At 45.6% G+C, this 70,442-nt stretch overlaps 3 protein-coding genes across 6 annotated transcripts; 2 read left to right on the top strand and 1 right to left on the bottom strand.

Annotated features, from left to right (window-relative positions):
- The first annotated feature begins 6,849 nt into the window (after positions 1-6,849).
- On the top strand, positions 6,850-20,731 carry AQP8 (aquaporin 8). Of its 4 annotated transcripts, none has more exons than XM_013050846.2 (7): positions 6,850-6,957; positions 11,710-11,819; positions 14,167-14,420; positions 15,389-15,515; positions 17,184-17,398; positions 18,901-19,035; positions 20,218-20,731. In XM_013050846.2, the coding sequence occupies exons 3-7, from the start codon at positions 14,179-14,181 to the stop codon at positions 20,264-20,266; spliced, it is 768 nt and encodes a 255-aa protein (XP_012906300.1). In that variant the 5' UTR covers positions 6,850-6,957; positions 11,710-11,819; positions 14,167-14,178; the 3' UTR covers positions 20,267-20,731. The 4 variants fall into 4 exon arrangements, with proteins under 4 accessions (XP_012906300.1, XP_044928467.1, XP_044928466.1 ...); XM_045072532.1 differs by lacking the exon at positions 6,850-6,957 and adding an exon at positions 11,104-11,259; XM_045072531.1 differs by lacking the exons at positions 6,850-6,957; positions 11,710-11,819 and adding an exon at positions 13,297-13,506.
- A 2,443-nt stretch (positions 20,732-23,174) lies between these two features.
- On the bottom strand, positions 23,175-41,750 carry ZKSCAN2 (zinc finger with KRAB and SCAN domains 2). Its single transcript, XM_004782275.3, has 7 exons — positions 40,860-41,750; positions 39,686-39,872; positions 37,014-37,102; positions 36,559-36,685; positions 32,738-33,424; positions 30,060-30,551; positions 23,175-27,706 (listed from the first exon to the last, which is right to left on the bottom strand). The coding sequence occupies exons 1-7, from the start codon at positions 41,265-41,267 to the stop codon at positions 26,787-26,789; spliced, it is 2,910 nt and encodes a 969-aa protein (XP_004782332.1). The 5' UTR covers positions 41,268-41,750; the 3' UTR covers positions 23,175-26,786.
- Positions 41,575-52,638, top strand: LOC101679793 (collagen alpha-1(I) chain). The gene is made up of 2 exons (XM_004782277.3): positions 41,575-42,282; positions 52,338-52,638. Exons 1-2 carry the CDS (start codon positions 41,575-41,577, stop codon positions 52,422-52,424), a joined length of 795 nt encoding a protein of 264 aa, XP_004782334.2. The 3' UTR covers positions 52,425-52,638.
- The last annotated feature ends 17,804 nt before the right edge of the window (positions 52,639-70,442 follow it).

Genomic DNA, 70,442 nt, shown 5'->3' with positions numbered 1-70,442 from the left:
TGTGAGACTTTGGCTGAGGTCTTTTTAAAATTTTTATTTATTTATTTTGCCTGTGGATGTCCAGTTACTTCACCATAATTTGTTGGAAAGGCTTTTTTTTCCTTTGGACTGCTTATGCAACCCTGTCAAACTGTCAGTCGTTTTCTGTACGTGATACCTGTTTTGTGTCCTGCTCAGAAAGGTCATCCCCATCTCAACAGTAAAAATTAATTAATCCATATTCTCTTATATATTTTATATCAAAATTTTTGCTCTTTCTGAAAGTTATTTTTTTGTAGAAAAGAAATAATGATCTAGATTTCTTTTACTTCCCAAAAGTTTACCTGACTCTCCTGGTTTAGTCTCCACTCTCCTTGTACTCCCACCAATTTGAAACTTCACTTTTATCATAAATTCCCAAAAATATTTGTCGCTATTCCTAGGCTCTTCCTTCAGCTCCAGTGGCTTGTCTGTTTCTTTTCTACTTCTAAACTATTTAATCTATTTTGATTATTGTTATTTGGTACCTGGTAGAGCCAGTTCCGTCTACTTTTCCTTTTTCTCTCCTGGACAGTCTCACGTGAATTTTCCTTAGGAAATTCACTGGCAAGTTCAAGTTACCTATCCCCCAAATATTCATTTCCTCTTTAGTGTTGGGAAGATGGGGGTGGAAAAGCTGCCGGCTAGCCTCAGACTACATTTCCCAGCACCCCTTTCTCTAAGATGTGGGCATGTGACGAGTTCTCGCCAACGGGATGTGAGGGAAATAGTACAGGTCTTGCTGACCTTGACATGGCTGAGAAGTGGGTCTCCTTTCTACCTTTCCTGTTCTCCTTTTCTGACCACCTTGGAAGCTAAAAATGTATAATCCTGGGGACACAGGATGGAAGCCACTGGTCTGTGACTCATTGCAGACATAGCCCCCTGCTGAACACTCAGGGGTGATAACAACAGCAACAACACATAATTTAACGTGTTTAGCCACTGAAATGAAAGGTTTATATGTCACAGCAGCTAGTGTTACATATTTCATATCGCCTTACTGAGTTCTCCCAAACTCCTGTTGTCTTACTTAGGATGGCATTAAATTAATAACTCAAAGAGAATTAATATCATTACAATATGGAACAGGATGTCTTTCTATATCATGAGGCCCTCTTTTATGGCCATGGGTAGAATTTTAAAACATCTTTTATACCATCCAAAATTTCTACAGCACTACATAGAGATCTATATACAGAAGCTGACAACATTTTTTTAAGGGCCAGATAGTTAATATTTTTTACTTTGTGGGTCAAGAGAGTATTACAGAGGTCCTTAGTAACCATTTAAAATATAAAAACTTCTTAGCTTTTAGTCAATAAAATAATGGGCAACTAGCCAGGACTGGCCTATAGGCTATAGGATGCCAGCCTCAAGTGTATATCATCATTTAAAATAACTACTTACTTAAGTAGTCTTCTGTTAATGTACATTTATATGGCTTCCATATTGATTTGCTGTGATAGATACTGTGGCAGTCAACAATATGTGTAAATCCTTTCATAATTATCTATTTACCCCCAAAGGGTAAATTCCTAGAAATAGAATTGATAGCTTGGAGTATATGATATTTTACTTGGTGATTTCTATTGTCAAAATATTCTCATATATATTTACATTCTCATCAGTTATGTACTAGAGAGGCTGTTTTACCATGTACTTATCAACACTGGGTGTTATCAAACTTCTAATTTGTCAGTCCAATAAGTGGAAAAAAATGATATCTCACTGATATACTTACTATGACTGTCTTTTCATATGTTATTGTGAATTTGTTACTTACAAATTCTTTGTTTGTGGTTTTTGCCCATTTTTCTCTGTGATTTTTTTTCACACTGATTTGTAAGAACTCTTTACATAGTAGGGAGAGGAACACTTGATAATTATGTGCAATATTTTCCCCCAGTTTTTCATTTTTCTTATTCCTGGTAATTGTTTTTCCTTTCTGTTTTAGAAGCCCCATATTTGATCTGGTTAGGTTGATAGACCCTTTTACTATATATTAAAATGTGTCTAGTATGTATGCCATGCCTCTCCCCTTTTATGATTGTGAAAGCATTTGCCTGTGCTTTATTTTAGTGCTTTTTTTATGATCTTTCTTTTACATTTTAACCGTGGGTTTATTTAGAATCTGTTTTCAGATACAAAATGAAGCAGAGATTCAAACTTTATTTATTTATTTTTTGAATAAGGCTAGCCAGTTTTCCTAATACTATCTAAACATCTTTAATCCATGATTTTGAACCCCAGTATAAATTTCCATGTGTAAGTTGAACCTAAAAGGACTCATTAAAAAAAAAAAAAACCTCACAAGGTAACAAAGAACTGAGTATTTTGAGTCTAACAATTTATTCATTCCAGGCCTTAAGTGAAAAATTCTGTGAAAAACAAGGTATGCTTTATCTTTAACTGGAAGTTTTAACAGATAACAATCTGCGTATCAAAAATAAAATTCTTATTATTTGAGTTGATAGGATTGTTTTTGTTTCCCCTGAGCAGAAGGACACAGTTATTGGGAACTGAGAAATGTTAACTCTATCAGTGCTTTGCATTTGTACTTTCTCTGTATGTACGTGTGACCATGATTACAGACAAAATAATTTGCATAACGAATCACAAAACCTAAAGAGTTAAAAAAAAAGATACTCAGATGACATTTAACCAAGTTTAAAGAATAAAAAAGGCACCAACTCAGATGCAGTCTTGGCTGAATTCCAGCTGCACAGGTGTGCAGCCCTGTGCACAGCCCTTCCCCTCTGTGGGCCTCAGCTCTCTCTTCTGTAAAATGGGCTAATAATTAGAGCATCTGCCTCACACTGTTATTGGTGGGACTCGAGGAAGAAGGCAGGAATCTGCTGTGCCTGGGATTAACCATTGCTATCCAAGGCCTCTCACACCTGTGGTCTTAACTTAAACTCCCTCCCCATCTCACTCGGATACCTCTGATTTCTGGTTTTTTATTGAGCAAGGCAGTGCCTGACTGCAGAGTACACTTAGCTGAGTCCTTGACCTTGGCTTTCTTCCTGTGCACCCCTACCCCAGTACTCCCGGGGTCCTGTGCCCATTACAGTCCAGCACCACTTGACTTCCATTCTCTCCCCAGCTCAGAAATTCCTGGCCGTGGACGCAACCCTGTAGCTCCAGCCAGAGGTCACCATGTCCTTTGAGCCCTCTTCATTGGGCTGCTGGCTGGGGTCCCACTTGGTCCCACCACCTTTCCCTTTCCCTTGAGGATACTTAACTCACACTGAGGTATTTGCATTCCTAGAGAGGATGATTGGGAATGGAAATGTTTGCTATTACTGTCAGAATTTCTGGCATTGTGACAGAGAGCACAAGGTGTCTGACGGTCCAGGGGCCGGTCATCATGGTGGCAGTCATAAACACCAGGTCATTCTTCTGAAGGTGACTTTTGCTCTCACGTTTTGCCTTATGTAACAGTTATTTATGTGTCTGACACATCTCCCTGATTTGACTGTAGAGTTCATGAGAGATTACCTCTTAATCACCTTTACTCTGGGTGGAAAGGTGGCCACCCTGTGACTAAGGAGTTGCCCTGCACCCCGCCCCCCACCAGCGATTGTCTGTGGTCTTGAAACACAAAGGAAAGCTTTGCTTGCTCAGATGTCAGGCTTCTGAAATGAAAGCTATGGAGGAAAAGAGAGTGTGTTGCAGCAGATTCTGTTTTTCTTTCCTTTCTCCCAGCTCAAACAGGGCTGAGGAAGGAAAAAGACCTGAAAAGGCCAGGGAAAGTCCAGCTATAGCTGGTTTCGGGGGTGAGGGGGGTTGCAGGGGGCATAATAAAGATATCACCCCCCCCCTTGTTCTCCGGGTTCACTCCCTTTTCCTCTGTGTGCTTCCCATTCTCTTTGGGCTCATCCCTCCCAGTGGCAAAGAGGACTGTTGGTGGCTTCTGGTGTCTTACCACCACCCCAGCCCAGCCCAGCAACTCTGAAGAAAGAGCATGTCGCATTCCCAAAAATATCCACAAAAAATCCCCAGAATTTCATGTTCATGGTCACATGGACCATAAACTCATCCCTGAGCCAGTCAAGATGGCCTGGGGGTTGGAGTGTCTGCTTGGCTGGACCCAGGTCAATGTCCAGCCCTTGAAGGGGTGGGGAGGACAGGCTGGGAAGCCGAATGATTGGGGGAGGCTGCCAGCTCTACCCAGATTGTATAAACCAAGAGCCAGTAGAAGATCTGTGTTTTCCCCCAGGGAAATCAAGAGGCTGTCACCCAAAGAAAGAGGAATTAGCTCTTAAGCAGACACTAGTGCTGGATATCCATTACAGGGACAGACCAGGTGAGACAGAGCAAGACAGAGATGAGAAGGAAGGCAACAACTGACACAGAGGAAAAAGGGAACTTCTATAATTTTAAGGAAAAAGTTTCTTTTCTTTTTTTTTTTTTTTTTTTGGTTAGCAATCAAGAAAGCACTATTACATCCCTATCGACAGTAGCGTTGTTCACAATAACCCCAAGGTGGAAACAGTTCATCCGTGGATGAATTAGGATAAACAAAATGTGACCTATCCATACAATGGGATATGAAACAGTCTTTAAAAGGAAGGAGCTTCTGACACCTGCTGCAACATGGATGCACCTCGAGGACATCATGCTAAGTAGGCTAAGTCAGACATAAAAAGGCAGACACTGTAGGATTCCACTTCTGTGAGGTACCTGGGGTAGTCCCATTCATAGAGACAGAAGGGAGAATGCCGGTTGTCAGGGAGCAGAGAGGATGGAGAGTTACTGTTTAATGGGTAAAGAGCTGGTCTGAGAAGATGAAAAAATCCCAAAGATGGCCAGTCATGATGGCCACACAGTAATGCAAATGCACTGAATACCACTGAAATGTACACTTGCAGATGGTTAAAATGGTAAATTTTCAATGCTAAAGACAAGCCTCAGACTAGGAGAAAATATTGCCACACATAAAATTGAAAAAGAACTTATATCCAGAGTATTCCCGAAACTCAATAATAAGAAAATGAAGAACCAAAATTTTAAAATATGGGCTCTCAAGATTCGAACAGGCATTTCAGCAAAGAAGACATGCTGGTGGTATTAGGCTCATGAGAAAAGAAAATGTTCAACAAAATGAGTCATAATTGGTTCAAAATAGAATGTCTAAATTCTGAGACTGGCCATTCCCACTGTTGGTGAGAATAAGGAGGCACCAGAAGGCTCAGACACTGTAGGTGGGAAAATACATCCATTCTGGAAAACAGCGTGGCCGTTTCTTAAAAGTTAAATTCACACCCACCATTCTGCACTTAGTAGTCCCTCAAGAGAAATGAAAGCACACGTCACCAAAAGACTTGTGACAGAAATGTTCGTAGCAGCTTTATTGGCAGCATCTCAAAGCTGGGACCAAGTCCATCCTCAGGTAAGTGGGTAAGAGGTTGCAGTATAATCATACAGAGGACTTTGTACATGCTGGATATGTGAAAAATCTAACATAGATACAGCCAGGGAAGAAAGCCAGATAAAATAGAGCACATACTGGTTGATTTCACTTATGGAAAATTCTGGAAAACTCGGACTCATTTTTTTTTTTTTCTCTTGGACTCCTTTATAGAGGCAGAAAATGGATTCGTGATTGCCTACAGACAAGAACAGGGTCACGAGGGAACTGTTGGGGATGATACATATGTTTTTATGATGATGGTCTCATGGTGGATACATACATCAAAACAACTGTTTACTTTAAATGTGTGTAATTTAGGGGCGCCTGGGTGGCTCAGTGGGTTAAAGCCTCTGCCTTCGGCTCAGGTCATGATCCCAGGGTCCTGGGATCGAGCCCCACATGGGGCTCTCTGCTCACCAGGGAGCCTGCTTCTTCCTCTCTCTCTCTGCCTGCCTCTCTGCCTACTTGTGATCTTTCTCTGTCAAATAAATAAAATCTTTTTTAAAAATGTGTAATTTAGGGGCGCCTGGGTGGCTCAGTGGATTAAGCCGCTGCCTTCTGCTCAGGTCATGATCTCAGGTCCTGGGATTGAGTCCCACATCGGGCTCTCTGCTCAGCAGGGAGCCTGCTTCCCTCTCTCTCTCTCTGCCTGCCTCTCTGTCTACTGTGATCTCTCTCTGTCAAATAAATAAATAAAATCTTTAAAAAAAATGTGTAATTTAATTTATGTAATACATTTAAATGTGTATAATTTATTGTCTATAAATTACTATACTTTAGTAAAGCTTTGTAAGAAATAGTTTTTAAAAATCCAAAACATACTTCTGGTTTTTGTTTTGAGATAGCTTACTTCTTTTTAAAAAAGATCTCATTTCTTTATTTGATATAGAATGGTCAAGAGAGAGCACAAACCAGAGAGGGAGAGGGAGAAGCAAGCTCCCCACTGAGCAGGGAGTCTGAGGTGGGGCTTGATCCCAGGACCCTAAAATGAGGACCCTGAGCTGAAGGCAGATGCTTAAACAACAGAACCACCCGGGCACCCTGAGATAATTTACCTCTTGTAGAGATGAAAAGTGTAGGCTCTCCAGTTAGCAAACTGATTCTGAGCGCAGTTCTGACCTTCAGTGAGTTGAAGTTCAAAGACCAAAGTTCAGGTCTTTGAACTTTGGTTTCCTCATCCACCAAATGAGGACAGTCCCGGCCTCACAAGATTGCCGTGAAGAGTGAGGAGTTAGTGGGGTCATGTTTGCGAAGTGCTCCCTATAACGTCTGGGATAGGGCTCGCTGACCCCTAACCTTTGTTGTCATTGAGAACAATTTCAATGACTGGAATAATAAAGGGCGTCGTGAAGCCTTCTGATCTTTTTTCTTTTTTTTTTTTTGAAAAGCAATTTCTAAATGGGCATATTTTTATATTTTATAGGCGTAAAATGTGACAGCTCATGACCAAGAGATTGAATTCCGTGCTATCTTCTAGGGACCACAGATTGACCTGCAGATTTCCTCCTGGTTTTGTCCAGAAGGTAACTTCCTAAACACTAACGGGTTTTGTTTTTAACTTTTTGTTGAGGTGGCATATACGCACAGAAAAGCACACATACTATAACAGCTCAGTGAATTTCCTAAGGGGAGCTCATCCTATTGGTAGCATCCAGATCAAGAGACAGAAGGTGGCAGCACTCTGGAAATCTCCATGTGTCTTGTCCTTTGCTTATTTTTGAACTTCACATTGTATGACGTGTGCTCTTTTGGGTCTGGTTTCTTCCACTTTGTGACACTCATCTAATTGTTAGCTGGCCCACATGATTTACATTTTTCATAAGACTTCCTTACTCCCTTTACAAACAATTATCATCTCTTTGTTCAGACTTGAAGGATGAGTAAGATTTTGCCAGATTTAGGGAGCAGTTGTGGGTAAAGGAAACAGACCATCCAAAGGCTTGAGGGTTTATAGAATTATGGAATGTTCTGGACCCTGAAAGGTGACATGCGTTCTGGAGCAGGTATTTCCTACTTAGTTCAGCTGTTTTCACGACTGTGATCCTTTAGGGAATCCCCAGAATTTTCTACAATAAACAAAGATGAAATCAATATTCCTGTACATATACCCCTACGTACTAGAGCTTTTCTTTTATAGGATCGACTTTCAAATATGAGGCTTGCTGGGTCTGTGAACTTAAATATTTGATAAATATTACAAGATTGTGTTACAAACTATGGTAGCCATTCACATCTCCACCAGCAATGCAAGAGCTGGCCTATTGTCCCGGCTGTCAGCTTTGGGTGTTAATCAGTTTTTTAAAATTCCTATTCTTTTGCTTTCAGTTGAATTGGTTTTTTTCTGGATATTAGAGAGATTGAATATCTTTTCATGTTTGCTGGTCATTTGACTTTCCTTTCTAATAGAGATATTTAATTTGGAGAATAGACAAAAGGATAACAGTAGAAGCAAAAAAAGACAAGATCGTGCGTGTGGGTTAAGCTCAAGGTCCCAGTTCACAGGAGGTCCTTAGTAAATGGTGGCCCTTACTCGACCATTTTAATTATTGTTGGGCATAAACAGATGGTGACAAATGAATGCTTACCAACGAGACTTCATAGGGTGCTTAGTTTGATGCCCTCCTGCTGTAAAAGGCTCTAAATAACCAACATGTCCGATGTCTGGTTACCAGTAACTCAAAAGACATCAATGTCTGGGGGCACCTGGGTGGCTCAGTCATTTAAGACTCAACTCTTGGTTTTCACTCAGGTCATGATCTCAGGGTCATGGGAGCCAGCCCCGAGTCAGGCTCCCTGCTTCCTGGGGAGGCTGCTTCTCCCTCTCTGTCCCCCTGTTTGCTCCCTCTCTCTCAAATAAATAAATAAAATCTTTTAAAAAGACAATAATATTTGAACTTGACACTGTCAGGGAGAAAACAGGGTGCTGGTGGCTACTATAAGAAAAGAACAGGCTCAGGTTCAAACAAAACCCACCGCTCAGCAGAGAGAAAGGGCACAGACTAGACTCCTTTCTAACAAGTATGTTGCCCTAAGCTCCAAATAACTGTACGCTGAAAACAGCAGCTCGTTGATTTTGATAGAAAAAAAGCCACTGCTTCAAAGAGGCTGAGAGGTTCTGCTCTAAGTTGCATTGACTGCCCGTCACAGGATCAGCCTGAATTGTCAAGCATCTGCATTAAAAATAGCAGCTTGAGGGCACCTGCGTGGCTCAGTGGGTTAAGCCTCTGCCTTCGGCTCTGGTCATGATCTCAGGGTCCTGGGATCGAGCCCCGCATCGGGCTCTCTGCTCAGCAGGGAGCTTGCTTCCCCCTCTCTGCCTGCGTTTCTGCCTACATGTAATCTCTGTCTGTCAAATAAATAAATAAAATCTTTAAAAAAAAAAATAGTGGCTGGTTTCAAGAAATCATTAAGTTGAAAGCCTCGTTTGGTCAGGATTTTGGGAGGGAGTGTATCAGTTGAAAACGTTCTCTGCTACCAGTGATAGGAAACTCAACTCCCAGTTCTCAGAACAGGACATTTTATTTCAGAGGCTCCCAGACTACTAGGGAAGACCTAGTAGTCCTATTTATTAAATGAACAGGTCCCCAAAACGCAGTATAAGTATTCATGTCCAAACAACTTAGTAGCCTTTTGAAAAAAATAATACGCATATATTGAAAGGAAAAACATTTTACTTATATTTTTATTTCATTCTCAAATGACTGTAAATAACTCGGTTGAATTGAGTTCATAAATAACTTCCATTCTTACATACTGCAGGTGGGATGTGTGTCCCTTTAGGCACTGCCCAGTGCCCTTGAAATCAGATTGGACATACCACCTATCTTTCCTCTTCCACATTGATTTTTATGTGGTACTTACTTTTTACTACGGCAAAAAACCATAAAACCAGCTTTGCAAAGACATGATGTTATTGGAAGGAATGTAGGGCCATTTAATATTACAACTTTGAACAACCTTGAGCTAGTCATTCATGTGCTGTCTGACAGATATTGAGCATCATTATATTTCCTTTGAAATTTTATAATACCCTGTAGTCCCTCTGTGAGTTCGGTGCAGCTCTCTGGGGTGCCCTGGTACACAGTCTGGGAAGTACAGGTTTATTTAACTAGAAAGCCAGAAGTAGTTGATCTTGGGGTTAGTCTGGGGGCTTGGTGATACCATCAAAGATCTGCCCTTCTGGTAAGTTGTACCTCATGGTCTCAAGACAGCTGCCATGGTGCCAGCATCACATTCTTGCACCACAGAGCAGCTATCAAAATGAGAAAGGAAAGAAGGACAGTGCAACAGGATAAAATAGACCTGCTTTTATACTCCATCTGGACCTGGTGGTGGATGGCAGACAGGTGCCTCAGTTGCAGAGACTTCTTGAACTAAGCAGGAATCAAATTGAGAGGCCTTGGTCAAGTCAACCAGACCTGGGATTGGAAGACTGAAAAGTTGGTTGCCTGATCTGAGATTTGAATGTGGAGTAGAAGCTGGCCCACAGGGCAAAACAGGACTCCAAATAGGGGGAACAGCATACACAGGGAGGGGTGCGGGCACCTGGCTTGTTCTGACACACTATTTAGGGCTCATGTGGCAGGAGATGAGCCAGGGCTAAGACTTGATGTAGGAAATATGTTAGGGTTCGAAGCCAGTGGCCAAGAAAGAATTCTTGAGATGTCTTTGGTGCAAAAAGGTGGTTTTATTAAAGCACAAGGACAGGGGCACGCCTGGGTGGCTCAGTGGGTTAAAGCCTCTGCCTTTGGCTCAGGTCATGATCCCAGAGTCCTGGGATTGAGTCCCGGACCGGACTCTCTGCTCAGCAGGCACGAGGACAGGACCTGTGGGCAGAAAGAGCAGCACTGGGGTCCTGAGGAATGACCCATTATATACTTTCAAGTTGGTAGGGGGTTAGGGATAGTGCAAGTCTCCCAGGTATTCTGGAAACAAGGTTTCCAGGATCCTGAGGGGGCTAGCTCTGGTTGGGAAAATGTCATTTATTACTGTTTAACAAAAACTCCATCATGAGACCCTTCAGATTTGTATCAGAGGGTCATATGCTTGGGAGATGATTGCCAGCATGTATCTTGGGCGGTAGAGATAAAGGAAGTTTCCAAAGGAATTTTTGTATGTTAAAATAGACTCACAGGTCCATGGGGGTTGGACTAAGATTGCCTTTTGCCCTCAGCAATCAACATTGAGGCAGCTGAGCCCCTAGAGGAATGTCACTCTGCCTGTTTTGAGGACTTGTCAGTGGGCTGTAGGTAGTCAGCAAATTTAATAATTTCTCTTCTGCCTTTGTTTCCCACATCAGGACTCACAGCCTCTGCGGCTGGCTCTGGGGGTTTGGTTTTGTCCTGGAAGCCACAGGAAGGGCCGAAAGCTTTCAGTGCAGGGAAGGACATGATGAGGCGGACAGTCTGGGGAGCCCCACAACAGTCACTGTCACGGGGCAAAAATCTCCAGGGCTCACCGAACACCTTTCTTTTTCCTCCTGCGCACATGGTTAGACTACATTTCGCAGACTCTTTTGTGGTCAGGTGAAGTCACAGGCCTGAGTTCTAGTCAATCCAATATCCATGAAAGTACTATTTGCCACTTTAGGCCTAGCTCATAAAAGCGTCCAGCAGAAGCCTCTCTACCTCTTCCCTTTCCCCCATCTGCTGGCTGGTGACCTAGATGGTGGTTCCCCATGGTGGCAGTGGCTTAGATCTCTAAGTCACCATGTCATAAAGGGCCTGCTATGAACTATTCTGTCAACAGGGAATCAATATGCATTATGTGAAGCCATCAAAACGCTGGGCTCTTTGTTGCATGGACGAGCCTGCTCTGACGAAAAGGTACTCCGACAAAACGTAATAATAGGGATTATTGATGGGGCACCTGCTCTGAATTGGGCGCTGTGCTCGGGGCACGGTCTCATTTAATATACACAACTACCTTGTGGGGTTGGGGAGCACCATTAGCCCACTTTTCAAGAAGAAAAGTTTTTTTTCTTCTTGAAAAGGCTGAAGGTGAAGCCAGCAGGCAAAGGCAGAGAGGGCTGAGCCCCCCACCTGGACCCACGTGCCCAACTGTGGCCTTCTGGCTCCCAGTACAAGAGGAACAGATTAAAATGGGTGAACCTAGGGGTCCAGATGAGGGGTTAGAGCAGGCCCAGCTGGGAGTTCCCACCTCCTGCGGTGACTGTAAATGTTAAGCGATGGACTGCATGGTGGGGGGGCCGGTGTGGGGCCTAGACCCTGGCAGCTGTGTCATGACCATTTGATTTTTTTTTTTTTTTTTTCAAGAGACTAAGCAAGAACTGATGGAGGCCTGGGTGAAACCAGGAGAGAAATGTTCTCGAAGCAGCTCTTGGCAGGACTGGGACAAAGCATGAAGAAGATGGGGGAAGCTGAAGGTTGGACTGTTGTCTCGTGTTGCCGTTTGCAGGGACACAGGAGGAAGGGTCGAAGAGACATCGCGTACGGTGGGCTGTGGGTGCAGAGGAGGGAACTACCCGAGATGTGCAGATATTCAAAAGAGGGGCTACATTCTGGAGCCTCCAGCTGAAAAGAGCTTTCAGCAAACTGTCATGCCCTTGATGAGTCTTCTCTGTCCTGAAAGAGATACTTTTTATCTACACAACCTTGGGCAATTTTTCGACTTCTCCTTGCCTTGATTTTATCATCTGAAGATAGGGATGAGAAATCACAAGGTTGTTGTGAATAGATGCGGGGGGCTTAGCACAGTGTGCAGTCAATAGACAGTAGACATTTCCATTATGTTCTTTTATCGCTGACCTGTTTCTCCGCGCATCCCTATCTGTACAGAAGGGCACTGAGTTAATACTTAGGAGCACTGAAAGAATCTTTGCCTGTTTTAGTCATAGCCACCTTTCCAGTTAGCTCTTAGAACTAGTTCTGATATTTAATATTTATTTAATATTTAAATATTTATTGAGTGATGCATAAAGAAACCCATCTCTCTCCTTTCCTGCCACTGCCCCTGCCCCATTCCTCCTCTGTCTCACCCTCCCTTGCTTCTTGCTTCCTTCTCTCTTTCTCTTCATCCGTCATCCATCTATCCATCTATTCATCTTAGAAAGGCAGTAGACTGCAGTGGCTCAACCCTCAAGGCTTTTTCCACCCCGAATTGTGGTAAAATACACACAACGTAAAATTTACCATTTCAATCACTTTTAAGCATATAGTTCTGTGGCATTTACTATATTCATATTGTGCAATCATCCATCTCTAGAAATTTTTCATCTTCCCAAACTGCAACTCTGTACCCATTAAACAACTCCCCAATTCCTAACCCCTGGCAACCACCACCTACTTTCTAATCTCTATGAATCTTACTGCTCCAGGGACCTCATATGAGTGGAATCAGGCAGTATTTGTCCTTTGTGACTTAACCCACCCGTTTTGCAATCACAAAACCGATGTGACCCTGGGAAACATAACTTTCCTAAATTTCCACTTCCCCGTGTATAACAAGCTATAAAAATAGTACCACCTCACAGGGTTGCTGTGAGGTTTAAATGAGATACTACATAGGTAGAAAGCATGTAGAAATTGCTCAATAGATAGAAATATATAAACATAAATCTATATATTTTTTAAGATTTTATTTATTTATTTGCAGACGGAGATCACAAGTAGGCAGAGAGGCAGGCAGAGAGAGAGAAGCGGGCTCCCTGCTGAGCAGAGAGCCCAATGCAGGGCTCAATCCCAGGACAGTGGGATCATGACCTGAGCCGAAGGCAGAAGCTTTAATCTACTGAGCCACCCAGGCTCCCCCATAAATCTATATTCTTAATTAGTAGATGCTGTTATTGTGTTGCTCATGGGTCTGGCACTGTCATAAGCTCTTTTTTATGTTAACTAATTCAAACCACACACAATCCCATGCTGCTCATACTGCTACGCCGTCCACAGCAGAAATGTTTCACAACCACCTGGCAGCAGAATTGGGACTGCAGTCCAGGCACCTGTTTCCAAAGCCTGCAGGCTATGCTGTGGCACACGGTGTCGCCTCAGCTGCCTCTGACCATCAGGGGACGTCATCCGTCCACACGCTCAGTCCTGGATCAGGCTTTGAGGGTGAGTGAGTGTAGGGGTTGAGATATGAGGAGGTGTCTGAGGGAATCCGTGGAAAAAAATCACTGAAGACGATCTTGCCAGTGTACCCCATGCACAGCCCCAACCCACTGGGGTCGTCCTCCTGCCCACATGCTGGAGGACCCTGATGGTGACCACAGGGGGCTGGGGGGCACTGGGCCCTCCGTCACCTGCCAGGGATGGCCTGGAGTGCTCTCCAGGTGATGTGCCTTTTCCCCTCATTGGCAGAAACCTCAGCAATCCTTGACCATCCCTGGCCCTGCCCAGTTAAGATTAAAAAAAAAAAAAAAATCCTCTTCTGGGCCCCAGGGCCACCTCCCACAGTCCTTTATTGCTTTCTTGGCACCCTCGGGGAGCCTCTGCAGCCCTTTAAAAGAGACAGAGTCTGAAGCAAGATCAGCAGCCCGGTCCCAGAGATAAGAGTGTCCAGAAGAGCAGGTGCAGGCTTCCCAGGCAGCTCAGGCACGAGCAGGTTCCAGGTCACTTTGGCCCTGATGTCTGCAGAGGTGAGCCACTGCCGGCTGCTGCCCCTGCCACCTGGCCGTGCAAGAGGGTGCTGAGACTCGATTCAAGGCCGGGGTGCTGGGGGCTTCTTTTGGGGCGCTCTGCCCACCTGTGCCCACCCACTTTTTCCTACCACAGGCAGCTGTGTCTATGTGTGACCGTGCATTTGGCAGTGGCAAGGCGAAGGAGCTAAGCATGGGGGGCAGGTGTCGTGGGTCCTGGTACGAGCGGTTCCTGCAGCCCTGTCTGGCAGAACTGCTGGGCTCTGCCCTCTTCATCTTCATCGGCTGCCTGTCGGTCATCGAGAACGGGACAGACACAGGGCTGCTGCAGCCGGCCCTGGCGCACGGGCTGGCCCTGGGCCTCCTCATCGCCACCCTGGGGAATATCAGGTAAGACCAGCTCTAAGCCATCAGTCTGGGCTAATCTGGGCAGCCCCGGGGGTGGGGAGCAAGGCTATCGGCAGGGACCCTGGGCAGGAACCCCGGGTTCTAAGAGCACTGTAGATAGGAGTATGCAGTGGGGAGTCAGGCTGCCCGAGTTCGGATCCTATCTCTGCAGCCCGTGAACTCTGTGGCTTTGGGTAAGTCCCCCTCCAAACCCCAAGTAAGGGAAGAAGAGAGGGGTTTTTTTACATTATTTTTTCTCAAGCCCACACGAAGTCAATGCAGCCAAGGGCCAGTCACAGAACTCAGTGAATTCTCACAACAACCCCTTGAGGGTAGTTTCTATTACTATTCCCATTTTACTGGTGTAACTAGGAAAGGCCATGCGACTTGTCCAAGGCTCTGTGGTCAGTACACGGCAGAGGTGGGAGGCAAGGCCCAGCGGAGCGGTGTGGGAATTACATGACAGAGAGAGCTTAGCCCACGCCAAGTGCTTGGTCACTGTGTGGTCGACATGGGGAAAGGGTTTTACTCCGGCCTGGGGACAATCAGAGTTTAGCCACTTGGGAGGTTTTTTTAAGGGGAGGCCAGGATACCTCTCTGTGTCCACTAATCTGGAGTTGGGGGTCTCATTCTGACTGGTGGTTGCATCTCCCAAGGGCTGGAGCTCTGAGTGAGTCTGGAAGGAGTAGAGGGCTGGTCACCCACCATGCTCTTCCTCTGGGCACCCTGGGGCCTGGCTGTAGGTCAGGAAGGGGGCTGCCCTCCCCTCCCCGACCCTCCCCCACATCCCTTGCCCCACCACCTGGCACCTCAGGGAAAATGGGTGGGATCTGGTGCCTGTTTTCCACTCAGGCAAGGTCCTGGACTCACTGCTGCACTGCAAGGCCAGCCTGGGGTGCCAGCTGGGCATTCTCTTGGGGGAGCCGGCCCAGACCTTGTCTCAGGCTCCCTTCTGCTTTTGTGGGTGATAGTGGTGGACACTTCAATCCTGCGGTGTCCCTGGCAGCCACGCTGATCGGAGGCCTCAACCTGGTGATGCTCCTTCCCTACTGGATCTCCCAACTATGTGGGGGGCTGATTGGGGCCGCCTTGGCCAAGGTGGGTGCTTCTCCTGGGGGCTGGGTTGGTGGAGTGTGGTGAGGGTGTGGGGAGTGGGAGGTGCCCAGCTCTTTTCCCATGGGATTTTCCTCCAGCGGGTTTGGGTGGGTCCTTTTCTCCCGGGTAGGGGCCCTTTGGTTCTCTCCCTGTTCTATTCATCTCTGGACATAGCCCTTCCCTGGACAGACCAGAAAGAATTGGGGGCATGAAGTTTCTCTTCCTGAGACCATTTCTGGCTTTGGACTGGCCTTGGATAATGTTTCTAGTGTATTTTCTTTCTTTCTTTCTTTCTTTCTTTCTTTCATTCATTCATTCATTCATTCATTCATTCATTCATTCTCCTGTTCATTCATTCTACAAATTGAGGGTTACTCTCCTTCAGAAACTCCTGGACTAACTTCTCTGACTGTTCTCCAGGCTGCATACCTTTAAACAGAGTTCCTCTACCTGTGATGGGAGATGGCATTCAGTTTATGTCTGGAACCTTCTCTCGCACCGGGACAGCCGGCTTCTCCTCCCCCCCACAGAAGATTCACAGCTGCAAACACAACTCCCCGGACGGACTCATTTCCTCTGTCCTTCCCTGCTTTCCTGCCTCCTTCCCTTTTCTTTCTTCCTTCCCTGTTCCTGCTAAGTCTCCATCCAACTAGGGGCCCTTCAAAATGTAGCCCTTGTAGGCATGTGTTTTAGGGGGTGTGGGGTGTGGGGAGAAGGGCTTCCTGTCAGCCTGGCTGGGGTTTGGTCTGTAGCTCTAAGCACTGGCCCATTGCAAACTTTGGTCTCTAGTTCCAGTTTGCTATCTCCCTGCCCTGGTCTCGCCGTGTCTCCCTCTGAGACACCCCCCACCCCCACCCCTGTGTGCAGAATGGGGCCTGGACCTTCCCGCTCTGATCCTCCAGGGAGACCCATCTCCCAGGCCTCCCTCCGTCTGGGCCGCTTGCAAACTTGCCCCACACAATAGTGAGCAGTGCAGGGCAGAAGCTCTGGTCACTGAGCACACCCTTCCTGTGAAGCGGTTTGCACATCTTGTCTCGTTAAATCTCCCGGTGATGTCCCAGGAAGCTGCAGTCAGTTCTTAGAGGGCACCTGCTGCTGCTGCTGGGAGCTCTGATGATCAGTGCCCCCATTTTATGGGGGAGGAAACGCGGGCACCGGTTAGGCCCAAGTTCAGCCACACTGGTGAGCAGTGGAGTCCAGATCTAGGTCCAGGGTCCAAAAGCTTGCTTTGCCATCTTCCCGCTCCAAGGGCCAGGATGACCCCTGAGGCTCATTTCCTGTGAAGCTCATGGGGCTTTGGCATCAGGGTTCCCTCATCTCTTCCAAGGGGCCTGACGGGGGCACCGGCAGTGGGTTCATCTGGCCGGAGAGGTTTACAAAGTTTGCTGAGTAAGGCATTTTTGTATTCTTTTTCTCAAAGAAGTTCATCTAGTTACTTAAGCTTCGGGCCCATAATGCCTGCAGCTACTGCTGGGTGATCCCATTTTACAGATGAGCGAAAGGAAGCTCAGAGAAGTCCAGTGGCCCTCACTGGGCCACACAGTAAAAACTGCAGCGGATTGGACAGACCCCGTCACTGCTCTAAGGGTGGGGGGCATGCGCTTCGAGCCCCGTCCCCTCAGCTCCCAGCCTGCTCCCTGACCACACTGAGTCAGCTCCTGCTCTCCGCAGGCGGTGAGTCCTGAAGAGAGGTTCTGGAATGCATCTGGGGCGGCCTTTGTGACAGTCCAGGAGTCGGGGCAGGTGGTGGGGGCAGTGGTGGCAGAGTTCATCCTGACGACACTGCTGGCCCTGGCCGTATGCATGGGCGCCCTCAACCAGAAGACACAGGGCCCTCTGGCTCCGTTCTCCATCGGCTTTGCCGTCACTGTGGACATCCTGGCAGGGTGAGTTATGGGCCAACCTCTGGCCCTGGAGGAGGTCAGGTGTGCAGCGCTTACCTGAGGGTCACAGACTCGGTTACTAACAGGGGCCACGGAGGTGATGCAAACAAGAGGAAGTGGGCAGGCATTTGCAGACAACAGGGAGTGGTGAGGCCTGGCGTATTGAAGGAGACACCGTTGTTCACCTCTAGAAGTTGCTGTGAGGGAATGTGGGTCTCCGGTGACCCTTCCAACATCATTCCAGGGAAGTCGGAAGCCTGCCTTCTTATGTGAGCTTTTCCATTTTTCTGTAGCATCAGTACAACGTTTCTGTGGGCTGGCTTGTTCAGCCAATGGGCAGCCAGGCTTTTGCCTCGGACTCACACAGAGCTTCCACACCCTTTAACTCATTCAGGCATAGCCCCTCAGGGGGACCCACGAAGGGGCTGAGGAAACAAGCTTGGGTCAGGGATTACTTCTCCCAATTTATATATGAGGAGCTCAGAGAGGACACGTGGACAGTGGCAAATTAAGGGGCAGATGTGGGACAAGAGCCCAAATCTCCCGGTAAAGGGGACAAGGGAGCCCCTTCCTAATGTCCACCTGCTTCCTTCCTCTTGGACGCAGAACAGTCTAGCCTTTCCTGGCTCTGCCGCACACCCTCCTGCCATCCTTTGGTTCGGAGGCGGAATCTGGGGAACGGGGTGGGTTTGGGGGTGGCGGAATCTGGGGAACGGGGTGGGTTGGGGGGTGGCGGAATCTGGGGAACGGGGTGGGTTGGGGTGGGGGAGGAGGACGCAAGGGTTGTGTAAAGCTCCAGCGGTGCTTTGCTGCCTCCTAGTGGCCACTGGTTCATTCTGAGCCAACTGACTCGCCCTTCCGACTCCCCGGCTGGGCGCGGACTGAACGGGGCAAGGACACAGACACCAGAACCGGAGAGGAGTTCCTGGAGAACAGCCCCACTTCTTGTAGGAGGCTCTGCGCCCCAAGCTTGTGGCATAACAAGGGTCTCAACTGGGTTAGCCAGATGAAACACTTGTACACGAATTACACATGAGGCACAGGTCATAAAGGCATGACTTCATTCACTCCTGGTGACAGCCTATGAGGTGGGTCCTTTTACCTCAACGGAAACACAGAGGGGTTCAGTAAAGGCCACACAGCTAGAAATAGCTGGGCTGGGTTTTGAATCCTGGTCAGCTTGACCCCAAGTTCACATGGCTGACGGCTGCTTTTTCAACATTGTAAGGACCTAGATCCATCGTCTTTGCTTGTCATCTCTGAACACTCTCTGCTGGCTATAGTTCTAGAAGGGTGTGTGAGGAGTGACAGACAAGCTTTTCACTTCCTGGTGCTAACAGTCTCTTCACCTGTGCCTTCTTTGGGATCCCTCCAGAGCCCCACAATATGCTGGCTTCAAGAGGGTTCCTGGGTGCTCTGTGACGTAGGCCTATTTGTGGTAATGAACTTGATGTAAGTTGGGGCCTGGCTGGGATCCTGGTGACCGAGTGGCTGGGTGTTTGCAGGGGGGCCGTGTCTGGAGCCTGCATGAATCCTGCTCGTGCCTTTGGACCTGCCGTGGTGGCCAATCACTGGGACTTCCACTGGATCTACTGGTCGGGCCCGCTCCTGGCCAGTCTGCTCGTAGGAATGCTCATCAGGTAGGAGTGTGACCCTGGGTCACTAGCCCCTCTGATGGGCTCCTGGTGGTGATTCCCAGAATGTCCAGGCTAGAATCTCACTTGGGGTTAAAGAAGGGAAGAGGGAGGCTTCTTCAGAAGCAAAGATTTTGGCTCTGGGACTTTTGGTTGTAAGAGGCAGAAATCCCTCTCCACACAGTTTATGTCACAAGTGGGAATTGACTGGCTCACAGAACTGAAAAGTTCACAGGTGGCTCTGGCTTTAGGTGGGTGCTCAGGCCAGGTCTTTAGGCCTTGTTCTTTCCCAGGGCTCATGCTCTGAGAGGCTCTCCAGGAGAAGCTGAGATGCTCACCAGGAACTCTAGGCTTATATCCCAGCACTTAATGACTAGAACTTCGTTCTAGTTCCACTAGAACAAAGCCTCTAGCAAAAGTCCAGGGTCTGGTGTTCACTGGTTTGGACTGGCCCAGCTTGGAACATGTCCACCTCTGAATCCATCACTGGGGAGGGTCAGGCAGGCTTATTGGCTGTGTCTAGAGTCAGGACAAGATCAGCCTTCCCTGCACAAGCCTGTGCACCAAGAGAGGGGGAGGAGTGGTTCCTCACGGGGCTGTTGTACAACTCCAGGGAGCCCCATCCACAGAGAAAACCATGTACATGGTGCCTCCAAGAGCCTGCCTGCTAGTAGGTGCCGTTCACATGACCTGCAGAGCAAACAGTGCTCCATAGCATCCTGTGTTGGGTGATGAGTTTGTTATTAGCAGAAGGATCATATCTACTTGACTGCTTCTCCCTGAACTCTTCTGTTGTGACCCTCCAAAGTCTGTAAGGGTCCTGTCATTTCTGCTCCAGGTCATGTGGGGACTAGGGTCTGGATCTGATACAAGCTGGACCTTCCTCCCACAGTCTGGGAGAGCACAGTTGCTGGGCTGGTGTAGGGTGTCTGCCATCGCTGCCCATCCTCAGTCCTGGCTAAGCCTGATAATTGTCTGTCTATTGCTTTCGGAGCGGCAGAGGTGAGAATCTTCAGGGAAAGAGCTGGAACACAGGAAGGAGATTCTCCCTTTCCCCAAGGGGAATTGACTATTGAGGCTGGAAAGGATAGCATCTCTCTGGAGAATTCTGGGCCTGGAGACCTTTGGCGAAGGGCTGGGTCTCTCCCCTCAGAGGACTGGAGACCTCACTGGGCCATTTTTCTGTAGGCTCTTCATTGGAGATGGGAAGACCCGCCTAATACTAAAGGGACGGTGACTCCAAGCTGGTGATGTTCCTGCGGCCCAGGTGGCCCCCGTGTTACAGACGGGCTACCTCCTGCATTGCCTGCTGGGACAGAAGCCCAGAGGAGCTGCCCACCTCCTTCCCCCTACGTGTGCCTGGCCTCCCAGATGACGCACTGCTGCCAAGTTCTGAGGATGCTCTACGTTCTCTGAATACATTTGTGCTCATCAGAGACCCCAGACTGGGGAGCGCATTACCAGCCCTGCCCAGCACCGCAAATCAGAGGGGTTTGAGGGGTTTTTCTTGGTCGGGAAGCTCCCAGGAGCAGAAGAGCAGTTGGAAGATGTGGCTGTTTACGTATGAGTCCCTTTCTCCCTCCCCCTTTCTTTCTCCTTTTGCCTGGTCCCCAACACCTCTGTTACAGAAGGGCCTGCTGTGCACTGTTTCCTTGCTCCCTGAGCTGCCAGTCTAGCTTTGCAATAAATAGTCCAGTATTTCCTTTGGTGTGGACTTGCTTTTTCATTTCAGAAATGAGCACTGCTGGAAAGAAAGCAGAAGTCTGGGTTGGGCCTTAGCCATCTAGAGTCTAGTTATCAGGGGGTCTGGCTTAGAGTCCACTGCCAAGGTAGGTACTTAGGATGCAGGCCACCCCAGAGCCCGTCTCTTACAGCCAGATCCCTCTTGGAGCTCTGCCAGGAACTCAGAGTCAGTCTCTGATAACAGGCTGTAGGGTCCCGCTGAAATGCCCAACACAGAGTCCAGGGTCTGGGTTAGTGCCCAGTACTACCTAGGACAGGGACCAGTCCACTCAGGGCACTCTGCTGGGGGTGAGGTGGAGATCGGGGCAGGCTAGAGCGGCAAGTTTCTCCTGAAGAAATCAATAATGTAGCATAACAGGTCTGGAGAGACAGTGGTCTTTGGATGAGCTAGGAGTATCATGAATAATAACAGGAAATAAAGAAGAAAATGCTCACTGGGGAAAATCGCCAGCAGGCTTTGAGGCTGCCTGCTGAGAAAGCAGACATGCTACATGCCCAAACAGCCAGAGCAGTTTTTGGAGGAAAAGAAATAACGAAGAATAGTAACAGCAATAAACCTAAAAAAGAAAAGAAAGAAGAAAAAGACAAAGGGAGGAAATAACATGAAAACAAAAACCAGAAAAACAAAGTAGAACACTTATAAAGAGTGAAAAATATTAAAAGTTACTGTTTCATTTGACTAAATAAGTCATGAAATAAGGCTTTGGTAAATCTAGTAAATAACAAAATGGTTATATACACACACACGCATGCACACACATACACACACCTGTACGCACAAATGCATGCATGTGTACACACATACAGACACACGGGTGCACACATGTGTACAGCTAACATAGATGATTTGTTATGAACTTGGCACTTTGCAGACTGCTTTATGTGCATTACCTCATTTACCTCCACAACGACCCTCTGAGACAGCACGGAGGGTTGAATAGTGTCCCCCCAACATCCACGTGCCCCGGGAACCTCAGAATGTGACTGTATGTGGAGATGAGGTCTTGGCAATGTAATTAAGGTAAGAAGCAATCAAGGTAAGATCCTGCTGGGTTAGGGCGGGCCCAAAATCCAATGGGAGTCCTTAGAAGAGACAGAGAAGGACCCAGAGACACTGAGAAGACATGTGGAAGATGGATGGCACAGACTGGAGTCATGGTGCCACATGCCAGGATCAGGAGTCCCCAAGAGCTAGGGGCAAGGAAGGGTTTCCCCTACAGCCTTGGAAGGAGCTTGGTCATGCTGATGCCTTGATTTCTGACTTGTGGCCTCAGAACCATGGGAGATTAAATTTCGGTTGTTTTAAGTCACCCAGTTTGTGGTAATTTGTGCAGCAGCCCCAGGAAAGTAACACAGACAGGTGCTTGGACCCTTCTCACCTTCCAGAGGAACAGATGGAGGACCAAGAGACGATGTTTCACCTTCCCCAGCTGCATTCTTTTTAGTTCTTAAACACAAAAACATTCATTCTCCTCCCTTAAAGTCTAATTGATGTAACTGGTTTATAGGAATTGAAAATCTGTGCCCTTAAACATTTGTTTTTCCCTTAGAGATTTAAAGTCTCTCATCCAATTCCCAGATGTGAGTCAGTTCACAGACCTAAATGTCTGTGTGTGAACGGAGGCCAGGTCATCTGGGACAATGCTGACAGAACACCGCACCTGAGTGTCCAGGCCATGATCTTCACTTCCTCCCAAAAAGCTGTGGCGATTTACCCACGGAAAGCCTAGAACATTTCCAGTGACTCTTCAACATGGATTCTGAGCAGTTGTGATTCTTGAGGATGCTGCGTTCTGTTGTGGCTGGGTGCGTGGAGCAGAGGCTTGGAAAGCCCAGGCGAGAGAGACACATGCGATCTTCCCCAGCTTCAGGTGAATGGCTCTCCAAACCCATCTGGTGGTTCTTCTTATGGTGCCTGCCAGTTTAGCTGGAAATACACCCTCACCAAGTGGCCGACACTCCGCTTGACTCTCTGGCCTACGGAGTTGACATTGTTAGGGGAACAAGGAAATGGAAGCCACTGGGACTCTTTGAACGAAAACAGTAAACCCAAAGCCATGCTTTCTTTGGGGAAATCTTGAGACTGGTTTAAAAGCACCAGGAAAGGCTGTGGGTGGGGGCCTCCCCCAGAACCCACGAGCTCCGTGCATCCGGGTGAACTCCACACTAGAATCAGAGCTGCTGCTGGGGGCAGTGGCGGAGGCGCCCCTCCGAGGGCTGCTGCACGCGGACAGCTGGGGACTCACAAAGGGTCCTGGGAGATGTGGGGAGGGCAGGGAGCTGGGATCACACGGAGACTCTCTTTACAAAGCTACTGGGATCTGCTTTTGTGACCTCTTGGATAAGTTCTCTTTTCCTTTAATGGAAAACCTCCTTCAAATTATGACAAAAACCCCGGGAGTCATTTATTTTTGACATTTATTTCACAGACAAGTTTTCAAGTGGACATCTACGTGAACGTGAGTACGAAACAATGAAGAGACATACATTTATACCTGGAATGCACGCAGAGGCCAAAGCGAACAGGTGCACAAGCTGCTCACACACGCCTTGCATTTGGGGCTTCCCCATCTCCTTCCTAGCGGAGTCTCGTCCGTCACTGGGCATCACATATGGGTTTTCTTCCCTCCAGCTGCTTGCCATCGGCTACCAAGGAGCTCCAGGGGCTGAGTGATGTGTCCTTTCTCCTCACTGTGCAAGCTCCTGGGCTGCTCACGGCCTCCCTCTTCCTCAAGTATGAAGTGGGTTCAGTGTGGCCTGGATGCCGCCTGCCACCGCGGACCAGGCTGGCTACCTGGTCTTAAAGCCTGCAGCCTCACTAAACATTAGAGCCAGAGCAGTCTTGGCAATCAGGTTCAGCATCTCTCCAGATAAGGAGCACCAGCCCAGAGAGGCTGAGGTTTGTCAAAGGACGCTCAGTAAGTGATAGCAGCGAGGCGGAGATGTGTCCTTTTCGGCTTCTGGTCTAATGCTCACTCCCCTAGGGCAGGCTGCCCAGAGCGGTTTAAACGTATGTGAAGCTTCCTTCTTTAAAGAAGATTTATGGACAAGTAAGGTTGTATGTGTAATAAAATCACTGGTAGGAACTGGAGGTATTCGTGGGGGTAACAAAGCAAGTGTAGGCAGGGAATACAAGCCAGTTTCCAAATGCCTTGGGTAAGATGTCAGAGAACAAAATACCCAGTTGTTCATACTGCTTTTAAAAAATAGCATTTGGGGTAATTTTCAAAGAAATCAGATGGGATTAAACAAACAGAGGTTTTAGGTAGTTGGTTGAGGTGGCTTGTATGTTTTCTTGAGCTTTCCAGCAGCCAGAACAAAGAGAAAAAAGCAGTAAGTTATAAAAATCACAGTGTTTGTAAATCCTTTTTTTTTTTTTTTTTTTCCTGTTTAGGGTCAGAGCTTTCCCTGGTACCGAGACCCAGAAAAAAACCCTTTTCCTATGCATCTTCATGAAGGCAATGCTATGTGATATAAAAGGTATGTTATTCATTTTGACTTTCATGCTCCAGTTGAGAAAGACAAGATGCAAGTTGTCTCGGTCGAAGCTGGTGGGCAGGACCTTCTATTTCTTCGGCCCAGAGACAGAGTTCGTGAAGGCAACTTAACCCACGTCTGGGAACATTGGCAGGGGAACTTGGGTTCTAGCTCTGTGTAGCCCCAGACAAATGAAGCTCACACAGACTCGGTCTGCCCCACTTGAGATGGAATGGGTCCTGCACTGTTCCTGCCGTTAGGGACGCTGGGGACGCAGAGGTATACAATTCAAGGCAATTCAGAAAAATGCTTTTGCAGGTGATAGTGATTTTCTCACAGTGGAGTCACCGACATTTTGCAAGTGACACGAAGGTAACGCATTAATTACCTTTGCTGCAATGCCTCCTCTGTCGTACTGCCAGGTCCTTGAGCACGGGCACCACGTCTCTATGTTCGCATCCCCTTACTGTGCCTGGAACACGGCCTTACACGGAACAGTACTTAATACTTAGGAATAAATCATCTACTTTCCTGAATCATGCTTCCCATATAATTATCAATCCTGTGTATGTATTACTACATGGTGATTTCTATTCATGGGCATCTTCTCTAGGGCTGGATTTTCAGAACATCTACACGATACAAGCACACGCCCATGGGCACCGCACGCATCTCACTGTGCTAGGCGCACTAACGACATAACACTGCACTTAACCATTAGAAGTCTATAATTCAGACCACACGCAGGAACACAACCTACTGAGGTGTGAACAGTCATAACATCTTCAACAAATATAAATCACAAACGAGTATCAATGTGTACCTGAGTCACCTGCCTTCCAGCAGGCCACACCCTATTCTGTCACCATGAATTGGATTTCTTTCTACACTGCCTACCCTCCTTGGAACTCTGAGGAACAGGCTTGGAAAGATTCAAAGGTACTCAAAGGAAAAATATGATCTCCAGAGGGTTTCAAATAAGAGAATATCTGACAAAAGCGGAGAGAGGTCAGATCAGAAGAATCTTCACACAGCCCTGACTCTGGCTGTCCTTCCACCAAACTCAGGACTCCCCTCCCCAAAGCGAAGCTGCCCCAGGTTGCTGTAGTCATGGGATAAATGTCACTGGCCTCGTCCTGGAGCAGTCAGCCTTGGAAGACCAGATTCCGTGGTTTTATCTGTAATTTCCAGAAATCTGTTAATTACCTCCCTGCTTTTTTCCTCCTCATTTTGACTCTTCCTTCAATACCTGTTGGGTTAGTGCTAGGAGATTACTGAAGAGGTTTTTTAGACAAATAGGTAAATGAAGAAAACGACAAGTGTTCTAGATTGGAAGTTTCTGTAAATCCATTTTCACTCAGTCAGCTAAGTAAGCTACAGAGTTATATAAATCACTCTGGGCTCTACAATCAGGTTGATGACCCTATGGATGGGCTCGGAGAAGGATGGCGTATTTAACAAACAGCCCCAGAGGTGGTGGTCTGAATGAGGGGGCTATCTGATCTAGAGCAGGCCTAAGGAGTCTGACTGGTCTTAGAAACAGTGAAGGTGTCTGGTTTCTACCGCACTTCTTCTGTACTTCCTTAATGTTTGAGAAAACTATTATTATGGAACATTATGCTAAATGTGGGGTAGGGAGGCATAAAATATGCCAACATGCCAGTCATGTTCTAGGGAAGAACCAGAAGAGCGGTAGGGTAGAACGTGTCTGAGTTGATTCTACTTTATCTTAATGAGACACACCACAGGCATGCATCCTATTTAATCTGGAGAGGGCCTGGTAGTTCAGGAGAGTCAGATGAGAGCCCCCAAAACATCTAAGAGATAAGTGTAGGACTTACGAGAAATGTTAAGAATTGAATTATTTAGAGGCTGGAGAAGCAGTAGCCAAGAAGGTTTCGGTCCAGAGAAGGTCAGCACAATGGGTAATCAGTTGCTTCTCATCTCTATGGAGGGCCAGGCAAACCACATTTGGTTTCAGTGACAATATAGGGACTCCACCCTAGCTGTGGGAATCGACTTGACACCAAAGTGTATCGTGCAACAGACTTCTCAAGGAAGCTGTAAAATCTCATTATCCCTTGTATCTTCAAGCCAAGATGCATGTGGTGTCATCCTGATCAGAGCCTGAAAGTTCTACCCCCACAAGAAATCTGGGACTGAGCTGCATCCGGGTTCCCATGTGGTGGATAACAGGAAACTTTCAGCATGTTTGGTCTGCTTGAAAACAACTTTCAGCTACGTGGAGGGACCTTGAATGTTGCTGGACTTGGCAGTCCTATGGCAGAGGCCTTGACATACCAAAGGGACTGTCATTCTGAACCCACAGGATGTCTTCTCCTCCTTGCTAAGGGAGAAGTTGAGAGGAACAGACTGGTCACGTTAGAGGCGGAGGTGAGAATACGAGGCGGGCTCCTAGTGTATTTGTATTCTCAAGCTTGTCTTGGGAATTACACTTCATAGCTAGGAAAAGACTGCTTCCAAGGATGAGGCTGGGGTAAAATGGCTAATGGGGCACGTAGGAGAAGAGGTCAACGTCAAAAAGTTTTCCTGAATTCATCAGTCTTTCCCTTAGGCAGGTTCTCTGGGGAATATGTGGATGGTGGGTGCGGCAGAAGCTTTTCTCTGGAATGAACTTCCCGATGTTTGGTGAGGACAGAACTCTTACTGAAACGTTTGCCACACTGGGTACAGCCATAGGGCTTCTCTCCAGTGTGTGTCCTCCGATGCTCTCGAAATCTTGTACAGTTATTGAAACTTTTCTCGCAATCCACACATTTGTAGGGGTTCTCGCCCGTGTGGACCCTGCGGTGGGCGCTGAAATGGGAGCTGTTGGTAAAGCTCTTCCCACACTCCCCACACTGGTAGGGCTTCTCTCCAGTGTGGGTTCTCTGATGTATGATGAGACTCGAGCTCTGACTAAAGCATTTTCCACATTCCCCACACCTGTAGGGTTTCTCCCCAGTATGGATTCTCTGGTGGGCACCGAAGTTGGAGGAGTCATTAAAGCTTTTCCCACAGTCAAGACATTTAAAAGGTTTTTCTCCGGTGTGGATTCTTTGATGTCTGATTAGGCTCCTGCTTCTACCAAAGCACTTCCCACAGACACTGCATTTATAAGGATTTTCCTTCTGGTGGGACATCCGGCACATAAGACGAGCATTCCTTCCAAAGCTTTCTCCGTATTTGAGCAGCCGGTAGGGTCTCTTCCCCATGAAAGGCCTCAGATGCCCTACAGCTTTCCCTAAATCTCGTGATTGAGATGTCAGCTTTCCCTGTCTGATGCCTTGGAGGGTTTCCCATTGTCTTCCTGAGATGCATTCCCTTCTACGGTATTTACCTGGATCAGCGTTCTGGGAAACGACCCTTTTGGACTTTTCTATTAATGCCCCATGCTGCTCCAAGTCCTTATAGATGACCTGTGTTGTAACCTTGATACTTCCTCCAATTTCAAAATCTGGAAAAAAAAAAAAGATGATAAAAATTCTAGACCAGTCCTGTATTAACATAAACAACATAGCCAACAAGGCTTTGTGTGTTGGGATGCTTGTGTACTTCTCTGGCGTCTCGGGTCCTGTTACCATTCTGATTCATTGTCCCTTCTTTCCATTCAGTGCCACGAACAGCCAATAACACCTCGTACATAGCAGGCCTTCAGGAATGTTTTCTGAATGGAACTGAAAGCCAAGCTGTTATTCCCCATCCAGACCCGGAGTAACAGGGGCCAGCTTAGCGCTCTCCCTGAAGTTCTTCTCCCACTCCCCCTGCTTTCAAAATTTCACATCTGTGCGACAATACGCTGTCCCGGTGTTCATAGCAGATTCTAGCGATCAGGTTCCAATTCCTCAATGACTTCTGAGTTCATCGATATCTGATCATATCCTACCCACGGCTATTTCTTCCTTCTCCTCCCGTGTTCCTGGCGCTGTTTTCTCCAGCTGTCTCACACACACACCTGATTCAGCCTGACTCTCCCCATTCCCCACGCGGGGACCGCCCTGCCCTCACTCTCTCTACTGCGTCTACGTCTCACTATGTCCCACGCTCACTGCAAGGTGCACACCGGAGGCCAGCCTTTCCGGGAGGTCTTCTAGACTGACAGGCTTTGGAACCCCACAGCTCTGGTTCTGATTCCATCCTGGCCACTTATTAACTGTGGTTTTGTATAAACTTTTTATTATGTAAAATTCAAGCATACAGAAAAGCTGAGACTATAGTAGGTGAAAGGAATTTCCGCGAATCACTCACCCCACTTAAGTGATGATCTCTTCGTGACCAATCTAGTCTCATCTCTAGTCCCGCCCACTTTCTGCTCCTTTAGCCAGATTATTTTGAATCAAGTTCTCAACATTGTATTACTTCATCCAGGTCTGTTTGATGCCCAAACCCTGTTCTTTTTTTTTTTTTTTTTAAAGATTATTTATTTATTTATTTGACAGACAGAGATCACAAGTAGGCAGAGAGGCAGGCAGACAGAGAGGAGGAAGCAGGCTCCCCGTGGAGCAGAGAGCCCGATGTGGGGCTCAATCCCAGAACCCTGGGATCATGACCTGAGCCGAAGGCAGAGGCTCCAACCTACTGAGCCACCCAGGCAGCCCCCAAACCCTGTTCTTAAGCATTCTGCTATGCTGTCTTGCTCCTACTTGCTGGTTTTACCATTCCTGTCCTTGCATACACTGAGTTGAAACTGCTGATATCCCTCCGCCCTCCCAACCCAAGTAGGGCGGCTGTGGTGTGGGCTGGGGAGGGGAGAGCAGACATCCAGCAGTCCATTAAGTTCAGTGAAAGTCCCAACAATGCCATCTTTCATTTAGCAATTCTTCTGAAGCGTTCTCTTTGGGTCCAACATTGTCCTGGGATTTGAAGGAAGTCACAGCCTTGTGGCTGGCTCAGATAGAGTCTGACAATTTAGTGACAGGTCTGCAGCTTGATTTACAGAATGAGACTCACAAGGGATGGTACCAAAAGACTTTGTTTCCAGGAGTCAAAACCTGGGTTATATAGGACTTAACGATTTCAGCCTTCAAACCACGATTTCTCATATGAACACTAGCAGAAAGCATAGGTAGGCCCCTTCTCTAGCATTTGTTTTGAGTGAGCAGACAGTGCAGAAGGAAACCGTAACAGGTAAGGACAGAAAGATAAGATGAGCTCAGACCGAGGATGGCTGTGGAACCTTAATACAAGACCGATGGGGAAACCTGGTTTGGAGACTTTTACAAAAGTCTAGACAAGAGAAAGAGAAAGGCTAAACCTCTCTCACCACAGGTAGTGGCTGTGGTGACTAACAAGGGGACAGACGGAAGCTCTACAACAGCTGAGAAAAATGTGTTCTCTGCTTGGATGTAAATAATCAGAGAGAAAGCATCAAAACGTCTCTAAAGTTTTCCCTGTGGGAGGACACAGGGAAGAGCCAAGGTACAGGAAGGGAGACCGTGATTTTAGTTGTGAAATTTTAAGTCCGGGCTGCTGTGGGGACAGATGCCCGTGAGGGCACCAGTAGTCTGTTGAAACGTGCAGTCAAGTCTCTCTCTCATTTTGCCTCTGTCTTTTTCAGATGATATGAAACATTGACCCATACAGACAAAACGGAGGCTGAGATCCCAAGGACTGAATCACTAGAACGTCAGCAACTTCCTTGAATAGAAGCACCACGAGAAAGACACTTTGTTTTATTCACTGCTAGATCCCCCATTCCTCACACAGCACAGGCTCCTCAAACACCTGTTTAAGAAATAAATACCCATGGGTGATATGCGGAGAGTTACTGATTCTTCGGTAAATCACCCTTCCCCCTCGATGGTCCTTACCATTTGGGCTTTGCAGTAGACCTGGAGGCCCCTGGAACTCCGACTCTTGCACAGTGTCCTCTTCACTCATTCTCTCACTGCCAGAATCTTCTACCATCGCCTCTTGTGAGGTCTCCTCAGGTTCCCAGCCTGTAGGTTCCTGGGGTTCAATTTCAGTATCCTCTCCTTCTTGCCCTGAGGGTGATGGGATTTCTTCTGGAGTGCTGGCGGAAGGGGCAGGGGCCCGAGCGTTAATCAGGGCATCCATCTCCTTGTAGAACGCACAGGACTCCAGCACGTGACCGTTTTTCACCTTGCGGTAGCTCTTCTGCAGGCTTTTGAACTTGGTCCGGCACTGCTCTGGCGTCCGGAGGAAGCCACACTCCCGCAGTTGTTCAGCCACGGCGCCATACAGCTTGCTCTTGCGATGACAGGCTTGGAGAGCTTCATAAAACCGAGTCTCACGGAGGATATCAAGAAAAGTTTTGGTTTCCTCGTACCCCCAGTGCACACCTGCCATGGAAAGAAAAAGTGCAAGGACATAAGACATAAGCAGCCTCGAAACAGAAGGGGTAAAAGGAAACAGATCCCCTTCATGGTGGCAACAGGAACCATGACCTGCTGGAGGAGAACATGTGCAAAAAATCGAGGGTCTCTATAAAAAAACCTGTAATTTACTGAAAGACATAAATTAACTAGAAAAAATGGAGAGACACTATGTTTCCAGATAGGAAGACTCAAGTTGTATAGATTCAGTTCTCAAATGAATCTATAAAGTCAACATCCCAATAGGATTTTTAAACTGAAATTGTTAAACTGATCTCAAAGTTTATTTGGTAGAGGAAGAATGTAGTCCCTCCGATCTGCCACTGCAACGGCGATTAGCCAAGGATACACAGGTCTTTTCTAAATGGTTAAAACTAACAGACTAGGACACTTTTTTAACGAGTCTTCCTTGAAGAGCAGAACTACATCTAGAGTCATTTTTGATGTCACTGAGTCCTCTACTGTAAGAGATGAAATGACTTGCAAGACAAGCAGATGTTCTGCGTCTATGGCAGAATCAAACTTTTCAGGACATGTCTGAGCAGTTTGTTAAACCAGGCTTTTTGTCTGTTTTGTAAGCAGGAAGAAGTCACTTCTCTCCTCAGTCTTACCCCGTGCTCTCCTCCAGGCCTAGCTTGGGACCACCCTCCTGTCTATGGATTTCCAGATTGGGGAGCACCTGTCCATGCACAATGTATCTTCCCTGTGTTTTCCTGAGCTATCTCTTTTGAATAGATACAGTCATGAGTGGACCCCCCAGCTCTCCTAGCCTGATTTATTTTTCCACTCTAAGAACTTACCATCTTTTTAAAAAATATTATTATTTATTATTAGATATGACTTATTATAAATTATATTATAATTATATTCATATACAACTACATGTAAAATTATATAAGCAATATATATATTATATATCACATATAATAAACATAATTATATTTATATAATTATAAATTATAGATCATATTAATATAAAATTCATAACAACAAATTTATTATTAATTATTATTATTAGAGAGAGAAAAATAGAGCATGAGTGGGGGCCAGAGGGAGTAGAAGAAGCAGACTCCCTGCTGAGCAGGACCCTGTGGGGCTCGATCCCAGGACCCTGGGATCATGACCCGAGCAGAAGGAGGACACTTAATTGACTGTGCCACCCAGAAGCCCCTAGAACTTACCATCTTTTCCCAAGGTAGAGTGGAGAAACTTTCCTAATAATAGTGACGCCTGGCTATGTCTCACTGAATTTCGCCAGAATAAAGTCTCTCCTTCTCATTTTGCCTCTGCCTATCCTTTTTTTTCATGCATATCACAAAGAATTGAGATGTTTGTGTTTAACATCTGCACAATGCCTTTCTCAATTTTTATCTATTACTTCATTTAAAACTAATGATCCTGGAATCCTGTCAGGTTTTACTGATGAGAAAATGGAACTTCAGAGTACTTACAGGATGTGTCTACTGTCACCTAGTTGTTCACTGCTGGGTTAGTTCTGCATGTCCCCAATTTCGACATAAGATTTTGTTTATATTGTATGTGGTATATCTTTCCCCATCTTTTAATTTCAAGGTCTTTGTGTCTTATACTTCACACATATCTCTTGTAAGCAATATTTCATTTTTTTTAATGATTGATGGTCTTTTAAGTCTATAACTAATGACATATTTGGATATATGTCTACCATCTTACTGTGTTTTCCATTAGACTCATCTACTTTGTGTTTCTTTTTCTCTCCTTTCTTGTCTTCTACAATTACAATTTTTTACTTTCTTCAGCTATACAGTCTTTTACTGGTCATCCTAAGTAGTATAACAATGTATCTTTGCCTTATTATAATTCAACACAACTGGCTGGTTTCTACCAATCCTCAGATGAGGGCTCTCCAGAGTCCTTTGACTTTATTTATCTTCCTTCCACAGGCTCCAAATACTCCAATCCATGCTGTGCTCTAGCCCAAGAAAGAACTGTCACAGCCACTGCTCAGACTGCACCAAGGGCAGCAGCGGACACCTGAGAGTACGTTCGGTGATTAGTGGCAAGGTGCTCACGGCAGCACTCCCCAAATTAGGCTGCCTCTGGTCTACTTACTCTATTTACTATAAGCCCATATAATCCATTTTCATACCCGAAGGAAAGAGCACAATTCTTACCACTCAGGTTCTGAAACAAGACAGGGGCACCACGAATCTCAGACTTCCGGATAAATTCAACGCCCATTTCATCACCATCAGATTCTTCTGCGGCATCTTCCTCCTCTACCAAACGGACCCGTTCTTTAGCACCGATATCAACTCTCTTTAGTCTGGGGAGAGAGAGAATCTCCTTTGGCTTATCAGCAGATGAAGCATGGGCTGCAGGGTTCAACAGAGCGTCCATGTCCTCAAAGAAGGCACAGGGTTCCAGCACATGGCCATTTCTCACCTTCCGATAGCTCTTCTGGAGGCTTTTGAACTTGGTGCGACACTGTTCTGGTGTTCGGAGGAAGCCACACTCACGAAGCCACTCAGCCACAGCCCCGTACACTTGGCTGTTTCGGGGACAAGCCTGCAGCGTCTCATAAAAGCGAGACTCCTTGAGAATGGCAAGGAAAGTCTTTGTTTCCTCATAGCTCCAGTGCACGCCCGCTATCTTCTCATCTTCCAAACCCCAGTGCTGCTGTTCGCCCCACACTCTCCCCGCTCTGCGCGCAGGGATCTGAGCCGTGTGAACTGGCTTCTCCTTGATGTGGTTGCTTCGTAGAATAATACTCCTTTTGTTAGAAGAGTGCAGACCCAGGGTCCATGGCTCCTTTCTTTGCTCCAGCTGGGCAATCTTGTTAGACACAGACACAGTACCTCCTGCGAGAGAAACACATTTCATGTTAAACCAGAGGTCAGAGCTGCATGCCCTCATCTGTGGCTCTAGCAGGCCCTCCTGGACACTTGTCCGCACCTATCCTCGAAACGTTTTGTCCCCTCTCGTCTAGAGCCTTCCTCAACCATGACAGAGCACAGCATGGTCATTCTTACTACCGATGGTATATTTAGAGTTACCCTTACACCTCTCTTCTTTGGCACAATCATCTGCTAACTTACACTATCAGGTTACTTCTCATGTATATACCATTTCTTTCTCTTGCTAGTTCTTAAGGGAAAACCTTTAAGGGTAAGAAACATATATTCTATTACCTGTGACTCCCTCTCAGTGTCTAACATTGTGCAGGGTTCAGCATCTGCTGTAACCAGTGTTTGTTACTCACGGAACCAAGTGTGCTCATACTGGTCCCCACACACTCCCACTCCCACCCCCACCCCAACATATGCAGGTACACACACACACACACACACACACACACTGGGGCTAGGACAGATACATCGAGAATTTGGGGATACGTGTGGCAAGGTTAATAGGAAAGAGATGGAAGAAGAAGGAAGCACACAGACAGCTGTTGCCTCATGGCGCTGTGGAGATCGACATGTCTTAAATGTGAACCCTGACCCCCGTACACCCTGCTTTACTTTTGACCCAGAGGGATGTTTCTTAATCTCTGAGCTTCGGTTGCCTAGGGAATGCTGGCCCCTATTCCCAGAGATGCTGGGAATATTAAATAAATGATCGTCTGTAAAGTACCTAACACCCAACAGGTATGTAATAAAATTTGATTTTCTTCTAGATAACACAAACAGAAACTTCACGGAATTGTCGAGAAGAAGCAGCATCACATCAAATCCTTTCTGAAAGAACTCTGGGGATGGAGATTGGCTGTTTATTTTTACATGAGAGAGGTAAGTGTAGGATTGATGAAAGCTTGAATATCTAGAAAGGCCAGGCAGATGGTGAGAAGGTAGGCCCATGGTGTCTGACATTTGATTTTTCAAGAGACACAGGATATCCAGATTTACAGACTAAGAGCAAATTAAAATGCTGAGCAAGGCCAAAATATGTGTATAGGCTAGACTGAGCCCATAAGCCGCAAGTTTACAACCTATGATAAAGGATTGGGGCAGGTGTCTCTGGTCTGGGTCTTTCTACATGTCTTCACAGTTGACCCTCGAACAAAGGTGGGGCTAGGCAACCCAGCCTATGCAGTCAAAAATCCGTGTATAACTTCTGACTCCCCCAAAACTTAACTACTAAGAGCCTACTACTGACTGGAAGCCTTACTGACAACACAGTCCACTAACAAGTATTTTATGTATTATATATAATTACATACTGTATTCCCATAATAAAGCAAATTAGAGAAAAGAAAATGTTATTAAAAAAGTCATAAGGGGGCGCCTGGGTGGCTCAGTGGGTTAAGCCGCTGCCTTCGGCTCAGGTCATGATCTCAGGGTCCTGGGATCGAGTCCCACATCGGGCTCTCTGCTCAGCAGGGAGACTGCTTCCCTCTCTCTCTCTGCCTGCCTCTCTGCCTACTTGTGATCTCTGTCTGTCAAATAAATAAAATCTTTAAAAAAAAAAAAGTCATAAGGGAGAGAAAATATATTCACAGTTCTATACATATTTACTGAAAAAAAAAAATCCATGTAGAAATGGACCTACGCAGTTCAGACCATCTTATTCAAGACTGTATACGTGTGAAGGTGCTGGTCTATATCTGAATTCTCCGAGGATGATCCCCATCCCACTAGAGGGATCTCACACCTGACTCAGGACTCTCACGCAGCACGCTGCTAGGTCTGGGTGCCGTGTAAACTGAGGTCACGCTAGGAAGCGCCCGTGTGTGCAACCCAGGCAGACGGCTGGAATGCCTGCCGCTCTGGGATGGCCGCCTTGCTACCACTGTGTCATCAGTGCCACCCTACGTTGGTCGTTGTTTTTAGTTGCCTTAATTGCTTTCTAATTATAAATAATCCTTGGTGTATCTTTATTTGCTGAGTTGGCACAGCCTGTTTTATAATCTCTATACTTTGGTATCTATAGGTAGTGTTGTCCAATAGAACTTTCTGGGATGACAGCAATGCTCTGTAATTGTGCTGTTCAATACAGCTGTCAAATATCCTGACAGTTGCTACAGCCACTGAGGAACTGAATTTTTAACTTTATTTAATTTTAATTAATTGTATAAAATTAAATTGCCCTGTGTGGCTAGTGGCTACCCTATTAGCACATGTTTATAGCCTCTCTAGTGTGGGTTAGTACACATGTTAGGCCTGTAATTTCCTTTTTTTTTTTTTTTTAAGATTTTATTTATTTATTTGACAGACATCATAAGTAGAGAGGCAGGCAGAGAGAAAGAGGGGGAAACAGGCTCCCTGCTGAGCAGAGAGCCCAATGTGTGGTCCCAGGACCCCTGGGATCATGACCTGAGCCGAAGGCAGAGGCTTTAACCTACCAAGCCACCCAGGTGCCCCTAGGCCTGTAATTTTATTAATAATCAGTCCTCAACTTTTAGCTTATGTATGAATGAACTATACTTATGTCCACTACTAATGCAGTGACAAATCCTTCAGAAGTTTGCCTGTAAAGTGATACAACAGTGGTTATGTGTGCCTGTGATTTTGTGCTATTTAAATTATTCACAACACACTTGTATTGTATTGAAATTATCTTTTTCCTTCCATCTGTAAGATTTATCCATTCAACAATCATTTGCCGGCCCTCCACCCATGCGTCTAGCTGTATGCAGAGTGTTGGGTTAGTGCAGATAAACAAGGGCATATCATCAAAGACCTTGTGACTTTACAGAGCTTGTAGTCTAATGGGTATGTGTAAGTAGTATGAATGTGAAAGTTATATAGAACACCTCGCCAATGTTTTCACCCCTACGTCAGGAGAATACGAATATATTTTAAACTGGAAGAAAGGAAGGAATGAGGAAGACAGCACGGAGAAGTGGTCACTAGGTCTGGTGAGCCGGCCACAGAAATGACCGGACAATCCGCAGAGGTCCTGTAGGTGTGGACAGTCATAGCTATTGTATCATCAGTAGAAATAAAGATATCAAAAATCCCCCAATTTTTTATGTGAAAAGGGAAAGAATCCTTACCCAGGGAGACCATGTTCCCAACACTCTCTTTCCTAATATCCCGGTACAGGTCTCTGTGAGCGGGAATCTGATGTACGCTCTTTTTGTAGGAAAAACCTCTCGCCATGTGGACATCTTTCACTGGTCCCTGTAACAACACTAACAGCAATGACTACCAAGATAACCATACGGGTCTTCAGAGGATGAATGATCATGGAGGAAACAAAGAAGGGCCCCAAAGAAGAATTAAAATCAGGAAACCAAGTGTGTAGGATGTGCCAAATGAAGCAGAAGATATTATAAAGAATCAAATCCAGCAAGGAGTCTCATTAATCAGAAGTCTGGGTCCAGTCTTCTCTGTAAAAGGAGTCAAGGGGGAATAGGCTCTTGGAGGAGTATAAGAGTTTGAAGACAGTGAAGGCACAGGAAATCATTGGGACTGAATACCCTAGGAAGGCAGAGAGAAGGTAATGTACCTGAGACACAACAGGTAGTCGTGTGGTTGTTACTTCCTGATCCATGTTCCATTCATTAGCAGGAGCAAGAACCCAGGGAGAAGGCCGAGCTGTAAGAAGAGAAAGAAACAATCAGGGTTCTGGGCTCTGGACCTTTAATCCACGCAGCCTCTCCTTTTAAGAAATGAAGATGCATAAAAATCCCCCAACAAGTATAAATTGATCATTTCATCAATGAGTTCAGAACAATGCCTGAACCATGGTACCCTGAAGCAGAGCTCATATGTGTGAATGCTTTTAGGGAGTTAGCAGACAAAGTGCATTATGAAGGGGGCCAGGTAAGGAATGGGGGAACTGAGAGCACATACACCACGGAAAGGGTACACAGCCAATGCCCACTTCCACTTAATGCTTCATTGGGAAACACTGGGCCTGCTATAGTTAGAGCTACTCATATTTTCAGGAGGAGCCAGAAATCTGGACTTTTGTATAAGAATCTCAAAAATTTTAAACCCTGAGAACTCCAAACGAACAAATGATAAAACCCCAAACAAAAACCCTCTGTAGGTAAAACACAACAAGTCTGACTTGACATGTGAGTTATCAGTTTGTAATCCCTGATATGAGTTGATCAATTCTTTAATATGCTAAAGAAGTTGACACACATAGATACATAGTCCTGGACACACAAGCAAATACATAGTACACTCCCTCAAAAGGTAAGAGGAAGATATATACACATACATATAGCACAGTCTGCGTCTAACTGTCTAACTTCTACTCTGGAACTCGCAATCTAGGGAAAACTTCCAGAATGAATATTACTGTGATCAAGAACTTAAGAACTTGCTCCACTACTCTCTAAAGAAGCAAACTGGATCACTTCCCTGGAAATGTATTACAGATATCCCCTGCTTTTCGAAAGTTCCTGTTATGCCACTTTGTTTTTATAAAAGGCATACATTAGTAACTATGTTTGCTAACTAAAAGAAATCCAAAAAAGGATTTTCACATTTGAAAAAAAAAAAAAAAGGTAAAAAGCGCAGATACTATTCAGTGTCTGCTTCTTAGTGAGCTGTTATGGAGACAGGGGGAGTGGCCGGCTACAGCGGCCCTGTCCTGCTAAGCACCTCAACAGAACACACTTTTCCACATTGTGAACGCCTTGTCACCCTGGGATGGCGAAATCCAGAAACACCATACACTTATTGGACTAAGCTTATCAGCTAAAGTAACTGACAGCATGTAATCCAGGGGAACTCTGAAATCCAGAAAACATCTGGATTTAATCTTTGTAATGATTTCTATCACAATATGAATTTCAGGAAAGATAAGGAGGTTGAGTACACAGCAGTAAATCCTGCCACTTGGTGAGGGGTGTGTAAAATCTGTCTGAGATTTGAAGTTTAAAAATAATCATGCCATTATGGGAGAAAAGGAACTAACATTTATTGACCACTATATGTACTGGTCTCTTCACGCAGCTTCTTTTAACCTACATTAACACCCTTATTATTTTCCTTTTACAAATGACAGGACAGGAAGTTTGAGAAGTAACCTGACCAAGGCCACATAGAGAATGGATGGCAGAGCTAAGTTTTGTGTCCTGGTTGTCTGCCTAATCGCTGAACCTGTGTGTGTTAATGCTCCTTTCCATATTACTTGCCCAAGGACAGATAGACAGAGATACAGAGACAAAAAGATATGAGCCCAAGCCTCCCACTGTGGGTTCAGTGATCTTCCCATCCCCCTCTCTCAGCCTGACACGAGGCGGGGGTCCTAGAGATCACGGAGCTCCAGGTGTTCAATTTCCTCCTACATGACTTATTAATGTCCAGGCAGCAAGGAAGCCTGTGCTCCCTCCTCCATGAAATCATCTTGTTTACCGCTCTCATATGCTACTTCTGTGATGTCTCACTTGGGAGTCAATTTTTTTTTTATAATTTTTTTTAAAGATTTTATTTATTTATTTGACAGACAGAGATCACAAGCAGGCATAGAGGCAGGCATAGAGAGAGAGAGGAGGAAGCAGGCTCCCTGCGGAGCAGAGAGCCCGATGCGGGGCTCGATCCCAGGACCCTGGGATCATGACCTGAGCCGAAGGCAGAGGCTTTAACCCACTGAGCCACCCAGGCGCCCCAGGGAGTAAATTTTTTAAAGTAAATATTTTGGGGCACCTGGGTGGCTCAGTCGGTTAAGCGCCTACCTTTGGCTCAGGTCATGATCTCAAGGTCCTGGGATGGAGCCCCGCATTGGGCTCCTCACTCAGCAGGGAGTCTGCTTCTCCCTCTCCCTCTCTCAAGTAAATAAATAAAATATTTAAAAAAAAAAAAACACCTTGTTTCCCTTTCCAAACAGTTTTTAAAGTTGTTTATAGTCAGCCAAAAAGACAGACACATATACACAGCAGGACTGAAAAACACATGCTGGTTATGGAATGGAGATTCTTAAATTTCATAGCAAGACCTGAGGCCAGTCTGGGAAAGTTTTCCCAGAGTCCATCTTTAAGATGCCTCTTACTTATGCTGTACATATTACCAACTCTTGAAGTGAATGAACCCTTGCTCCCCAGATATTCAATTTATTTTCAAATACATATTAAGGGGATCCTACTCTAAGCAAGTCATGGTGTTAGGGTTATAATATGCATCTGCCATGATCTCTGCCCTGGGAATGCTCCGAGTTCTTCTTACCATTCTTGGGTAAGGGCCGATGCTCTCTCTTTCGGTTCAGCTGCTCTTCGTGTCTTGAGTGGAGGCTTCTAGCTTCCTCCAGAGACACCACTCTGGGTTGGGTCTCCACCTGCTCTGGCTGAAAGTCTGTTACCTCCCATGCTGCTCCAAGGGGGACCTGCTTCTCCGAGTGCACAGGACTGCTGACCTGGGAAATAAAGCCAATGCCATAATGGAAAGAGGGCCAGAGAGGGCCAAACTTCCCCCAGAAAGACATCAAAGAAGGATAGAAGATGTGAGAAGGAATGAAAATTTCACTCCATTCCCAATGGAGTGTCCAAGGGCATTAGGTGAACAGTACTGTCCAGAAGTCTAGGGATAAGGCAACAGGAGAGTGCTCTTTATTAGTTTACAGAGGGGGAAAAAAATCTATCAAGAGTAAAATACACAGCCTCCTTATTATTAGAATAGATACTACGTCCTTGCACAGAGCAGCGAAATAAATTCACTAGTGAACTGAAAATATACAATTAATTTCCACATGTAGCGGATATCCCTGACCAACACAGCAGCCTGCTGATAGGTCTTTATAGGAATGTAAATCCTGAGCAAGGTGAAACTGCAAATCTTGCAGATTTCATGAGGTTAATGAAAGGGCTGTTGAAAACAACTAGAAGACCGAGAAATACCACTGACAAGCGAAGATCTGCTGGTTCAACTAGAGAAGAGTGACCAAGATGATGGCATCGAGGGCCCCTCAGAAGACACGCACTGGAAGAGTAGAGAGGACCCTGGGATAACTGATGAAGTCTGTGCTTGCTTTGTTTGCAAAAAACAGCCCTCTTGAAAATCAGGCTGCCAAAGTCCAACCCTGCAAAGCCTAATGTATTGTTCTCTCATAGAATTTTTGGGAAATATTACACAAAAGACGTGAACAAATACTTAGAGGCACAGTGTTTAACTTCATTTGCAAAACCCTATTTCAAGCAAGGTTTGTTTTGTTTGTTTTTTTTTTTTTCCTCCCGATTTAATATGAAATTCCGATCCTCTTTCGAGTCACTTTAAAGGTCTCTCATTAGTACCGTTTCTCCGTCCATAAGCCCCATCTGCAAGGCATCCGTGCCCCACCGCACCCCACCCCCCTGCACTTACCCATCGCCTTCTAAATACAACTATTTGGAAAATCCTCTCTCACCTGCTGTCTTAGCCTTCCAGTCTCTTGCTCCAAATGTACGACCAGGGCCACCGCCTCCTCTCCGCTCTCCGGGCACTGCTTCTGCGCCCACGCCTGAATCTTCTTGGGTAAAATGGTGAGAAACTGTTCAATCACCAGCAGCTCAAGGATCTGCTCCTTGGAACGCATTTCGGGCTTCAGCCACCGGCAGCAAAGTTCCCAGAGTTTGCTGAAAGCTTCATGGGGTCCGGTCACATCGTCGTAACAGAACTGCCGGAAGCATCTGCGAAGGGTCTCGGCCTCGGCGCCCTCCGAGCCTGCCAGAGCGGGTTCCGCGGCCCACTCGGGGTCCTTCTCCACCTTCATTACGAAGCATCCCTCCACCTCCAAGGGAGCCTCATCGGTCGGAGGGTGCAGCGATGCGGCCATGCTCCGACCCGGTGGTCAACCTCACGTCTAGTTCCACGGAGACTCATAAACCTCCGAGGCTTCTCTGCGTAACGACCTTTGGAAGGGGGACGGCAAGGAAGTGAAAACACCGCCGGCGGCCGCAACGGGGCCCTCCGGGGGCGCTCATCAAATCCATCCTAGACGCTGGAAGAGGGGAACGTGTACCCTAAGGTCCCCAACCCGGCCTCTTCTGCAAACACGATGTGGTTTTCCAGGATGCATGTCTTTCAGGGCAGTGTCCGAAAGGGCAAGGCCGGGGAACCGGGGGGGAAAATCGGGGGTGGGGATGGGGGGCAGAAGGAGGGGTGGGCGGGGGCGGACGGCCGGCCGGGAGGGGGCTGGACCCCGCGGAGGCGAGGCCCCGGGTGGGTGGGGGCCGCATGGGCAGGCCCCGCCCGGCCCGGGGGTTCGGGGTCCGAGGGGCGAGGCTCGGCCCGCGCGGCGCGCCCAGGCCGCTGCGGGTGGCCTGGTGGGGCCGGCCGTGTCCGAGGGCAGCGCGGGGCTCTTTAGGGCCCGAGGCGGTCCCGACAGTCCTCAGGAGCCCTCCGCACGCCACGGAAAAGACCGCCAGGCGGTCCGGCCCCTGAGGGGAACGGCTCCGCGGGACCCCGCGAGCCCTCGGAGGGGACGGTCGTCGGCCCCGTGCGCGGCCTGGTCCGCTCCGCCCGCGGACTGCGCGGGGGGCGCTGGGAGCCGCGGCCACGCATGCGCCGCCCGCGACCGCGCGCCGCGGGGCCCGGGGAGGCTTCCTCGCGGGCGAGGGGCTGAGGGAGAGGGCTGCGCGGTGGACTCTCGCGAGAGCGCGCGGCGCGGCGCCCCCGCCGCGGAGGGACGTGAAGAACGAGGAGGGGCGTGGAGAGGCTTCGCGGGGCGGAGGGACCCACAGCCGGTGGCCGGGCGGACCTTGTGCGGGAGAAGACGGCACAGTGTGCAAAAGGAGAGTGGGAGGCTTCCCTCGGCCGCGCAGTCTGGGAGGCGGGGCGACGTCTCTGAGGTGAAGGACGCTCCTGGGGAGGCGCCGCAAAGGCCTTTCTGCAGCGGAAAAGGGAGAGGGAGCGGGGACTCCTTTGCTTGGCGGAGGGGTCTGTCGCAGAGGGCGCACGCGGCCTTGCAGCGTCGTCGGAGGGCGGCGGCCGTCGCGGACTGCTGCCCCCGCCAGGCGCTCGGTCCCTGCTGTGCCCCTGCGGGAGCCCCTTAGCGACCCAGTCCCGTCCCCTCGGGGCAGCGCGGGGCCGCCCCAACCGTCCTCCAGGGGAGAGCCCCTGAGGCGGCCTGGGGGTTCCCTGTTGGTTCCCCGTGGGGATCGTTTGGGGCGGTGCCACCCGGGCCCCCCAGGGCGGCGCGAGGACGCCCCGTCTGTCCCCCGCTGCGAGAGGATCTGGGTGGTCCCGTTCCGTCCCCCAGGGGCGGCGCGGGGACGCCCCGTCTGTCCCCCGCTGCGAGAGGATCTGGTGGCCCCGTTCCGTCCCCCAGGAGCGGCGCGGGGGCGCCCCGTCTGTCCCCCGCTGCGAGAGGATCTGGTGGCCCCGTTCCGTCCCCCAGGGGCGGCGCGGGGACGCCCCGTCTGTCCCCCGCTGCGAGAGGATCTGGGTGGCCCCGTTCCGTCCCCCAGGAGCGGCGCGGGGACGCCCCATCTGTACCCCAATGCGAGAGGATCTGGTGGCCCCGTTCCGTCCCCCAGGGACGGCGCGGGGGCGCCCCGTCTGTCCCCCCAGTGTGGGAGCACCTGGGGCAGCCCCATGCAGATCCGCAGAGGCAGGGCCAGGGCGCCCCATCTGGTCCCCGCCCTCCTCCGCGGGCGCCCTGGTGTCGGCTCCTTCCCGTACTCCTGGGCCGGCGTGGGGACGCCCCGTTGTCTGGGGGTCCTACCGCCCCAGCTCCGGGGGAGTTGATGTAGCTGAACGTGAACCGAGGGGGGTCTTGGCCCAGAGGCCCCGCTTCTCCCTCCCCACCGCTGTGGTTGCTAGGGGGAGCTGTCATCGCCGCCCAACTTCGGGGAAACTCGGAGCCATGCCGGCCGCCCCCCATCCATCCCTTTACTGAGGAGGTGCCAGGCAGGGTTTTAGACACTTAGCGTACATCTGTGGGCAAAACACAAAAGTCCCCGTCCTAGGAGCAGGTGGCCTATTACAAGAGAAAGCTTCGTGACTTTCTTTCTTGGCAGAAGTCTTAGTCAAAACTCGGGCTACAAATTCCAGCAGCCCAGAAGCGAGGAGTAGCGTGTATGTGACCGGCATCAGGTGACGGAGGGTCAGAGAGACTCTGCGGGACACCTAGTGTACGCCAGGGGTTGTCTTTGCCCAGTTTCCTTTTCTTTCTTTCCCTTTCATGCTTTTTGAGCATCTATTTTGTGCTCGGTAGGCATGATGAAGGGGTGAGCAAAAGCAGGATCCATGCCACTGTTGCGCTTCCAAGTCTGTTGGGAACGCCCGCGTGAATCAAAGAATCAAATAAACCAAGGTAGAATTGTAACAGCAACAGGTACTACCCAGAAGAGGAACATGGTGGCAGGATCTGTGTATATTAGAGGGACTTGACATAGTCGGGAGGTCTGGGTAAGTTTCTTTAAGAAGTATTGCTAAGGAGGAGATCCCAAGGAGGAGTAAGGGCTGGTTAGGCAAGGTCTAGTCCCCATAAAGCCCTATAAGGCAGATATATGCCTCCACCTTACAGCTGAGAACACGGAGATCTCAGCGTGGTGATGTAACCACCCAAGGTAACTTCAGGTTAGTGGCAACTCAGGATTCAGATTCAGATAAGAAAATGGTCCTTTAGGTACTCATTGGGCCAAATGGTGGTTTTAGGAGAGGCAAGCATCACAAGCTGCTCAGGGACAGCGGAGAGCACGGGTCACAAACTCACAAGCCTGCAGAGCTCAGGCAGGTAACTTTAATGAGCGAAGTAGGCACAATAGAAGACAGTGGGGAATGGTGGGGACTGCAGCAAGCTGGAGGCCACATTTTCTGCCCAAGTGAAACAGCCAGGTGGGAGCCACACACTTAGCAAATACATTTATGTGTTTCTCCCCACCAGAATGTTAGCTCAACGAAGCAGTACTTTATTTATTTATTTATTTATTAAATTTTAAGCCGTATGTGCCAGGTGCTTAGAGCAGTGATTCACAGAGTAGGCACTTGACCTCATCTGCTAGTTCTTGCCATGTGTGCACACTTTCACAAATTTTGAAGCACTTTTACATCCCTTTTCTCATTTTATCACCCATGCTCTCTTTTGGCTCCTTAATGCCCCCCCCAAATATTTAGGTATGTCTTACTTTTGTACCTCTCCACACTCTTCATATTTTAGCTCCTCTCCATTCTAATGCACTTGGCATTGTATCTTAGTTCCCTCTACTTATTTAGCCCATTTTATATTTAAACAGTGTTTTTTGTTTTGTTTTTGTTCTGACTTAGAACTTTAGTGCATTGACCTTCAGCCCACCCTCACAACCACCTCCCACACTCAGCCTCAGGTCCTGCAATTCTAGGCCACCCAGCTGCTTCTTGTCAGGGGTGGTGCATGAACAGTTTCATTTCTTAGAAACCGCTTTCCTGAAACATCTTGCCCCTCAAGAAAGTGACCATATGTAGACATTTGGACTTTCTATTCCATAACATGGACTTCCAAAAGACAAAATTTGATCTGCAGATGATTAACTGGGAAAGTTAAAGCCTAACCTCCTCACTTTCCTCTTGAAGCAGAGAATACTGGGCCTTGTTCATTATCTTGCAGATATAGGATCATAAGATCTTTAGGAGTAGTTTGTTGTCTTTATGGTTTGGTTTGGTTTGGTGGCCTCTCAATAATGCACACCAGTATTTTTTTTTTAAAGTAGGTTCCATGCTTAGTGTGGAGCCCAGTATGAGGCTTAAATTCAGCACCATGAAATAAAGAAGATCTGAGCTGAGATCAAGAGTCTGAGACTTAATCGACTAAGCCACCCAGGTCCCCCATCAAGCATAAAACCGTAGAATTTACTCTCATATTCTCATCTTCCAGTTTTAACAATTAGCAACTCATGGCCAATTTTGTTCTCCCTATGTCTCTACCCACCCACCCCCAATCCTGGGTAATTTGAAGCAAATCCCAGACATCACATTATTCATTGGTAACTATCAGAATGTATCGCTAAAAGATAGGGACTCTTTAAACATAACTTCAATACCATCAAATGCTTCCTGTTAACATCAAGAATTCCTTAATACCATCTTTTAAAAACAGTTATTTTTTTGAAAGGTGGTTTACAAAGAAAAAGGGGTCATAGATGCTGGATAGGTAAAAAGAACAGATATCCCTCACGTTTTCTAATTAGGTGTTTACGTTTACTTTCGAGTGACAATGTTGGTGACTTGAGAAGATCAGATTGTTGGAAAAATAGTGGATCAATAGAGGTCAATAAATCTGAAGTATGAAGCAGATCATACTACTTGAGGACAAGTAAAGAAGAGTGGTTGTTTTCATAAGACTTTGTCCCCTGAGTTGACCCACATCCAGGATCACTGTCTTCAAATGATCCCTAGAGGAATGTTCATACCAGTCTTTTCTTAATAGACCATTCCTCTGTCCAAGGTGCTGATCCACAAGCCCTTTGGCTGGCAACCATAGGTGTTATACCTTGCTTTAAATCCCGTTGGCTAGGGGCACCTGGGTGGCTCAGTGGGTTAAGCCACTGCCTTTGGCTCAGGTCATGATCTCAGGGTCCTGGGATTGAGCCCCGCATCGGGCTCTCTGCTTAGCGGGGAGCCTGCTTCCTCCTCTCTCTCTCTGCCTGCCCCTCTGCCTACTTGTGATCTCTGTCTGTCAAATAAATAAATAAAAATCTTAAAAAAAAAAAAAAATCCCGTTGGCTAAAAGTAAGGTTACCACAAAAGTAAACATTAACTATACATTAAATAGATCTAAGAAGTGCTATCTATGCTTACGCTAAGTTTCTTTAAAAAATCCGACTTAGAGAATTTCCTAATAATGCCAGTTCCCTCTCATTTCTTAGTGCCCTGAAATTTTTTTTATCCATTTCTTTAAAAATGGAAAAGTGGACTTGAAAAGGCTGGGTCTGTATATTGGTGTGCCTATTTTAGATACGATATTATCAAATATGATTTATTAACCAAGCCATAATTAGTTGAAATATTTTTCATTTTCACAAATTAAAATCACCTCTCCCACTGGTTCATTAATGATGGTCAAATAGCTGACAGAATAACAACTGTTAAAATGTTCCAGTTCCTTTCACTCCACTAGCAAAACAATAATGAAAAAATTTTAACTATATATGCATATATAGTAGTCAACAATTTTTTTTTCTGTATATCTATGAGGCACCAAGCTAGTTACTAGTGGGAGAAGTATAAGACATAACCCTTTTACTCAAAGTATTAAGAGTAAAATGGGGAAAATCAATCACAGAATTGTCATGTATTAGATCTAGTGTCCTTCAACTCTTATTACAGTCTTTGGTTTAAAATCTAGTTTATCTGGGACACCTGGGTAGCTCAGTCTGTTAAGCTGCTTTTGACTCTGGTCATGACTCAGGGTCCTGGAATTGAGCCCCACATCAGGCTCCCTGCTCAGCAGGAAGTCTGCTTGTCTCTCTGCCCCTCCCCCCTATAGTGTTTTCTCTCTTTCTTTCTCTCAAATAAATAAAATCTCTAAAAAAATAGAATAAAAAGAAAATCTAGTTTGATACAAGGATGGCTACTCCAGCTTTCTTTTAATGTTCATTAACATGATAAATGGTTCTCCACCCCTTCACTTTCAATCTGGAGTTGTCTTTGGGTCTAAAATGAGTCTTATAAACAGCATATTGATGGGTCTTGTTTTTTTTATCCATTCTGATCCCTTGTGTCTTTTGACTGGAGCATTTAGTCCATTTACATTCAGAGTAATTACAGAAAGATACGAAATTAGTGCCATTGTATTATCTGTAAAGTCACTCTTCCTGTAGATTTTTTCTGTCCCTTTCTGGTCTTTGTTACTTTTGGTCTCTCTCTCTCTGTTCAAAGGGCCCACTTTAATATTTCTGGCAGGGTTAGTGTTCACAAATTCCTTTAATTTTTGTTTATCTTAGAGAAAGACAACCTTCTTGGATAAAGCATTCTTGGCTGCATATTTTTCCCATGTAAAATATATCATGCCAGTCCTTTCTGGCCTGCCACATCTCTGTGGACAGGTCTGCTGCCAGGCTTATGTGTCTGTAGGTTAAGGACCAGTTGTCCCAAGTTGCTTTCAGGATTTTATCTTTGTAATTTGTTAGCTTCACTATGTTGAGGTGTTGGGTTGTCATATATTGGAGTCAATGTGGTAGAGGTATGCATGAAGTCCTCTGACATGACAGAGTAATAGCCTCTTTGGCTACCAGGAAAAGCTTCTTGGAGTCAATCTTGAAGCCTGTTTAGCAGGAGGGGCAAGAAAGGCATTCCAAAGAGAGGTAACATAAGCTTGAGTGGTGTTTTTATGTAATGATATGAAGTTGAGTGGGCCATGACCTTATTGTAAGGGAAGGAAGTAGTGGAAGATGAAGTTGTATAGACAGGTTGGAAGGAATTTGGACTTTATGATGAAGGCAGTACAAAGAAAATGCAATGCAAACAAAACGTTGCTATAAGAAAGTGGAGGCATCTCTCTGTCTCTAGGAAAAAGAATTCTCTCTCATGTAGACTCCTGGAAATAGTGTGCTAAGAGAACACTCAGCATACAGGGATTTGAGTAAGAGGGTTTCTAGGGCCGTTTTTTTTTTTTTTTAAATTCATGCACCCATTTGTTAAATATGTATATAGATGTTAATTATGTTTCAGGTGAAGTATTAAGTACTGAAGACACAGTGGTAAAGGCTTGATTCCTGCCCTTATCAATCTTACATTCTAGTGGAGACTGGAGAAGAAGGCTTGATTCCTGCCCTTAAGAATCTTACATTCTAGTGGAGACTGGAGAAGAAGACAAATAATACACAAGTACACATATAAATAAACAGGATAGTTTCAGATTGTTGGAAGTACTAGAAGTAAAATGAATAGGGTGATAGAGCAGACAGTAACTAGGCAGGGGTTACCTTAGGAAATTTGATCAGGGAAGAGATTCTAATGTTTGATACTCAAGCATGAGAAAGATCCATATATGTGCAGAGTATATGGAAGAGCCTTCCTGGAAAGGGGAACAGCAAGAGTGTGGAAAGGCCTGGAGGTGGGAAATAGCATGAAGTATTCTACAAACCAAAAGGGGACCAGTGTGGCTGCAGCATAACAAGCAAGAGGAGGGAAGGGTCCAGAGTAAGGATGAAGGTAGGCAAGGGCCAGACAATGTTCAAAGAGCCTTACGGGCTATGGTAAGGAGTATGTAATTGGTTCTACAATATTGGCATTTCGGGATTTAAAACTACTGAGTGACATGATCAAATGTATACTTTATCAAAATCACACTGATATTGAGGGTGGGTTGGAGGGGGTTAAGAGTAAAGATGAGTGGCCAGATATAGGCCTGTGGATTTACTTTTGGCAAAAGGTTAGTAATGGCTTGGACTTGGGTATGACAACAGAGGTGGAATGAAATGGATGCATTCTACGTATTTTGAATGCAGAACTGTTAGGACTTGTCATAGCATGGTTATGGAGCTCAAGAGAAAGGGAGGATCCTCAGTTTTTTATATGAGCATCTTGGTTGATGGCACTACAGTTTTTGGTATGGGGAGATCTAGTGGGGTCCTGTTTGTTGGAGTGGAGAAGTGGTGAAAATTATTAATTCTGTTTTGGATTCCATAATGTTGAGGTCTCTGTTAGATATGTAAGAGTCAAATGGACAGTTGAGTATACCTCAAGGAAGAAGTCAGAAGTGAAATACAAATCTGGAAGTTGTTAGCATATATTTAAAGCCATCAGATTTGATGAAAACATAGGGAAGGAGCACAAATATAGAAGGGAGGAGAAGGAAGGCCCATGCCCCAAGAACACTACCCCATTGTTGAGTAGACAGTAAAGGAAGAGAATTGTTTTAGGTTGAATTGTGCCCCCCATTCATACATTGAAGTGTTAACACTTAGTTCCTCAGACCTTATTTGGAAATGTGCTCTTTGCAAATGTAGTTAGTTAAGATGAGGCCATACTGGAGTTGGACACCTAATTCAGTATGATTTGTGCCCTTATAAAAAAGGGAAATTTGAAAATAGACACATGCACATAGGGAAATCTCCATGTAAAGATACGAGTTATGCTATCACAAGCCATGGAACTACAGGAAGCTAGAAAAGATCCTTTCCTAAAGCCTTAAGAAGGAGCATGGACCTGCTGGCAGCTTGATTTCAGGCTTTTGGCTTCCAGAGCTGTGAAATGATAAACTTCTGTTAAGCCACTCAGTTTGTGGTGTTTTGTTATGGCAGCTCTAGAAAACACATAGAAGACTGAGTAGAGATAATGAGCGTAATAGGTTAGATGACTAGAATGTGATCTCATGGCAGCCAAGGAAAGCAAGTGTTGCAAGAAGAAGGGAATAGTCATTTTTATTAAAGGCTGTTAGATTAAATAAGAGGAGAACAGGGCACCCGGGTGGCTCAGTCAATTAGGTGTTAGACCTTTGATTTCTGCTCAGTTCATGATCTCAGGGTCATGAGATCAAGTCCCACATTGGGCTCTGTGCTCAGTGGAGAGTCTGCTTGAGATTCTCTCCCTCTCTCCCTGTCCCTCCCCACCCTTGCTCTATCTCTAAATTAAATATATCTTTTAAAAAGAGGAGAATAAAGAAAGGACCATTAGATTAGATTTTGCAATGTATTTAGGGATTCTTGTTCCTCCCGCTTTTCATATTTGAGACAGATATTCACCTCTTTGTGATTTTGATTATATTCAGCTCCTAGAAGGGAGTGGGTGTGCTGCCAGTTAGAGTGAGCTGATAGCTTTTCTTCTGGTTTGAATCTTTCCTAGGAGTTGCAAGATGCTTGTGGCAGTGTCCTGTGCCTTCCTCCTTTGTGTCCATAGTCACTGCTTTATTTTGTAGGAAAAGGTAGTTGCTGCCTCCTCCCCCATGGCCAAACAGTGTCAGCGGCTGAGTTGACCATTCAGTAGCTTTGAACTTAGTTCTCCAATTACTTTACCGTTCACTGCCCACTGCTTGCTATTCTGAATTTGGGCTTCCCCTAGAACCACTCCCGTCTTCACAACCAGTCCCCTCTTGCACATGTTTTCATTTCTTCTTCTGTTCAGAACTTATGGTCCATTGTGTATCTTTTCCTGATCTTCATTATTGTTATATATTTATTATTTAACAAATCTTTTCTTGGGTCACTTCAGGGAATTTGGACTAGGAGCAGAGATAGGTACTGGCATATGTTCTGACATCACAAGTCAGTCCTCCGATATATTCCTTTTTTGTGGATTAATGTTGATCCCATCATCATGCCATGTGTGTGCTCATGGAGCACAGATATCTTTTGGCTGCCAGGGTCTAATCAGAACTCATCGGCAAATCTCCTTAGACATATCTTCTGAATTGTGCTATTTGAATCAATACCACCAGTGGTAGTTCCCAATAAATGTAGCCTTTTTTTATGGACTTAACAACTAATTCGCTAACTATTTACTATACATAACACAGTTGATACTAATGAGAAATATGCACTTGATCTTAGCCAAAAGGCCGAGAAGCGATGATACTACAGAGAAATATGAGGTGTGGTTTCTATTCTCAGTGAATGTATGATCTATTTGGGAAAAAGGCATTCACATGAAGGAGGTTGTGTAACATTGTGTGACTGAAGCAACATGAAGACTTCATTGACCAGGGTGATTTCAGTTGCAAGCAAAGAAATCTAGCTTATACTGTGTTAAGTAAAAACAAAAACAAAAACAAAAACCTCATGTATTCTAGTGTCTAGAGCAGTGCCCAGCACACCGTAGGCCTTTTGTTAATATTTGTCAAATGAACAAATGAGTGAATGAATGAATGCAGGATTTTATTGTCTCATGTAGCTGAAAGGTCTAGGAGATGTTTAGGGTTAGACGTAGCTATGTCCAGAGATCCAGATCATCACTTAACACCTTATTCCCTCTTTTCATCAGCTCTGCCTTTTTCTTAAGTGGTCTAATTTTCAGGAGGAGGTTTCTCTCCAAAAGGCTGCTGGTCTTTTGTGAGAGAGTCCTCCCTCCTCTTTCTTTTAGTGGTTTTAGCAAAATTCCTGGAGCTGAAACTCCTGGGGTTGGTTTGGGTCATGTGCTCTTCCCTGAACCAGTCACTGTGACCAGGGGAATGGAATACATGATTGATCAGGTCTTGGTCACACGTGCGTCCCCATCCCCGAGGCTGAGCCTTTTGAGTCCCAAGGACCAAGAATTTGGGAGGGCTTTTTATATTCCCCCCAGAGAAAAATTGGGGAGGTGTTACTACCAGCGGAAGGGATGAAGGATGCTCTCCAGGTGAAACTAATGGATGTTTACTATCTTACAAGGCCCTAGTTGAAGAGGTGTCATAAGGCAGTATAGAATTCCACATGACTGTGTCAGGTAATGAGTATCAGTTCAGAGGGTTTGGAAGTGGTCAAAGCAAACCTTAAAGAAGGAGTGAAATTCAGTTATCTTGAGGAGGGAGCAGGAATTAGGTTGGTAAGGAAAATGTATTCTAGAGATGAGTGGGAGTAGAATACATGCAGTGAGGCAAAATGACTTGAGTGGGTAACTGGTGAAGGGGGAAGGAGCGGGAGGGAGATCTGGGATGCCAGAACATAAAGATTAAAGAATATAAAGACCTTGACAAGATACAATGGGCTACCATGGCTGCAAGCACACTTTAGGGAAAACATGCTGAAGCCAGCCTGTAGTGCATTCTCTACTCTCATCTCTGATTCTCTGACCCCCGGGTAATAACCCTTCAGGGTTCTAACCAGCCTTTGCATCTGGAGTTCTGGGAACACCTGTTATTGGCCCCAGTGCCTGCCTGTGACGCTGCTTCCCAGTTGTTCGCAAAGGCTGATGTCACTTAAGTCCTGTGACCAACCCAGCCCACCCTTGTAATTGAGTCTTTTCAGCGTAGAGCAAGAAAATTTCACTGCAGACCTTTTCTTATTTTCAGAGTAAGCCTATGAAAGAGCTTGCTGCAACACTGCCAAACAGAAGAAAAGACCTTCCCATCAAAATCAAGTACAGCAAAAGCAAGTAACAGTTTGTGAACAAATCAAAGTTCCTTCAGTGCCAGCCACACCGCTCTTCGGAACCCCCGCTTTGCGTCTGTGAATCTGTAGAAAGACTCAACACTTGTCCTGGGGTATTCACCCAATCAACCATGTACATGCAAACGAGGGGGTTCCCTGAAGGAAGGGAGTCCAGGTTGCTGTCTGTATAAAGCTAACATGTAAATTCAGTACTTATCATGAGCCAGTTTCTGTTTTAAATAATTTATGCACATATTAACTAGTTTCCTTCTCATGCCAACCTTGGGAGGTAGATACCATTATTATATTTATTCACCAACGAGGACACTGAGGCTCAGAGACGTTAAATAGCATACTCAGGGTGTCCTCTTTACAGAGTGTAGGATCCTAGATTCGAATCCAGATGGTCTGAATCCAGAGTCCGTGCTCTTCCCCATCACTCTGTGCTGTGTCTAGCTCTGTTCCTTTCACCCACGGTGACTGGAAAGGTGAATAAATTCAGGTCGTTATAGAAAGGACGTTAATGCTCCTCCAGCCCGTCAGGAAGAGATTCAGCGTCCAAAGGCTGCTACCAACGCTTCCTTTCTGTTTTATGTGCATTACCTTTCAGGCAGGCTAAGTTTGCCTCTCATGGGCTCCAGCAAGTCCCCTTTATCTTGATCTCTGTCCTTGTGTCCTCTCCCCACAAGAGCTGCTAGCATTCTTTCGCACCTGCTCCCTTCATCGGTCCTGATAAGACCCATTTCCTTTGAATTCTCCCATTTTTTAGAGCGAGGCACCTAAGGACATCAAAGCCGTATGGCTCATATTGATCAACTCTCATAGGATGCCTGATGTATTATCACACTAAAGGACCCTCTTCCTATCAGAGGAGAAATCAAAGAAGAGGGACAGTGGAAATGAAGGGGCAGAGGATTCCATCTTGCCCCACTGGTGGGTAGAGCAGGATGAAAAGGCTAAGTGATGTGGTAGGATAATGAGTAATGAGTCCTATACTTTGAAGACCAGAACTGCTGGTGGGGGTATTATGAGAATTTCTTGTAGGAAGTGCCATAAGCCTTCAGAGAGGCTTAAAAACAGAGAATGGCAAACTGTTACCTTAGCCAATGTATCTGGCTTTGGGTCCGTGGACTGCCCACTTTACCCTGTTGGCCTAGGACTGAAATGGACTCATCTTCTGTGGGTATGTGTAGGAAGGGCTGACCAACTCCTCTGTCTGAGTTAAGCAGACCTTTCTCTCTCTCTCTCTCATCACCCAGTATACCTGCTTATATGGAAGACCGAGCATCTGTCCTGGAACTCAGATCCTGATGTCAGAACCCTTGATTTTTCCCTTTCAAATACTGTCAAGTAGGGCTGGCTGTCCTTCAAACTGTCTTGTTTGGTTTTGAGGCCAGAGGTCCAGCTGATGTACGTGTCTGGTTCTGTGCCTGTCTCTGGAGTTTGAATAGGGTCTAAGTAAATACGCCCTGACCACACCTGAACTGTGTATTCTGAGAGTGGGCTAGTGGGTCATTTCCCAAGGGAGGTGCTGTCCATACCAGTCCTCTGCAGTTGCTGGGAAGGTACGATGTATGTGTGAGGCTCTTGGTGAGGGTAGCAGCTCACCATAAATAGAGTCTACTTGAGAAAGAGGCCCACACAGAGGAAAGCAAGGCCCCCAAATGGGGAGTGTGTCCTAGAGTTCCACCATCATTATTTGAGCATCTAGATCCAACAGCACCTGAAGTCAGAGCCCCTGGTCTTTGTTTTTTGAGCCACTCCATTTCTCGCTTTGCTTAAGCCGTTTTAAATTAAATTTCTGTCACTAACAACCCAAACAATCTGACTAATATGCCAAAGAAGTATTTTACATGTTATCTCAGATGACTTGGAAATTATCTCCATTTGACAGATGATGAAAGGACAGCTTGAAGATTCAGGTACTTTGTAGAGATCTTATGGGTAATCAGTGGAAGACTAGGATTTGGTACAAGGCTGATCTTGAAACCAAAGAGAACGTTCTTTACCAGAAACCCTTGAAAAGATTTTCAGTTTTGGTTTCTCCAAGAAACACAAGCACCTATGATTTCAAGTCTCCTTTGGAGATGCTCCGTGCCTGCTGCTCTGTTCCAGGATTGACTCAGCGAGTTGTTGGACTGACTCGAATGGTTGTTTATACAGTCTGTGAACTTGCAGTTTATGGTGTTTTGTAATTTTGTTTTCCCTCCCGTTTTGCTAATACGGCTTTGTGAGCAAACATCGCCTGTGATTTAAATTCACCACAGTAATGAAATGGGCGCGCACACACACACGCAGGCACACACGTTCCTTCAGAACAGTCCACAGCTTTCTGATTAATCACATGTGTAAAGTACAGTGTTTACAGGAAATCAGCAGGTGGCAATTAGCATCTTGGAAATTATCTAGGAAGCACGACTGGAGCTGCCACTTCAGCAGGGAAACATGGCAGTAAACAGCAACGCGACAAACCTCCTCAGAGCTGGGAATGAGGGGGCTGGGAGCGGGGGGCTGCCAGGCACATGGTGGCTGGTGGGGGCAGCCCCGTGTGGATCGCAGACTCCTTGCCAGCCTCGCTCTTTTCTTCCCAACGCTCAAGAAGCAAGACTTTGGGTGGAAGTAGTTGGAATGAAATAGTTGCGTGGCAGGAAGACCGTCTCAGAACAACCTTTGAAAAACACTCACCACCACCACCACCATTCAGACCTTGGTCTGGGCAGAGTAGATGCTGGCACTCCTGGAGTGGTTGTAAAAATAGGGAACTATTTCCATACTGGTTAGTAAACAGCTACTGTCTTGAGCCCGCCAAGAGGCGTTCCACTGCTGCTTTCCCTGGGGAAAGCTTTCCCCTCTTCAGGAGTCAGTGGCCAAAAGGTTAAAGCCTGAATCCTGCTCTAGGGCTAAGTCCAGGGTCCATTCTGATGGAGTCAGTGCCTGTGCTGTCTGATTCTTAAATAGTTCATGTATCAATCCTCAGGAGTTTCGGTGGCCACTCCAGAAGGCAGACACGGAGAATGGGCGTACTGGAAGGAGTAGAAATGGAGAACAAGGCACGATCCGTTTTCTACTCGAGGTGTTCTTCATCCATAATTGGAAAAAATAGATATATTCAATATGTGTGTATGTGCCTACATCTAATCATCTATGTATCTATACCTACGGCTAGACCTATGCCTATACCATCTACGTCTACCTCTATCTGTAACTATAATTTTCTGTGTTTGAAGGGGCAGTGTAGCCATGCTGTATTTTTAAAAATTTTTTTATTAACAAATAATGTATTATTAGCCCCAGGGGTACAGGTCTGTGAATTGCCAGGTTTACACACTTCACAGCACTCACCAGAGCACACACCCTCCCCAATGTCCATAACCCCACCACCCTCTCCCTTCCCCCCTCCCCCTGGCCCCCCTCAGTTTGTTTTGTGAGATGAAGAGTCTCTTATGGGTTGTCTCCCTCCCGGTCCCATCTTGTTTCATTGATTCTTCTCCTACCCCCAAATCCCCCATGTTGCATCTCCACTTCCTCATATCAGGGAGATCATATGATAGTTGTCTTTCTCTGATTGACTTATTTCGCTAAGCATAATACCCTCTAGTTCCATCCACATTGTCAGAAATGGCAAGATTTCATTTCTTTTGATGGCTGCATAGTATTCCATTGTGTATATACACCACATCTTCTTTATCCATTCATCTGTTGATGGGCATCTAGGTTCCTTCCATAGTTAGGCTATTGTGGACATTGCTGCTATAAACATTCGGGTGCATGTGCCCCTTCGGATCACTACATTTTATCTTTAGGGTAAATACCCAGTAGTGCAATTGCTGGGTTGTAAGGTAGCTCTATTTTCAACTTTTTGAGGAAGCTCCTTGCTATTTTCCAGAGTGGTTGCACCAGCTTGCATTCCCACCCCCAGTGTAGGAAGGTTCCCCTTTCTCCACCATGCTGTATTTTTGCTAGCAATGTGACCTAGCAGTGAGAATGATGTCAACCATTGGCTCTCCATGCTGGCTGCATGTTAGAATCACCTCTCGGAGCTTCTGCAAACTGCAGATGCTTGGGCCCCACCTACAGAGATTCTGGTCCTGTGGATTCTAGATGAGGTCCAACCATCAGAATAAAAAAAAAAACAACAACACACTCCTCAGATGATTCTAAGGTGCCAATGAGCACCCTTAAAATCTTCTAAACTTTGGGACGCCTGGGTGGCTCAGTTGGTTGGGCAGCTGCCTTCGGCTCAGGTCATGATCCCAGCGTCCTGGGATCGAGTCCCGCATCGGGCTCCTTGCTTGGCAGGGAGCCTCCTTCTCCCTCTGCCTCTGCCTGCTATTCTGTCTGCCTGTGCTTGCTCTCTCCCCCTCTCTCTCGGATAAATAAATAAAATCTTTAAAAAAAAATCTTCTAAACTTTCACTTTTTTATGTAATGAGCACAGGTGTCCATTTTGTGGGTTTCAGTGAGATAATGTATGTAAGGCTTTTAGCAGAGTGTGGGGCAAAACCCTATCCATGTTAGTTTCATTAATAATTAATATTTGGTACTTTAAAAAGCAGTTTTTATTGTTTTTTTAATTACATGGATGATGGGTAAACTCATTCCAGTTATAAACAATTCATACTGAGTAAAAGTGACAGTGAATATCCTTACCCCTTATGTGCACAGAAGCAAATACTCTTAGGTTCCCATGTGTTTCCTTCCAGAATTTTACCTTTGCCTTTACTTACAAAAATGTTCACCTTCCTGTAAGTCTCTAATGATGTAAATAGAGCATTTACATTGTTTGGTGACTCCCTTTATTCACTTAGCAATAGGTCTATATGTCTCTGAGATCTCCCCATGTCAGTAAATACAGGTCTACCTTATGATTTTAATGATTGCATCCATCATATGAGTAGGGGAAGCACCATAAATTACTTAACCGGTCCCCATACTAGTGGACATTTTAGGGAGTTTCCAGATTTTCACTCTCCCGTATAAATCTACAGCAAACACTTGTACATGTGCCTTTGTGCTGGGGATGGAGGAGGAGTTTTCTTTAGATTATCCCTGTAATCAATAGCACGGGTCAAAGCATGCATTTTACTTTCAGGTAAAATGATGTTGAATTCTGCCTAATTGCTCTCCAAAAAAACCTGCCAGTTAGCATTCTTAATGATGAATGAACATGCTTGCTTTCTATCTCTTTTATCTCCTCCAAATTCTCGAGGGAGATATTTTTGTTTTAAGAATGGACACCCCCGGGGCGCCTGGGTGGCTCAGTGGGTTAAGCCGCTGCCTTCGGCTCAGGTCATGATCTCAGAGTCCTGGTATCGAGTCCCGCATCGGGCTCTCTGCTCAGCAGGGAGCCTGCTTCCCTCTCTCTCTCTCTGCCTGCCTCTCCATCTACTTGTGATTTCTCTCTGTCAAATAAATAAATAAAATCTTAAAAAAAAAAAAAAAGAATGGACACCCCATAGCTGGGTAGCAGGACTTAAAAACAAAGAGTCTCTATCTTTTCCTTGTCCCTAAGGACAATGAGCACTTTCCATGTGCATATGGGCAAGTGAAGTTTCTGTTCAAGTATTTCACTCTTTCAAAAAGTGGGGCTTTGTGTCTTTTGCATTTTGGTGTATGGTCCATTTCAAACTCATTTTTGCATATACAGTGAGGCAGAGGTGGAGATTCTTTTATATTTTTTTCCTGTATGGATATTCATTTATTCCAGCATCATTTGTTAAAAATTCTTCTCTTTCTTTTGCATTGACTTGGTCCTTCTGTTGAAAATGAGTGGATTGCATATGTGTAGGTCTTGCTGGACTCTATTCTGGGCCATTGATTAGCCTCTCCTTACTTTGAGTCTTTGTCTTTTAATTGGAGATTACTGATGTAGTTTGTTGACTCCCTTCTATTGTCTGAATTTTAAAATCAGGCCCAGTCTTTCCCTGTAACAGCAAGGGATAAGAAAAGCAACCAAGAGAACTGTCTGACTGCTAGAAAGCTAATTCACAAACCCATCAGGAGACTGAGCCCGGATTTTTACTTGTGCTGGTTCTGTTTGCCACCGATCAGTGGCTGTCAGGTAACAGGATTAGGCAACCCGGCTTTACCAACATTTTCTACCTACGTTATGACCATGTCAGTGAAAGATAAACAGGGCTATAGCTTCAGCTCAATTTCAAGCTCATCTCCCACTCCTATCCTTTGCCAACAGCACAAAAACCAACAAAGTGGAACCTGCTAGACCCATTTTTAGTTCTGCCTATAATCACTTGTTTATTCTGTCCACTTCATTGGCATGTGAATTCCCTAACTGTAGTATCATTAATAAGAGGATCTCCTCTGTATCAGGTTGCTAGGGCTGCCCTAACAAACCACCATAGACTGAGGAGGTGAAACAACGGATATTTATGTTTTCAACAGTTCTGGAGTCCAAAATCAAGGCGCTGGCAGAGCTGGTTTCTTCGGAGTCCTGTCTCCCTGACTTGGGAGGGCCGTTTTCTCCCTGCATCTTTACACGGCCTTCCTTTTCTTAGAAAGACACCAGCCATATTGGATTAGGGTTACCTTGATGACCTCATTTTAACTTATTCACCCGTTTAAAGGCCTCCATCTCCAAATACAGCCACATTCTTTTTTTTTTTTTTTTTTTTTTAAGGATTTTATTTATTTATTTGACAGACAGAGATCACAAGTAGGCAGAGAGGCAGGCAGAGAGAGAGAGAGAGAGAGAGAAAAGCAGGCTTCCTGCGGAGCAGAGAGCCCGATGCAGGGCTCGATCCCAGGACCCTGAGATCATGACCCGAGCCAAAGGCAGCAGCCCAAACCACTGAGCCACCCAGGCGCCCCCAAATACAGCCACATTCTGAGGTCTTGGGCATGAGGACTTGAACATGTAGTTTGGAAGAGGACACAATTCCGCCTGTAACTCTCTCTAACAGAGTGGTTGGACCTGGGCTGGCCCTGTTCAGTCACAGCCGGACTCCTGTTGTACCTGGCTAGACTCGGCTCTGATTCTGCTCACCTCACTCCTGTGGCTCTAAGAATAGACAACCCTCTGTTCCCTCTTCTGAGGACATCCCTGCCTTCCCAATTTTATTTTATTGCTATTAACATGGCATACATAATATATCCAAACCCTTTGTAAATTTGTTTCTTAAATTAATATATTTCTCTCCTTTAGTGCAATAGATTTACCTTTTGATCAATTTTACCTTTTAGGAGTTTTGCTTCCTTTTTGCCATCCTATTTTATATTTTCTGTTTCTTGCAATTCCTTGTTCTTTGCCTACGGTCCCCCTTGCTCCCCCAACATTCTGCTGCATATTGTTGCATTGATTGAGTTTCTTTGGTTCATTTTTTCCACATTGGGTTTTGGAAATTATAGATCTTACTCTATTTTTCAGTGGTTGCCCTAATATTTTAACACATTAAAAAATCATTACTAAATTAGAACACAAATATGAACAAGAAGTTGAGCAGTACAGAAAGGCATAATATGAAAAGCGAGTCTTTCACTTTTGCCTCTCATTCCACTCCCCAGAATAATCTATTTTTCAACCTTTTCCCTTTTTTGAGTATTCTGGTTGTTGCTTTCTTAACTTCAGTCATATTTTTATACTTTCACTTTTTTATTTATCATACACAGGCAGTATTTACTGAGGCTTGATTTAGAAAGTTAAGGAACGATCTTACTTAAAATCCCACCCCCAAATCTAACTAGCAGCCTTTTTATTTGTAGTTCTTATAGCGATCACTCCTGTAATGATCTTTAAAATTTAATTTCTTGTTCTGTTATCTTTAGGCAGTATCTCTTGGTTCTATCCAAGCTGCGGAAATTAGTGCTCTTATATTTTTTTTTACTTCTGTCTGCCTCCCAGCTTCTGTGCATCTCAAGGTTGATAACTCTTACGTTTTGCTAATAGGTTTAGCATAGAAATTGAAAATGAATAAATACCACTTATAATGTTATGATAATATAAATATCTTTCATTGCATAGCCAAGAAATATGATAGGACAAATGAAAAGAAAACACGATCTTATGTTGTGAAGCCGCGGGCCTGATGATTAGTGTTCCAGGGTATCAGGGTGAAACAGATTCTTCGAATCCATAGAATCAGATGCTCAGAATCGCTTCACATTTTAGTTGGCTTCATATATTTTTTTTAAAGACTTTATTTATTTATTTGACAGACAGAGATCACAAGTAGGCAGAGAGGCAGGCAGGGAGAGAGAGAGGAGGAAGCAGGCTCCCTGCTGAGCAAAGAGCCCGATGCGGGGCTCGATCCCAGGACCCTGAGATCATGACCTGAGCCGAAGGCAGAGGCTTCAACCCACTGAGCCACCCAGGTGCCCCAGTTGGCTTCATATTTGATCCTAACTTTCTTATATGACTTTTTTTTTTATCATAGAATTTCCAATTTCCTTTCCCACCCCCTCCCCTGCCCAGAACCCGAGAAACACGTCTTTGTGACTTCCCTAAGATTGATTGTATCTTCAACTGAGATTCCCAATTCCACCTTCATATATAAAGACATCTGCCCCAGAATCCCTAGGACGCCCAGCTTGGATATAAACTACGCACTGCAGAAATGGTCAGGAGTCTCCCCTTCTTGTATTCTTAGGTTAGTTCCATTCTATCTTAGAGCCCATTCACTGTTTTTTAAGAATGAGGGTATGAGGGGGCACCTGTGTGGCTCAGTTGGTTCAGTGTCTGACTCTTGATTTCTGCCAGTTCGCAATCTCAGGGTCGTGAGATCGAGCCCTTTGTTGGGCTCTGCACTCACATGGAGTCGGCTTGAGATTCCCTCTCTCTTTCTCTCTACCCGCCCCACTGCCATCCCCCACACCCTCTGCTTTATAAGAGGTCAGTGTTCTGAATTCTTGAATGTCTGAAAAAATAACTTTTTACATTTTGTGCAGAGTTTGGCTATTCATAGATTTATATTTTTCCACCTGGCAGAACATTTTCTCACATTATTTCCTTTCTTATTTTATCCTCTCTGTGCCTTCCTTCTTGAGCTACTGATAGACCAATGGTAGAATCTTGGTATTTATTCTCTATTTCTCTGAACTGGGTTTACCTCAGACTTTCAATCTTTTGGTCCTTTTGTGATTCATTCTGGGAGTCTCTCAGCTTCATCTCTGAGATCGTAAATTCAGACTTTACTCCATTACACCATGCTGTCCTTATATTGAGATATCCTAAATGATAGCAGGCGTGTTTTTTAAAATTTCTTTTTTTTTTTTTAAAGTTAATTCATCTATTTTTTAAGTCCTGCCTACACCTAATATGGGGCTTGAACTCATGACTCCAAGATCAAGAGCTCCATGTTCTTCTGACTGAGCCAGCCAGGTATCCTGGTTTTTAAAATTTCTAAGTAATTAAAGTACTTATTTTTCTTAACATGACTTTTTAACATAAGTGATTTCTTATTGGCCATATATTTCTTAAAGATTATTTATTATTTGAGAAAGAAAGAGTGGCAGAAGCAGAAAATCTTAGGCAGACTCCCTGCTGAGCACAGAGCCGGATTCGGGGCTCCATCTCACTGCCGTGATCACACCCACCCCCAGACAAACTCAAGAGTTGGTCATTTAACCAACTGAGCCACACAGGCTCTCCTCTTATAGAATATTTCTGAAACTATCAATTTTACGATTTTAATGTTTTCCTTTGTTTCTTCAACTAATTTTTTTAGGTGTTCCTCCTCCCCCCCCCCCCCCGCCCAGCCCCTTTCATGAAATTGGTGCATTTTCTTTCATGCCACTGGTGTTCTTCTTAGGTTAGATTAGAGCTTGAAGTCTGGATTCCACATAATTTCTTTTGGAAGTTCACAGATATTGCTTTTCTGCCTTCTGATAATCAATGTTAAAATGTCTGATGATATGATTATTTTTTTCTTTTATGGGTAACTGATTTTACATTTTTTATTTCTTAGAATTTCTTGGAGCTTCTAGGTTATTCTTTTTGTCAACTGAAAGATAAACACACCTTCAGGAATCACCATATATTTAGGAAATAACATTATTAAGAGGTTGGTAGCAATTTGAGTAAACTGAAAAATCAAGACACAAGGAAATGGGAAAATAAGAAATATGGAAAAGAAAGACCTTAAAGTAAGCAAAACTCATATTTTAATGGTCATTAGACAAGAAATATTATTCAAAAAACATTTTACAGGCTGATATGAGAAGCAACCATTAAATATCTTAAAAAGAGCACACTGCTATAAAAAACTCCAGATACATTAAATCATTGAAAAGACACCATTGAACATAACATCTGTGATGATTTGCCCCAGCATGCAGCATAAAAAGACAATAAAAAGGAGAGAAAAGAAATTATGAGAGAAAAGTTAGGAGGTAGAAAGGATAAATCTGGAAGCTCCTGGAAGATAGTGTGATCAGTAGTTTCCAATTCGTGAGCCAAAGCAATTTTGAATGGAAAATTTTAGGATCTGCTAAACCAGCATTTGAATGTGAGGTTCTCTTTTGGCTTGAACGGGAATGAGAGTTCTCATCTGTGAACTTGGGGTTTCTTGTTGGTCTGCTGGAAAACCTGTTTTTATATCTGTGGGACCCTTCTTCAGTGTGTATTTTGGGCTTTCCTTTTCCTCTCTTTTTATCAAATCAAAAAGACCATCCTTTTATGTTTCAGAAACAGAACTTCTCAAAATACCTGTTTTTTAAAAAAAATATTTATTTATGTGAGAGAGCATGCAGTGAGTGAGCACATGAGCTGGGGGGAGGGGCGGAAGGAGACAGAGCGAAAGAATCTTTTTTTTTTTTTTAAGATTTTATTTATTTATGAGAGAGAGCGAGAGCGAGCACAGGCAGACAGAGTGGAAGGCAGAGTCAGAGGGAGAAGCAGGCTCCCCGCGGAGCAAGGAGCCCGATGTGGGACTCGATCCCAGGACGCTGGGATCATGACCTGAGCCGAAGGCAGCTGCTTAACCAACTGAGCCACCCAGGCGTCCCATAAGAGCGAAAGAATCTTAAACAGGCTCCACACCCAGCGCAGAACCCCATGTGGGGCTCTATCTCACAACTCTGAGATTATGACCTGAACTGAAATCAAGAGTCAGACCCTTTACTGACTGAGCCACCCAGGCACCCCAAATATCTGGCTTTTAAAAGATTAATAATTATGAGACTATTTTATGTATATCTTAATAAGGAAATGCATTGTGGATAATGAGAGATAAATTTCTCCCTGCTAGAAAAAGGGAAAAATGTAGAAAAAGGGAAGGCTAGAATAAACCCAGTGTTGTTGGATTGGAATTGGATCTGTCAGTGTGAAGTCATGATTTTTAATATTGGTAGATAAATGCCAGAAATAGATGTATTGTGTTTATGTCTGTCTGTCTGTCTGTCTATCTCTGAACTGGGCTAGAAGTAATGACATCCCCAGTAACTAACAGTGAACATACCTAGCGCTTTCTAAATATCGGAACATATCCTAACAGTGAACATACCTGGTATTGTCTAAATACCATTCTCCCAATCAAAGGAATCAAAGCTTCTCCTTTTTTTTTTTTTTTAAAGATTTTATTTATTTGCTTAGAGAGAGAGTGAGAGAGAGAACATGAGAGGGGAGAGGGTTAGAGGGAGAAGCGGACACCCTGCTGGGCAGGGAGCCCGATGCAGGACTTGATCCTGGCACTGCAGGATCATGACCTCAGCTGAAGGCAGTCACTTAACCAACTGAGCCACCCAGGTGCCCCAAAGCTTCTTTAAAAAAAAAAAATTATTTATTTTGGGAGGGAAGGGCAGAGACAGGGAGAGAGAGAATCTCAAGCACATGCCCCACCGAGCACAGTCCGACAGAAGGCTCGCTCTCATGACCCTGACATCATGACCTGAGCTGAAATGAAGAGTCGGATGCTCAACCAACTGTGCCATCTGGATGCCCCCAGTATATAAACGTTTATGATGGTTAGAGCTTCGTGTGGGTTGTAACTTTGTCATCATCCACGTAAACCTCTTTGCTTTAAAATTTTCTTCATGTTGGTAATCTAATCTCACGGTTATGATGTGGATCATGATTTCTTTTCTCGTTTATATTTTCTTTTTTAGTGCTCTAATTTATTGCCTGTTCACTCATCTCAGCCAATATGCTTGTTGTAAGATTCTGCCCTCTTTTCCTGTGTTATCCACAGCAGTCAAGAGAGACATGACTATTTTTTTTTTTTTATTTTTTTTACTTTTGAATTTATTTATTTATTTGACAGAGAGAGATCACAAGTAGGCAGAGAGGCAGGCAGAGAGAGAGAGAGAGAGGAGGAAGCAGGTTCCCCGCTGAGCAGAGAGCCCGATGCGGGACTCGATCCCAGGACCCTGAGATCATGACCTGAGCCGAAGGCAGAGGCGTTAACCCACTGAGCCACCCAGGCGCCCCGAGACATGACTATTTTAAGGCAGATTCTATTAGCTCTCACAGAATGATTTCCTCTTTACTTCTCCATCTGTCCAACTAACATTTTACCTTGCATAATGTTCCTAGATTTCTCAGGTAGAGCTAGTTACCCCCTCCAGTGTGTAATACAATACTTCGTGTGTATTTCTAGAATAGCCTTTAGCATATTTGTCGCATTAAATTTTAATGATTTCTGTAATAAAAATGACCCATTCTCTGTAGTTTTGAACTTCCTGAGGCCAAGGATGTCCCCACAGCCTGTATACTGCCTTCTCCTGAGCGATCACTTCAGTTTTCACCTTGTGATACAGTTAAAGCAGGACTTGGGGTTTCTTTACATCCCTTGAAAAAGAAATCACGCTTCCCTAAGCATTAGTAAGCGATGTAGATCTTACTGAAGATTTCGTAGGGACACAACAGAGAGTTCTGCATGACACTTCATACAGCACACAGCTTCAAAAAATGCTTTCCACAACTTGTCTCCTTGCCTGCTTCTCCTTGGCCGAAGCTTCCAGAGCATCATGCTCCCTCACCTTCCTTGAGAACTGTCCTTTTCTTCCTCTATCTCAGATCTGACAAGTTAGATCCCTCCTAGCTTTTGTATCCAAACTTGCAAACCACAGCCATTTATCACTACTGCCTTCACGTTTGCCAGAGACAAGTTTGGAGGATTAAAAATAGCTTGTTTTTAGTTAAAAAAAAAAAAGTCCTTTGCTTACCACCTGCTTTAGAGTGGGTCAAGCCATTTGGTGGTTTGTCACAGTGTTTTGTGTTTCTAGGAAGGATTACATTCCCCGCTTCATGGATCCTTAACAGAGCCCTTCCTGGACCCTCAGCAGAGCCCCTCAGAGGTATCATGAATATCAAAGAAGCCAAAACTGCAAGGTTCAGGGATTTGTCTTAAAGCACCTGCGTCTCAGTGGGAAAGGCAGGGCTGGAGTGCAGGTCTTTTGAGTTCACCTTTAGTGCTGTTTCTCTTGTCTTTAGTGGGCACACATTTCTCAGGCTACAACCCTCCAGTGTGCAAACACGTCACCTCCTTCGATTTTGATACCCCAGCTTGGTTTCTATTCTGAGTCCCACAGTACGGAAGGTGGGAATGTAATCTTAGTCAATTTGAACGAAATTCTTTTAATTCCAGCTCTTCTCAGTCAGTTCCAATTATTCTCAGTCAGTTCCTCATTTTCTTTCTCCCATTGGTGTCTGGGTTCCACGAGGGCTTAACACAGTTCCTCAGTATTGGTGAGCCCACTCACTTTCATCTGTCCCGTCTGGCATCCACGAAGATGGCTCATGTTTATCTGTTCCCTGTTTCCTTGGTGTCATCCCTGGCCTCGAGTCCACCATCCATCCCTCGGCTATCCATAGCTGATTCCTGACTGGAGGTAGAGGCTGGGAGAGAAACAGATGGGGTCGCAGAGCAGGGCAGGAGGGACCACGAGGGGGAGTCTTGGTTGTGGTGATAACAACTCCCGGCTTTTTGTCCTGGATTTGCTGCCTCACATTTGTTTGTTGGTTGGTTGGTTTTTTCTTTTTTTTTTTTTTTTTAAAGATTTTATTTATTTGACAGAAATCACAAGCAGATGGAGAGGCAGGCAGAGAGAGAGAGAGGGAAGCAGGCTCCCTGCTGAGCAGAGAGCCCGATGCGGGACTCGATCCCAGGACCCTGAGATCATGACCTGAGATGAAGGCAGCGGCTTAACCCACTGAGCCACCCAGGCGCCCCGGTTGGTTGGTTTTTTCAAAGATGTATTTACTTATTTGAGAGAGCGTGCATGAGTGAGGGGGTAGGCCTGAGGGAGAATGAGAGAGAATCTTAAGCACACTTCCCTGCTGAGCACGGAGTCCGATGTGGGGCTCCATCTCCCCACCCTGACATCATGACCTGAGCTGAAACCAAGAGGCAGATGCTCAACCCAGGCGCCCATCTGCTTCATCTTTGTGACTTTGAGTAAGCCACCACCCTGTGTTGGGTTTCAGCTGGTCTGGAGGGGTGTTGGGAGGCCTCACTTTTAGCCTGGTTTTATCATGCGCTGGCTAATGAGATGCAGGGCATGTTTCACAGCCTCCCAACCTCCATTCTCTCCTCTGAAGAAACACAGCTTGCCCTCACAGGGGTTTGTAGAGAATTCAGTGAACACGTGGGTAAATTTTGAGTCCTTTAAGAACTGAAATATATGGATGGAAAAATGGAATGTGTAAAGATTGGGAGATGTGTTCTCCTGTCCTGTCTTTCAAGGGCTTTCTGACATAGGGAAGCTTACTGGCAGGAAGCCAGGAGCTTCTGTGAACTCTTCCCCCCCACCCCAACCCCCGACTGGGACAGTGATCCTGCTCCTTTCAGGGGTGTCTTGTGGATGCCAATCCAGTAGCTAACAGCAGAGGGCAGCCTGTGCCCAAAAATGACAGGACTCTCCCGCAGGCTCCCCGGAGTTCTAAGTATGCACGGCCAAGGGTTATGATAAAATGCAGGTAGGGTCCACTAAAATTGGAATCTGGGAGTGCGGCACAGAATCGCTATTTGTTTTTGTTCCATATACTTCTTTCAAATTATTGTTTTGTAGGGAACGTTCACACACTTTGTTAAAAAAAATTAAAAGTGTATTAGAGGTGTTTGCACAACTGTAGGCCTGATAGCACCTGTCAGGCCTACACAGCCCACCCCCACGTTCCCCCTCGAATCCTACCCTCAGCCCTGCTTCCAAGTCCACTTTCGCCCTTGCTGTTCCCTCTCCCCGGAGGATTTGTCCCCTAGACATCAAGGAGGCTCATTCCCTCCCCTCCTTCAGATTGTTATTCAAATGTCAACTTCTCCAGCTTTCTCCTGTAATATCGCATTCCTGCTCAGTTCCCCCTCCCCTCATTTAAATGGTGCCTGGCTTATGGTGTCATACATTATTATTATTATTATTACTGCTCCCAGGAGTGCTTATTACTCTTGCTCAGACAATATGTTGTACTTGGTTGTAATTAAAATTTGTCTTAACCCTAGAATGCAAGCTTCATGAGGTAGGAACAATTTTCATCTTTTTTTTTTTTTTCCCATTCGTACGTCGCCAGAGCTTAGAACAATCCTACACGTGACAACAGGGGCGGGATAGATATTTGTTGAATGAAGCTTCATGGTCACTCTACTTCTGAAAGGCACCCTTAGGAGAATATGATGAAATGAGTTAACATCTTTTATCCGCTCCTTCTGGAATTCTGGGATTTGGCAGTTGGGGCCAGACTCTGCTGGGTAGTTTTTCTGTTCTAAGGCAGGTGTGGCTAATGTCAGGTGGGCTTGTGTCTGTCCACACAAATCCACTGAGGCACCTTGAACTTCCTCCACATGACCTCTCATCCCATAGCAAGCTGGCTGGCTTGGGCTCATCACATAGTGGCTTCCAAGCACAGTGGAGTTGGCAATTCCCAGTATACAGGTGGTATTAAAACAGCCGTGTGTCACATTTGCTGTCATTCCTTTGGTCTAAGCAAGTCACATGACAAGCCCACATTCTTGGGGGTTTGGAGTTGTGGAGTCACATCCAGAAGGGGAAGAGAAGAATTTCGGGTCATTTTTTGCAATCTATCAAGAAAAATATGACTCAATGGTCTTTTAAAAAGGTATTATCCCACCAACAGTGTGTTAAGGCACCTACTTCTCCAACTCGTTGTGGACTCTGTATTACCACATTAACAGAAAAAAAAAAAAAAGATTTCATTAACCAGATAGGTGAGAAAGCAGTGTATTACTTGCTCAGAGAATTTAAAAGACATCCCTGGTAAAAGGCAGAGCCTGACCTCTAAATATAGGCTCTCACCTGGCTTGCAGTGCTTGCCAACTGTGAGGAAGGTGATCAGCGCTGCCTTTGACTCTGGGCTCAGCCCTGTGACTTGATTTAGCCAGTGGGGTATGTGCAGATAGGATGTAAGCAGAGGCTTCAAATCGGCTCAGCGCTTGGTGTCTCTTGTACCTTTCTCATTGCCATGCCCAGGCTAGTGTGCTGCTGAGTGAGAGAAACTTGGCGCAGAGCTAAACCAGCCCATTCACCCGTTAGAGGCAGTTCAGATCTGCCGACAGCCAGCTGACACCCGGACATGTGAGCAGGCCCAGCCAAGATCTGCAGATCTGAGGGCCAAGATCTGCCCCTCTGTTGTCCCCAGGTGTGTGTATCAATTGTTCTCATCTCACTGGTTTTCCCTGTTCCTTTATGAGTTTAGTACATAAACTATGGGGTTCCACAATGCTGGGTTACAGAGGAGCCCACTTAGATCCCAGGGTCTCTAGGCCTTGCGGAACCCCTGTAGCTATGCCTGGACCTGTGGGTTTGGACGCTCTGTGGGAGCATCCTCTACAAAACTGGTTGTCCCTTCCTGGTCTCTTGGAGTTTCTCCAGCTCTGGAGAGCTCCAATGGCGCAGTGGCTGTTTGACGGGTTAGAAAAATCTTCATAGGTTGTCAACAAGCTGGCCTGAGCCAGACCCTGACATCCGATGGAGAGGGTCATGAATGGCAGAAAAGGAATCTGGCCAGTGCTGCCCAGAGCCTGACTGGAATGATGGATGGGAGGCCTGGCATGCTGGGAAGGATAGAGATGTTTATGTTTCCAAAGGCAGGGCACTTTCTCCCGGGGCACAGAGCTAGCAGAAACAGGGTCAGAACAAATCACTTTACATTTTCTCTCTTTTATTTTTTTTTCCTTCTGATGAGAAATAACTCTTACTCCCAGGGCAAGATAGACCAAGGAAACTGTATCGGAGCTACACATATTCTATGAAAATTTTTTTCTCTTGAATTTTCAGCTTACGGGACACTGACCTCTCTGAGAATTGGATGAAAGCTATGGACCCATTCCCCAGGGAAAAATACTCATAAATGGAAAACTTAGAATGTCAGGGGATTGATAGTTTCTCTGAAACCCACTCATTGAACCTAGATGAGGGAATTTTAGGAGAGAGGGAGGGAGAGAGAAGGCATTGGAGGAGAAAAATAGGAAGGTAGTGGTAAGAATGGTGTCAGAAGAAGTGGGGAGAGCTTAAACAAAATGTTGAGTTTGAACAAAAATCAAAGATTGCTCTGGTCCCACATATATCCTCTCTCCTTCCTGTACTAGTTCCAGAATCCACACTTCTAAAAATCATGTCTCTCAGTCAGTAACATCATACTTTATGTATCCTGGTGCAGATTTGCCTTTTTCAGTTAACTCTGTATATTTGAGATCTATTCACAGTAGGATACATTGATGTAGTTTGTTGATTTTAATTGCTGGAGTATTCTTTAGTATGATTATACCATTTTTACTCCCTTCCCTGATAATAGACGTTTAAAGAGTCCACCGCACTTTTTTTTTTTTTTCCTGTTACCAAAGGGAAAAATCCTTGTATATGTTTCTTTGTACACAAGCAAGAGAGGTTTCTCTATGGATTATACCTAGCAGTGAAATTCATGGGTTATGGGACATGAACATTCTTTAAAGATTTCGAGATGCCATTGCCTTGGTTTCTGGATTCATTGAACAGAACTCCAGCTCCCACAAGAGATGTCTGGGAGTTGTGTCTCTCATATCTTTTCAGTGCTTGTAATTTTCTTTCGTTATACATAAAAGTATACTAATGTAACAAATCAGATGGGTGTAAAGGGAGATATAT

The sequence above is a fragment of the Mustela putorius genome, unplaced genomic scaffold (genome assembly GCF_011764305.1).
Source record: "Mustela putorius furo isolate JIRA1106 unplaced genomic scaffold, ASM1176430v1.1 tig00004039_pilon_pilon_pilon, whole genome shotgun sequence".
NCBI lineage: Eukaryota > Metazoa > Chordata > Mammalia > Carnivora > Mustelidae > Mustela > Mustela putorius.
This window is presented reverse-complemented; position numbering and strand designations above follow the sequence as displayed.

What these genes read in the sequence shown, in the direction of transcription:
- AQP8 (XM_045072531.1), top strand. Translation starts at nt 13,312, where the DNA reads ATGCTGCTCATACTGCTACGCCGTCCACAGCAGAAATGTTTCACAACC. An exon ending in ACTGTGGACATCCTGGCAGG is followed by an intron (nt 17,399 to 18,900) that starts GTGAGTTATGGG and finishes GGGTGTTTGCAG; the next exon opens with GGGGGCCGTGTCTGGAGCCT. An exon ending in CTCGTAGGAATGCTCATCAG is followed by an intron (nt 19,036 to 20,217) that starts GTAGGAGTGTGA and finishes ATTTTTCTGTAG; the next exon opens with GCTCTTCATTGGAGATGGGA.
- ZKSCAN2 (XM_004782275.3), bottom strand. Translation starts at nt 41,267, where the DNA reads ATGGCCGCATCGCTGCACCCTCCGACCGATGAGGCTCCCTTGGAGGTG. An exon ending in CTGGAAGGCTAAGACAGCAG is followed by an intron (nt 39,873 to 40,859) that starts GTGAGAGAGGAT and finishes TTTATTTCCCAG; the next exon opens with GTCAGCAGTCCTGTGCACTC. An exon ending in GACTACCTGTTGTGTCTCAG is followed by an intron (nt 36,686 to 37,013) that starts GTACATTACCTT and finishes GTGTTGTTACAG; the next exon opens with GGACCAGTGAAAGATGTCCA.
- LOC101679793 (XM_004782277.3), top strand. Translation starts at nt 41,575, where the DNA reads ATGGGGGGCAGAAGGAGGGGTGGGCGGGGGCGGACGGCCGGCCGGGAG. An exon ending in GGCGGGGCGACGTCTCTGAG is followed by an intron (nt 42,283 to 52,337) that starts GTGAAGGACGCT and finishes TCTTATTTTCAG; the next exon opens with AGTAAGCCTATGAAAGAGCT.